Raw genomic sequence first — 70,698 nt, forward strand, 5'->3', positions numbered from 1 at the left:
CTTGAAATACTTGTTTTCGTTCAAGATTTGTTGCAATCATTACAATTCCTACTATCTTCTCCAACAGCTTGCGCCTGTTTGGTGAGGCGTCATCCATAGCAGATCCGTTGAGTGGCCTGCTAATGGGTGACGCCTCACCAAACGGAGGAATCACGCCAACGAATACGCCGTCAAATAAAAGCTCTGATTCAGAGCTTATTTGTAGCATTTTGTCGCATATTTTTTTAAATCGTGAGTCCCATGTGTTGTAAATATGTTAATTATTTAATTTATATAATAATAACTAATTTCTACATTATTGTACTCAAAAAAAAAAAACTAATTTCTACATTATTTCACACATCTCTCTATCGCTAATTATTTCTACATTATTTAATTATTTCTATATTATTTAATTTAAATAATTATGTTAATAATTTTTAACATGGGTCCCACATTTTATATTATACATTATTTAATTAATATAATTATGTTAATTATTTATTAATATTAGAAAATATAAAATATAGTATTATAGTCTTATTTAAGTTAATCTTTTTTTAATTATGATATAAAAATATTTATAATGTAGACTTAAAAACAATTTAATAATAAATTATATTTATTAAATTTAATTTATGAAGATTAATTTTCATAACAAAACTTATTATAAAAGCATAAATAGAATATTATAAGCTTTAATTGAACAGTTTTGCTATAAATCCAACATCCCATATGACCAACTACATTGTCCGATTTGGATTGTCCGAAACTCGTGGATACATCGGGTTCGCATGACTTTGTTTCTTCATAACTAACTAGTGGGCCAAGGCTCAACTCACTTAACTAGGGAAAATACTTAGTTAATGTTAAAGAGTGGGCTTAGCGCTTATAAAGGGGAATGTCCACGAATCAACAATCGATGTCGGACTTCTGTACAGTCCCCCGCACTTGTGGGCTGGGTTATGCAAGACCTAACAAGTGGAGTGGAGGTAGGGGTCGACATCGCGTTGGCCCGGCTCGGGCCCCTAAGGCTCGGGCCTCTGGTTTCGGGCCTTTGGGCTGGGACGGACCCAACTTTTAACCATATAATATTTATATATGTTTTTTTTTTAGGAAAATGTATTATATATATATGGGAATTCTCCTATAAATACAAAAAATAAGGACATAAAATAAGTATAACTTTTTAACCATTGATTTAAGTGAAATGACTAGTGAGACCCATTGTTTTGGATCCCACATGTTTTAAATCAATGGTGAAAACATGTGTACTTAATTTAAGTTCTTAGTTTGAGTACTTATAGGAGAATTCCTCATATATAATATATGTAGATATATACATATTATATATGCTTAAGCTTAGGCCAAAATTGGCCCGAGGTGTCGGGCTTAGGGCCGAGCCCCAGAAATGGAGCCCAGGCCTGCCCAAGGCGTTGGATCAGGCTACCCAATGTCGGTATAATTATGGGCCTAGGCTCGCCCAAGGCGTCGGGCCAGGCTGCCTAGGGTTGGTATAATTTTGGGTTAGGCCTAAGCCCGCGACCAAATGGTGACCCCTAAGTGGAGGTTATGTCCAGCTGGATCGAATTGCTCCGATATTATGTTGTAAATCCAACACCCACATACAACTAATTATATTGTCTGTTTTGGGTTGTCTGATTCCCGTGAATACATCGGGCCCACAATGGATTATCCGATTCTCATGTATACATCGGACCCGCCTGACTTTGTTTCTCTCTAAAAAGTAGTGGGTCAATGCCCAACTCACTTAACTAAGAAAAATATCTAGTTGATGTTAAGAGATGAGTTTAGCCCTTATAAAGGGGAATGTCTCACATCAACAGCCGATGTGGGACTTCTTTACAAGTTTTTCCACTAGAGTTGACCTTTAATTTGTCAAATACCTTACAACATATTACAAAGTTTTAAGTTCAGTTTTTTTTTACACAATTTTTTTTTCTAGCGTTGAAAATCAATCTAACCGCTTCATTATATACACCCTAGTGTTCTGTGCAGTTTATGCCAGATGGTCTTCAGCAAGTTCAATTATATATATTTAAAAAAAAAAAAAAACTACGTTATCTTTTTGGTGGCTGGATTTTCTTCAATCGTATGGACCATGAGTCGCAGTTTTTTTTAACAATCATTTCTCCAATAAAAGACAATTAACATCAAAGACAGTTCTAATCAACCACCATAATTTGGTAACGTGTCACTCCCATGGTCCATGTTTGCTAACGTGGACCTCTCGCTCTGGTATCTCCAGTCCTAGACACCAACTAGACACCAACTAGGCAACTAGGCACCAACTAGACACCAACTAGGCAACCACCACTCACCAGTCAGTGCCTTCCCAGTTCCATCACAGTTGTCATTCTTTTTCTCTCTGGAAAATTCGAGGAACCTGAACCAACACCTGATACCGGACATTATTGCCCGAAGACACTCTTCAGCTCCGTATTCGCACCGTTTCCGGTATGGGAGTGCCAAGCGACGACGCTGTTGTGGTACAGAAAGGGAACAAGCCAGGAGAGCCTCACGTCATCACCGTTAATTGCCCTGATAAGACCGGCCTTGGATGCGATATCTGCAGCATTATTCTTGATTTCGGGCTTTATATAACAAAAGCAGGTATACTATTCCCTGTCGTTTTTTTAGTGTCTGAGATTCAGAGTGGACATTGAATAGGTTTTAGTTAAATTTTTCGGGAATTCTTCAATCAGGACAGTGGAAAATAGTTTTATGAATATGTTTTGCTCATTTTTAATTGCATCTTTGTTCAGTCTGACAGCATTTGATGGAAAATTATACTACTAATTGTTCCCTTAACTTTTCAATTGTAATGTTTGGATTAATTCTAGCCAAATATTTATACTAACCTGATTCATATTAAGGAAAATCATGCCATCCTCTGATAATTCTAGAATATTGACTGTTTGTATATCAGAATTTTCCACTTCAATAAAAATCCGAAAGAGCTTGGTTATACTTTATTAATTTAGTTTTTGGGTTATCTGTTGTGGTTGGGTTGCTTTGGTGTTGTCATGATTTTTGTTTTTTAATATCCATATGGAATCGCTTCATCACTGTAGATGTTTCGACTGATGGGATATGGTGCTACATAGTGTTATGGGTGGTTCCTTATTCAAGTTCAATCATCGTGAGATGGTCGAGTTTGAAAAACCGTCTTCAATCTGTTTGTCCATCATGTACAGTGACATTCTACTTGGACCACCAGCCTACCCACACCTCATCTTCTCCAGTTTACTTATTGAAATTTTTTTGCCTTGACCGAAAAGGATTATTACATGGTAATATGGATTACCTTCGGTACTTTGTTTTACCTTTACTTTGCGGCTGTATGCGTAGTCTAATGTGCTTGTTGCTTTTTCAGATGTTACTCAAGTTCTCTGTGAGCTTGAGCTTAGAATTCAAAGGGTTAAAGTGACAACAACCCCAGATGATAGAGTCCTTGATCTGTTCTTCATCACAGATAACAAGTAAGAATCTTAATTTTTGTGTTAACAATGCTGAACTTTTATTCGTTGTATACCCGGTGAATTATGAGTTGTATTTCTGTCGCATCCTGTTATTGTATAATGCAGATGATGTTTTTTGAGTCCCTTAGTTTGGACCATTTAGATAGTGGTCCTCTCTGACTAAAAGGAACTAATGTTTTGTTGCTTCTAGCTTATTTGTTGTCCGTTTTATTATCTTCAACACCATGATGAATTGTCATTCTTGATTTGGACCATTTAATATATGATAGAATGAATGGTTACCAACCCTAGCTGTATTACAAGATGGATTGATATCTAAACCAAGTGTTTTTTAACTTAAAAAAAAAAAAAAGAACTATTAATCAATCACCTATTTTGTACTTCATACCGGCAGATATGATCCTGAAGATCTATTATTTTATAAGCCAAGGGCCCCAAGATTATTGGTCATCGTGTTCCTTTACATTGTAATTGGACTATATAGAAGATACTTGATGGGGAAGAAGATCTTGGCTTGGCTTTGTAAGAGAAAAGGGTTCTGCAAGAAGGGAAAGTGGGAGAGGATTTGTCTCATCTAGAAGTCACTCTTTACTGTATAAACAAACGTTAAACATACTTAAAATTTCCACTAACTATTGGCTGTGATTGTTGTTGAAAAAACAAACATTAAACATTACTTATTTTAGTGACTAGGCAAGATGAATTTAGTATACTGACCTTCATTTGGTCCTCCAACATTCTGCATCCATAATGGAAGTTGTTGAATGGAACTTATACATACAGGTGTCAAATTATGATATTTCTGCTTACTAATCTCTGTTATTTGCCATTACCTCGTTTCAGGGAGCTTCTGCACACAAAGAAACGACAAGATGAGGCATGTGAACAATTGCATGCGGTGTTAGGTGAATCATGTATCAATTGTGAACTGTCTTTGGCTGGGCCCGCCTATGACTGCCATCAAATTATCCCGTCTATTTCTGCTGGTGTAGCTGAAGAGTTATTTAGGTCAGAGCTGTCAGATAAAGAAATTCGTTCGCAAGCCCTTAGCCCAGATATGACAAAATTGAAAAAAGCTGATGTAGCAACTGACAATTCATTGAGCCCAGCTCATACACTGCTTCAGATAAATTGTGTTGATCACAAGGGTCTCCTTTATGACATAATGAGAACATTGAAAGACTGCAATATTCAGGTAAGGATATTCTTCTATTACCAGAACAATCAATTGATATTTTCAAATTCTAATTACGAACTTTTGAAGTTAGAATCTAGTGTGTGCTTGTATGTATTTTGAATCTAGTCTCTGTCGTGCAGCCCAAGGCCCTGCGGGCTGTGGGTTACCAGATGAATCTAACAGATAAATTATGGTCCGATGTGGAGTATTTTTATGTATTCTCTACCAAGTTGTGTAACTGTTGCAGAAATTATGTGGTTTGGGTTGCTCTGTCCAAGCTAGTATCTAGTTCTTAAGGCCTTGGGCTTGGGGCCACTCTTCTGCTTAAAGAAAGATGTTCATCATATGTAAGAGAAACAACCTGATTATATGAGTTTCTGTCACCATTCTGCTCCCAACTAGATGGCTGGGAAGCTATAAATGGTTTTCTAACGCTACACTCAAAAATTGGCGCTGAATCAATCCGATGAACCTATAAATAACAATTGGAATGGTGGATCATGCCTACTTTGTTATACAACTACCATGTCCTACGCGGACATATGTTCTTAGTGTGCTTTCAAATGTTGGTTGTTTCTTTTTATCCAGATAGCATATGGTCGACTCTCACCAAATGCCAGTGGCTATCGTGATATAGACCTGTTTATTCAGCAGAAGGATGGGAAAAAGATAGTTGATCCTGAGAAACAAAGTGCACTCTGTTCCCGAGTGAAGATGGAAATGCTTCACCCTTTGCGTGTTGTCATTGCAGATAGAGGGCCAGATACGGAATTGTTGGTAGCCAATCCTGTTGAGTTATCTGGAAAAGGAAGGCCCCGTGTTTTTTATGACATTACCCTTGCTTTAAAAACTCTCGGAATCTGCATATTTTCGGTAAGATATCATTGTTTCAGTTAGGAATTGATTTAGACCCCGTGTGCACATGACATTTACATCAATTTGGTGTAAGACCATTGAAAGGTAATTAATATGATCATCCTAGAGTATGTTATGGATAATCAAATTTGAATATATTGCAAGTGAAGCAAGCAGCTCCTATGAAACCTGCTTTCTTATAATTTTTTATAATGTTGTGCTCAATATGGTGAGATAAGTGGATGGACTAATGAAATAATTGTAGGGTTTTTAAATTGCTTCTCTGATGTAAATCAGCATGTTATGTTTAATATACTTACAGTATTGTTGCCTTGGTGTTTAGGCTGAAATAGGAAGATATTCAACGACAGATCGTGAATGGGAGGTCTACAGATTTCTTTTGGACGAGAACTGCGAGTTTCAGCTATCACATATGGTGGCTAGAAATCAGATTGTTGATAGAGTTAGAAGGACTTTGATGGGGTGGTGAGTCGCATCATTTTCTTTGTGCTTGTGGAAAGTATGAGTTGAAAGTCGCCTTCACATGTTCTGTCTACTGCATTTTATTTTCTGCTCCGAATCTCTCTTACCATTTCTCCAGTGCTGTCTGAACTCAGAGTCTACTATGTACATATTCATAGCGTGGATCTCTATATTAAGTTGAACGACTTTTGTATCAAATTAGAATAAAAGAACATACCTCTAGTTTAACTGGTTTTCAAGTGCTTTGGGTTTGAACCCGTCCCATGAAGACGGTGATGAGGATCCTACCAGTTTAACTAATTGGTGACCCCAATGACTATGACATTGTATCAATCGAAGATAATAATCTGTTTCTGTAATATTGTCGTCTCTGATATTGGAGATGTTCTTCTTATACTGGATAAGTCTGCTATCTTAAGGAAAACAGGTGAGATCTTCTCTCTTGATACAAACTCATTTGATCACTCCAACTTAGTGTACTTTGAACGTTGGATAGCTTTTATGTTTCCCAATTGTTTCGACAATGGACCACAAATACTCATTTGTTCTCTTATAAGAGCAACATTAAGCGGTGTAGCATCAGATCCCAAAGAACAGTAAATATTTCTTTCGAAAGCCCTTTTCAATGATTCTATATAAAATATAGGTAGATTATAAAGATTTATATATGAAACCAAGACAGTTAAAGGAATGAGCATCATGGTATTTTCTCGTGTATACCCTTAAGATGGTTAACGATCGCCCAGCCAGCTCCATTTCTGCTTCCCGAAGAAACAATGGACAATATCCCCGGCATCTTATCTGTTATATCCTTGGTAATGGCCTTCTTCATGTTGGAACTTAATAGTATTGTATTCTGTCACTTCTGTGTTGGGGTTGATATTTTCTAGTTGGGGAAAGTTGGAGGAGCAGAAGATGTCCTGAATGTCAAATACAAAGGTTGGTCTTCCTTCTTTGTGCTTTTTTGTTTCTCTCTGTGGCTCTCGAACTTTCGTCGCTTTTTGTAACTAGTTGCATGCTCGCGTTTCGTGCGGCACATAATTAATTCATAAAGATTTTTGATAATTTTTCGATATTTTGTTACCATGATAAACAATAGAGCTTGAATTATAGAAAATGGAGATAATTGTGAGATGAACAAATAACTACAATACATTTTTCTCAATATGCTAAGAAATAATTTTTTAAGAGGGAGCGAAAAATTTGATGCATAAGGAAAAAATATGCTCAGAGTTTAGCAATTCTTGTTTGCATTGTTCTTTTCTCCAAAGTGACAAAGGTCACCAAGAACATGTGTATGGACAATATTATATGCATAGTAGTAAATGGACAAATCATGAATCTCATTCTAAACCTGAGTACTCAGTAGCGTCAACAAAGCGAAAATATATGTCCCCATTTATTCACGCGACTAAAAGGTAAAACTAAAAGGTTTTTAAAACTGACCAAATTTGAAGTGTAATACACTTCACAAAGATTTTAATTATAATGCGAGTACATTCAGTAGCAAGATAATAGCACTGCTATATATAACATGACATTATTGAATTGTAACATATGGTTGATCACATGAGGCGAAAAATGCGTGATGATTGAAAGTGTTTCTTAATACAACTTCAATTTAATTTTATTTTATTTTATTACATGTGGCAAGAGTTTGAGCCATATAGAAGCAGATGCGGCAGCTTCTAAAGCACTTTAGTATTTTGTAATACATTTATCTTAATTATATGATCATGATTATGATTGTTCAATTGTTTAGCCGTTACTTTTCATTATTTTACCTTTTTTAACCACTTTTTGTTGTACCTATTAGTATTTATGCACATTTAATTGGTGCTTAGTCGTTACTTTTCATTATTTTACATCTTTTTATCACTTTTTGTTATTCCTAATAGTATTTAAGCACATTTAATTGGTTATCAGTGAAATAGCATTGATTTTCCCGTAATTAACATCTTTAATATTATGTATATTTAATTTTTTAACATCTTTAATATTATGTTTATTTAATTTTTGATGGGTTAGCATTGATGATTTTCCCAAGGAAAAGCTTTTTACCCCTCTCTTTGCTATTCTCCACAATTCAAGGAGAAGCATCTTTGAGGCTTTTCTTGCTTTTTTCACTTTTTTTTTGCTCTCTAGTTTTTCCTTATGTTAAATTTAATTTTATTACAGCAAATTCCATGAATTGATCTCCTTTTGGTGCATGAATAGGGGAGGAGATAAGAAGATAATTATGAGATAAACTTGAGGTGGGAGAATCATGATAGTGAATTGAATTGGCTTTAATATTTTTTTAGAACCATTTTTCCACGTGGCTCCTTGAATCACGGTTAGCAAACTTGTGGCTTTCGTTTTTTATTGATAGATTGATGATGATTGATGGTCTTGCTTGAGCTATACCGAATTAATTAAGAAGCTGTGAGAGTTGGTTGGATCTCCTCCAAGTAGCGGCTCCGCAAAACATCAAGCATGAATTGTAAAAAAGAAAAATCTCATCAAATAATCCTTGGCACCTTCATACTTTAACCTGAAAATTTAGAAGAAAAAAAAGATCAATTAGTTTGTGTTAAGTTTTCCAGGACTTCTCCTTTTGCAAGTGACTTGCCTTGACCCAAAAAGCTATGAGCTTAAACCGTCTAATAAGCACAATAAAATTGCGACCATTATATTGATATATTCAAAAAAATCTATCACGATCTGTATCTATTATAATATCATTGTAGAAAAATTTCTCAGAGATCAAACATTTGGCCATCTAACCTTCGCGACCATAGTAAACCAGGATGAAAGTAACTTGGATTCATATAACTTAACCGGAGCAGATGATTTGCAAGTAAATTGACAGCTTTCGACATCCCCATCACCCCATCAGACGTTGATAGACCGACAATTAGTAAAAAAAACTTACAACAGAGAGCTCTAAGAGTAGTAAACATAAAAAAGGTCTAACAATGCATGCCGACCCAACAGGAAAACACGCAACATAATGCGGTGCCAAGAATGCTTAAGCAATATCATAGAAAAAAAATTTCACAACTCTTACATTAATGGCATCGACATTACTAGACAACATCAGGCTCCAGTCACCTCGTCGTGTGCCAGCCACTTTCCTGACCAACATCTGGCACTAGGCGCGCACATCCTCCATGCCTAAACCCCCACAAAAGTAGCATCATGTATGCATGATGAGTATCACCATTTAAAATGAAACAGGAAATGATGTATTTGAGAACAAGACTCGTCTCTCACGTACATCTGAAGTTACTTGAAACCACATTCCATCTATTGAAACACCTACTGTCAACAGGTTGAATGGTAGCATGACCAAGATAAATTACCATGATATGCTATGTCAGTCCAGTCGAGAGCCACATATAACTAGCAGGACTACTAATGTTCCCTGAACAAAATATAGAGAAAAAGATGTAACACAAAAAATAAACAAAAGCAAAAGAGAAACCTAACCATGATAGCACACTGGATCACTAAAACAATAAAAAATTTCTTATGGCAACAAAGACTCAGTCAGAGTAGAGACATAAAGAAATCTACCTCAAGTGAAGACATCACTCAATTCACAAAGCAGATTCAACCCAACGATATTGGAGCTCTGGCGATTTTCCAACGCTCATTCCTTGCATGGTTCGTCTCTTAACAGCTTCTTTGTACATGAATAAAGACAGGAGAGTTCCAATGCTCTAGCCGACTTGCAAATATGTCACTACTACTTAAGAAGCTCACAAAAAGTAAATCACGAGTGCAGCTTACATGCTGACAGTTGTCTAAAACCTCATAATTGATACCCAAAGCAAATGAACAAGCATTATAAAAGCCCAAACTCCATAAAACAAGATCCTAACAGCTCTTTCTACGAGTAGCAAATTAAAATTATCCTAACTAATACGACTTGGTAGAAATACAGAAAAGAGTCTGCCTTCTTGCACGATCACATCAAGGCCACAGAAGAATAATGGAAAGCCAACCGAGAGAATAACAAGAGATGGTAATTACTTCAGCTCGTCTCCATTGCTTCTGAATGATACTTCTCCAAATCAGCATCTAGATCTTCTGCAGAAACTTTATCACTACGGCCTCGGCCTCGTCCTCGTCCTCGTCCCTGGCCCCTTCCAGATCTGCGACCACCGGCAGCACCACCACGAAGTCTACTCATTGCACCACCCCTACCTTGCCCCCTTTAACATAACCACAGAAACAACATCAATCAGAAACCCTAAAAGCCATACAAAGCAACTAAGCAAATAGCACAGAAGAAAAGACCCATGCAACAGGGGGGGAATTTCCCTACCAAGGAAGTTCTAGCTAATTAACAAAAATATACAACAGCAAAAGATCCTAACAAACTCAAACAAATGCAAGTTAGTTGGAAACATACATAAACTTGCACAACGGTTGTCCAACAAAATAAAGAAAAACTAGTGTTACATCTTATCCCCGAATATGACAATCTTGCAGGCAAGAACAAATAACTGTACCGATAAGACAATTTAAACCATATAATTGTGATAACTTATTAAATTAGTAGTTAGTAGTTCGTAGTTCGTTTCAATAAATGTTGCATGGTTTAAAACAGACTTCTACTAAAACACGTCAACTTGACAGACAGAAGTCCCACAAACACTGACCAAAACACCACAAAAGCTACACGACAGAACCACCAACGAGGCACATTGGCACAACAAATCCAGAGAAACAAGATGCAAAAATATCAAAACAAGAGTTCAGAGATAGAACAGCCGAGACATGGGGGTGCTGTGCAACTTACCCTCTGGGAACTCCATTTGAGTTTCCAAAAGTTCGGTTACCAGCAGGAGGTGCAGGGGTTGATATGTTTGTTCCGACAATCTCTGTTTTCATTGGTTTCCCATCAAGCTGAACATTATTGTATCTCTTGACAGCAGCCACAGCATCTGCTCGACGGGAGAACACAACTTCTCCTGTCCCCTAAGAAAAAGAGGTTTCTCAACTACAGCAAGACACAATGAATTCATTAGAAGGCACCAGTTCAAGCCAAACTCAGAGTAGATACCTTCGATCTCCCGCTCCTGTCATAGTGGATTGCATAACGTTTCAGGTCACCAACTTCAGAAAACAATTCCTGTGCATAACAATACAGAATAAACAAACATGAGAAAACAGAAAACCTTTTCGGTTCTAAGATATTCCCTCTCCTTTTTACTATTTTTGTAGAAAATTTAATTATATTGAAGAAGCATCAAGGAGGAACCGCTCTGGGACAACCAAAAACCAGTAACATCTATAGGATAGTAAGTTCATTGCATATACAAAAAGCATTTACACCCACATTATTGTTTTCCAGTAACACGCCATCTAAAACTGGCCGCTATAACGATAGCGTGCTTGATTACACTCCAAAATAGTTCCAAGATAATCCTACCAATCACACCATCAAAACCTTAATCTCGAACACTTTGAGGTTGGCCACACGAATCCATATGAAAAAGTAGTTACAACCTACTGCCTGGATTTATGGATTCTAAAATGCCACTAGTATTAATCAACAAGTAACACTCTACTTATCCTATAGTGTAAATAATTTTTCATCACTTCATCTATGCATTATTTAGTTTCTCCCTTCTCTTTTTTAGTATCTCGTACAGTAGTACCACAAATAAGTTTATGATGCTAACAGAATATAGTGCAGGTATCCTAAACCCTACGGTGAAAAAACCTACGGCTACCTCGAGTATCAAGAACTCCAATGAAAATCACAAGAAAAATCATAAGAAAATTCCCTATACTACAGTACAAACGACATTCATGTAATCATAAATTTCAAATACCAGGATGATATACTACGGGCAGTACTACCAACAAAAATAACAACAGTTATTAAATCTAGAGATAATACCTTGATATCCTCGTTCGAGACGCCGTAATCTAGATTAGAGATGTAGAGCTTCGTTCCGGTCTCAATAGAAGATGCCCCACCAGCTTGTACTCCGTATCCCATCCCTGGAACTGTGTACATATCGTGTTGCCACGGCATTTCCGGTGCCTGATAACCAAACTACTTCCACAATCAGGCGAATAAACGCGGAACAAAAGGAGATATAATCTTCATGTAGAGATCAAACCCTAGATCCTTTACCTTGGCGGTCGTATACGGAGCCGCTCGATTGGCGCCGAGATTGGGAAAGCGTCGAGCTGGACCGGGACCGGAACCTCTGCCGCGGGCACTGGCGTTACCGTATCCCGACTTTTTGCTGTTCTTGATGATATCATCGAGAGAAAAATCTAAAGCGCTCGACATCTTTGCAGGTACAGATGAGAAACGTAGCGACGATGATGAGAAGAGGGTAAAAGAGGGAAATTAGGAATCCCTCGAAGAGAAAGGAGTAGGAGCAGACGGAATGAAGTGTTTGGATCTGCGCGAACGGGGTTTTGAAGGTTTGGGAAGACACATGAGTCAACGCATATTAAAAAAGGGTTAAAAAAGGGTTAGAATTGGAATTTGAAACTGTACCTGGTTTGGGAAGCTTGAGCAGTTTATTAGGAGAAGTAACAATTTGGCTCCTGTATTTTTTGAAAATGGGTCAATTAAACATCTCAACTTATTTTCGTATCAAAGAAACCCTCATACTATGGATAGTGGACCACGTTAACCTTTTTGTCTCATTTTCCGTTTAAAACATGCTAACAAGGCAGTTAGTCAATGACATGTTATTTTTTAAATTTTTTGATATTCCATGTGTATTTCCAACGTGTCATTGACTAATTAATTGATGACACGTGGCATTAAAATTTCTATTTGATTAATTTATATATGGATGATATAAATTCTATCAACTTTATGAAATCGATATATTGATGCTTTTATACTTTCATAAATGGGTCAAATAAGCTCTTATAGTTGTAAAAAATGGGTCAATTCAACCCTTTGTTTCAACCAGTTCCAAAATGTCTTGTAATCCAAATCAAAAAAAGTAAACCTAGCAAATAACACATAACACACAAAGTCCTTCAATTATAATTCAACATAACATGAAATAGTACATATAACAATACAAATCCACATAAGTCTCAATACAAGTTTAACATAACACATCTTAAAAGTTTAAATATGAAATCCATAGTCAAAATATTCAGTCCCCATCTAAGAGCCACCATCGCCTTGTTCTTTGGAAGAATTATTCTTCGATTTTGTATTCTGACTTCCACAATCGATGACCCTTGACATAGATGTTCCAGGCTGCAAAATAAACAAAGAAATTTATGTTATTTCATTATTAAAGTTACAGATGTATACTGAATACGTGAATTGATGGTTGAACACTTACATTTATAATTGATCGACCGGTTTCAGGATTGATATAGAGTCCAAGTCCAATTAGCAAATGTTCTTTTCTTTGGTTTTGTCTTAGGCTTGCACTCTTTATGAAAAGGGCTAATGTACCTGTCTTTTGTGGCTGCCATAGAGCTGCTGGATTGTCCATCGATTATTTGACCTACAACAAAGTTTGCAACTGCACTTGCTGACACAAAATTACTGGCACTTCCTTGATGCACAGGCCTGTTGGCAGTATTGCCACTTCCTTGATGCACAATCCTGCTAGCGGTAGCCCTTGTAGGAGCTGCATTTGAGCCAAATGCACACTAACTTGGTGTATGTGCGGCAGTTAGGTCACTGACTTGGCTACTTGAAGTACTCCTACCTGGACATGTCTTGCTTCTTGCATTATGGCCCTTACCATCACACACATGACAAGTCATTTTCCTTCCTTCCCTAGTCAATTTGGTTTTTACAATATTCTCATGAAATTCTCTTCTTCTTTTCTTCTTTGGTCTCCCGGGCATTTTTGTCAATTTAGGAGGAACCACACCTTCTTGCTCACTTCTTGGCCACATATCCTCCCCTCTGATTGGCTCAAGTGGTTTAGAATATGCCCTCAAATAAGTAGTCGTCTTGTACCAAAGATTGATGTATTCTTCTGCCTTATCACCACTGTCATGAATTGCTTGGGCGGCATGGGTACATGGGATTCCAAAAAGTTTCCATGCCCCATATGAGCATGTCCCCTCACATAATCGAACCACATACAAACTTCTCCCACACTTCACTTCATAACTACCTCCTCCATTCCATTCCATTCAGACATCCACATATAACTTTCCTTCACATTATTCTACAACTTTTTTTGGATTAGTGGACCAACGTCATTTTTCCATGTAGATACGGCAACTCGTTTGTCTCTAATTCTTCGCATCACTGCTCTCCTTATATCTTCCAACATAGATATGATGGATTTGTTTCTAGCTTCCACAAAAGTGCCATTAAAAGCTTCACACAAGTTGTTGTCACATGAGTCGCATCACCAATACTTAGCATAATCCCTAAGCTTTCCATATTCCTTGATACAATTCCCTACCAAATCTGCTAAGATAGTCTTCTTAACCCTTTTGCATCGAGTTAGATTCACATGTAACTCCAACATCTTCTCCATAAAGGGCTTCAAGTATCTAATCCTAATAGTAGGGTGTGCAGCAACTAAGTCATAAAACTTAGACACCAAAAACTTAGTGGTTAACCTCTTCAAACCCCTTTTAGGCTCACAAGTGTGTTCAGCAACATAAGTCTTAATTTGGAAACCATCAATGTCTTTGTTGTAGGACGCAAAAATATGCCATGGACAGTCAACCCCCCCAAAACATTTAACCCTACACCTACTAGGTTCATTCTTGGTGAAACGTATGTCATGCCTAGTCTTTATTGCATAGGTTGTAACAGATTCTTTGAATACTTCATTGCTATCAAACAACATACCGAGTTCAAAGTTGGGGATACCTGTATGATGTTTGAATCTTGGGAATCTACTCTTCTTTCGGACTGCATCATCTCTTAATTCAAGATCTTCATCAATGCTATCTCTATAGCTACCAAGATCAGATGAATTGAAATAGTCATTGCATGGACCATCTGACTCACCACCAGTATCTAATTCAGCATCAGTAGCAACATCCAATTCAACATCACTAGCATCCATTTCATCATCACCTGTTTCAGCATCCCCTGTATCTGCAGTAACATCCTCACTAGTAGCAGCTCCTACGGTAATATCATCTTCTTTGTCACTTTCATTTAGTAAAACCACTGATTTCCATCATCTACAGTAATTTTTCACCTTCTCTCTTGCTTCCAGAACTTCTTCATCATCCTCTGAAGAATTATCTTCAGGGAGGAATTCTTCATCTTCTGAATCACTGCTACCCTCATTACTAGTAGCGGGGAAAAATGCTTCATGCGCTGAAAGCTTTGCCCTTCTACTAGCTCTGGATTTTTTCACCATTTCAATCCCTATACCACAAAATCAATTCAAAATCAAAACCCGGAATCAACAAAAAAATGAAATCCCTAAAATTAGGGTTCATATTTTTCGATTTTGAATGGGTCTCCAAAATCGAAACTCATTAAGTGAAATCTAAGCAAGAACAAGCATGAAAATATAGCTTAATGGAAGATATCATTCAAACTCATCATTGTATTTCGAAGCAAGATCAAAATTCAAAACACAAAAGTGAGACATGAGAGAAGAATCATACCTGGAAAAGTGAAAGTTGAGACCTTTGCAATTGGTTGACCGAAGAAGAACGAAGAAGAGGAATGACACAGTCTATGTTTCTAGGGTTCTTTGTACCTAATTTTGTAAAAAAAGGTATAATTTTACACCTATTTGCAATTGGTACAAAGAGCCCGCTTGGTGCACAATATAACACAACAATTTATTTTTCTTGTAGCATATATTGTGTGTGCACACCAAAGGACAATTTTTGGGTACGAAATCCCCGACGATTCTAACACAATATTATTTTCATTTTGAAATTGTTGCCATTTGAACAATTTTGAGACAATTCTATCTCCACATTACTGAAATACCCTTCACTTTAAGCATATTGACGCTAATACCCACCCTTACCACCTCGCGAACAACTCTCTCTTCTCAACTCCTACTGTGCGAACTCCTCCGATGAGGGCCGATCGGAGTTTTCTGTCATGAATTTGATTTGCGCACACTATTTACACAAGAAATGGACTTAAAGGCAGCTTTCAATACTTGGTCCGCTGATTGAAGAATGGCATCGATGGTGGAAACGGCTGGGTCTATGACCTTTCGGCATGAGAGAAATACAGCCCAACCCTCATTCCATCTTCTTCTTCAATGCCTTTATCAGTGCATGTATCATCTAGAGCAATTGAAAGACCAAAAAAAAAGGAATAATTTTTTGCCGTTTCAGTTTTGGTGTCAAATGATAAGCTGTGAAAGAGATAAGGCTATGGTTAACTTGAGTTAATGACCAACTTGAGTTAGTTCACATTGGTTACATTATTTATTTTGTTTATTTTATTAAATAAATTTTTTGACGTCCATAACTGCATAATACGCTTAATATTTAATATATTTATAAAAAGTAAAAAAAATAATACCTTTGGACGTAATTTGTTACAATAATTTTAACACCAATATACTAATAGTAAAAGTACAACCAAACACCTACCAGCATTTCAAAAACAATATATGCTATCATTTTTTATCAACATAAATTGTCTACAATATATGCTACAATATATGCTACTATCAAAATTGTCTACCAAACGGACCCAAAGAACCCTAGCTATAATTTACCTAAACTTTTCAAACAATAGAAGGCATTTGCTCTAATTATCTTTCCAAAATATTGACAAAAACAAATTGAGGGTGGAAGCCAAAATTTGCAAATTTCCCCCGGAAATTGAAAATTTGCGTGAATGGCGCCTAAATTCTACGGACAAAAGGAGTGAAATTTAAAAATCCAAACTGCCTCCCCATTGGCCCAATACGAAGGACGCGGATCGATGGCTCAAGAACAGACAACCGTTGATATGATAGCAATCCAACGGTGATAATCAATTGACTTCCCATTCCTTACCCTCTCTATCCGCGACTTAACCCGACTTTCACTCCCTTATAAAAGCGCCCCTAAAATTCGCCATAGAACCATCCCGTGCCTGAATTCTTGATTTTCTGTTTCGCCAACAGCCAAACCGTTTCATTTCTTCTGCCTTCAAGAGAGTTTGTTTTTATTCGGGTCGTGTATTTGAGCTATGGACGCCGGAGGAAAGACAAAGAAGGGAGCCGGAGGGAGGAAAGGTGGAGGTCCCAAGAGCAAGCCAGTTTCTCGGTCGGTGAAGGCCGGTCTTCAGTTTCCGGTTGGAAGAATTGGTCGTTACTTGAAGAAGGGGAGGTACTCTCAGCGTGTCGGTTCCGGAGCTCCGGTGTACTTGGCTGCAGTCCTCGAGTACTTAGCTGCTGAAGTAAGCTCCCTTCCCTCTTAGTTGTTTATCTCCTTTCCAGATCTGCTAATTGTTTGCCTATTGTATTTTCGGTTGCTGGGACCTGGGATTGGAAAGTATGATAGGTTATTTCAAAGCATGATTGAAATTAGGGTCAATTCTTAGCTGTTCCTACTCTTTTTGCGATTCTACAAATTTTGTTTGAAACCCTAGATTTAGGGCAGTTTAGATCTCTTTGTTGATTCTAGGGTTTCGGATGCTTAACGTGTTTGTTAAAATGTTGGTGCAGGTGTTGGAGCTGGCTGGAAATGCTGCCCGTGACAACAAGAAGAATAGAATTATCCCAAGGCATCTATTACTGGCTGTGAGGAATGATGAGGAGCTTGGGAAGCTTCTTTCTGGAGTCACCATTGCTCATGGAGGTGTCCTTCCCAACATCAACCCTGTTCTTTTACCCAAGAAGACTGACAAGGCCTCCAAAGAGCCCAAGTCACCTTCCAAAGCTACCAAGTCCCCCAAGAAGGCCTAATTTCTGACACCCATTGTAGCTTGTTCTGATGTATGTAGTCTGGTTTTAGGATTAAATGTCCATCTTATCTTTATTTGTAGGAATTAAATGTGAACTTACTGAAAATACTTTTTGAACTTTTGGATCTATTTTGGGGATTACTGTCAAAGGCAATCTATGAAACAGCTTGTTTTTTGTTCAGTGCAGTCTCTTTGATGTTTTTATCTCTACAGTGTTGGAATTTATGTGTGGGGTTGCTATATTCTTTGGAAAGTCTGTCAATTCAGATGGTACTGGATGTTGAAGAAAGAACCTTTAATTGCTTTTGCAATAATTTTTCTTGACCCATTATCAAATGTTTGGCATCGTATTCCTTTACCTTTTGAGAAAGATTCATTCAACCAACAGCCTTTAGGTAGGGTCTGTTTGGTTTGCAATGTAGTGTAATGGTAATAGTAATTATATTGCATTATGGTATTTGATACATATTTAACATAACAATGTAATGAACCATACAAAATAAGGAATTCCAACACCTGATATTTTATGGTATTTCAATTACAATTGCAATTAAACCATCATTTGGACAAGAAAGCTTCTGAAATTATAACCACTCTCCATCATTCTCTCACATCAGATATGGGTGTATAATTCAATTATAATTATATATATTTTCACATATATTTATTCACTTTTTCATATATATACAAGGGCAATCTTGAAAAATATTACATAATAATTATATTTTATTAACCAAACAACCTAATAAAATTACTTAGTAATTTAATTCTCAGTGAGTACTTGTAAAGGGATCCTATTACCATTGTAATACAACAAACCAATTGGGGTCTTACTGTCTTTAGAATGTTAATATTTTATGATGGCATCGAATAGAGTTCTCTATTCTAAGATGACAGTGCTAGGTAGCGTAATGCAATCCAAATCTATGTAGTAAGGCGACTAGACAAAATTAATAAGGAACGATTTCAATGCGTAAATGAGTGTGTAAATTTGAAATGGAAAAGTTTTCAAAGCATTACACGATTTTTGAGATTATTTTTGTATTTTGAATTTCATTGATATAAATCAACGGAATAGTTAATTCCGCTCTTTTAAATCAGTGGAATAACTAAAATCCATTGTTTAAAATAATGAAGTAACTAACTCCATTGAGTTTGTCTCATGTTTATTCCATTGAATTAAAACAGTGGGATACCTTATTTCATTGATTTCGTCTCAAACCTGTGTATATTCCATTGAATGACAACATTAGAATAGCTTTATTCAATTTATTTAAATCAATAAAATTGCTAAATCTACTGATTTAAATCAGTTGAATGACTAAATCCATTGTTTTAAAATCAATGAAAAAATAGATAAGAAATTAATATGGATGTGTTATTACCATAAAATACAACAAGTGTTTCTCAATATTTTCAAAGGCAGAGAAACTCACAGACAATTCCAAATACAGAATAAATTGAAAATATTCAACATCGAGCCTATACAAAATTCTGATTTGGATCTATCGTTTGGTTTAAAAAATGATGAAATATTTCTGATAATAGGTTCTGTATTTAGTTTCACCAGTAATTGGAAACATGGTAGTTGTGTACATGGCAGATTCTGATGCAGTGATATATATATATATTTTTGTCAGTGCAAGTCTATTTAGCTTGGAAGAATTTCTGATAAGAAAAAGGAACATAGCTAGGCCACCATACGGCGATAGCATCGTACGTAACAGGCAGCATAAGGACTACGTTCCTGGGTTGGTCAGAGAAAGATTATAGCATCTGAACTTGAAACCCATGTTACTATGTCAGCCAACAAGATGAAACACATGTTATATAAAGAGCAGTAATAGTTCACCTGAATTAATACAATATATACTTAAAGCCCTGCATGAGACAACACAAAAGTGATTTCTCTTAAGAGTTACCGTCTTCCCCATGCCAGTTCTTGTATTCTTTGCAACTTCAACAAATATTAGCCTTCCATTAACTATCTGCAACAAATGATTCAATGGAAGTCATACTCATTAACAAGAAAGTATATCAACGTCGGTTTAATACTCAGAAACATAATTGCATCAATCCTCAGTACCTATGCAGACTAATCATATATAATGTTACTACCTAAAAAGTATAGTACAGGAGCTAGATGAGACTTGAAAACAATGATGTGATTATTATTTTTCTTTGTGTAATGATTCGGTTGGTTATCACTCGGCTGGGACTAGGAAGGACAGAGATACACTACCCTAGCTTTTCAACTTAAGACCCAATGTTCTAAATAATCTCGCAAAATTCGATTTACCCATGCACAAAAGTTATGCTACTACACTTTTATGTTATGAAAGTCTTCTTATACTTTCTTTAAAACTATAAAAAAGCTCAATTATATTGGTAAGAATTTGCTTACAGAAACTTAAGCAGTGTCCTTTTATTCTTTGCATTGAAGATCCACTTAAAATCCTACAAATGCCTGTTCCTGTAACAGTGGCGTACCTGAGTCTACGCAGGCCCTGGGCGAACTCTAAACAAGGGGCCCTCTAAAATTTTTTTGTGGCGATTATCATATAGTTAAAGTCTAACTCCAAAAAAATAAATATTACTTAAATATAACTCGTCTAGCATTTTGAGATGCAAAATCACTAATTACATTAGTATAATCAACCTTTTCCGCCAAATCACTCTCAATAGACAACATAGCTAACCCATTTAACCTTTCTTGCGACATGGTGGATCGAAGATATGATTTTATCAATTTCAACTTTGAAAAGCTTCTCTCTGCGGAGGCTACCGTTACCGGAATAGTTAACAATATTCTATATGCAATCCATGTATTTGGAAAACCACCATCAAGCATTTGCAAATGATTTAATATTTCAATAGGTTTTTTTACTTCTTCAGGCAAGATGTTACACAAAACTTTTAATTCTAAAGCTAAATCTCTTGCATCAATATCATAAAGATTATCACACTTCAAAAAATTCTCAAGTTTAGTGCAATACGATATCAAACTTTCATTATCAATAGAATGTAACTTCTTCAAATCAAACAAAAATCCAAAAGTCTCTCCATATAATTGAAGTTGTTCAAACCTACTTCTAAAAGAAGAAATAGATTTATCCACTATGTATAGAAAGTAATCAACTCTAAATGACTCCTCAACTGAATGTATTAAATCTTCATTGTTAATTTCATCAAATTGTCTTTTTCTTCGAATTAGTCGTTTTGTTTTAAAAACAGGTTCAATATCCATTGCACTAGCTATTTCTTTAGCTTCAATTATGGCTTCCACAAATCCCGTCTCTCTATATTGTTCAAAGAATAAGATGAGTCCTCTTAGCTTTTCTACGGCAATCTTAATATCCATATCTTCAGCTTGAAGGGTTTTACTAATGGTATTTACAGCAAATAATAAATTATACCATATTATCAAGCTAATCAAGAACTCAAAACTCTCAATTTCATTTGTTGCTAAGGATTGGGCTTCACTCTTTGTCTTTGGATCTTCACCAGTATTAACTAAGTCAATTAAAGCATTTCTAACTTGTGGAGTTTGATATCGTATTGCTTTAACACTCTCAACACGACTTTCCCAACGTGTTTGAGAAAATGGCTTAAGTGTTAGATTTCCAACATAAGACATCAAAACATTCCACCTTTTTGTAGACGATGCAAACAATGAATATATGCGTTGAACAACTCCAAAGAAAGATATGACTCTTTCACAAGAGTTGCCCATATCACAAAGTACAAGATTAAGACTATGACAACCACAAGGTGTGTAAAATGCTCTAGGATTCTCCATAAGCAACCTATTTTGAACACCTTTGTGTTTTCCTTTCATATTTGATCCATTATCATATCCTTGCCCTCTTATGTCACCAACATCAAGATCAAGGGTATTTAAAATATCTTTGAGCACATTAAAAAGTCCTAGCCCCGATGTATCATCTACCTTTAAAAATTGTATAAAAAATTCCTCCACTTTTATTGGTTTGACGGAAACATCCACACATCGCAATATAAGAGACATTTGTTCTTCATGACTTATATCAGGAGTACAATCAAGTATAACAGAAAAATATTTTGCCTTTTTTACTCTTCCTATAATTGCACTTTTAATTTCATTGGCTAAGAGTAGTATCAACTCATTTTGTATTTTTGGACTAAGATAATGATAATGAATTGATTTATTTTTAACTCGTTAAATATGTTCTTGTATGATTGGATCAAACTCTGCAATCATCTCAATAAAACCTAAAAAGTCTCCATTTCTCCCTTCATAAAGCTTCTCCCTATGACCACGAAATGCTAAATTGTTTCTTGCAAGAGTTTTTACAAGGGCTATTATTCTTTTTAACACTTGTTTCCAATGCTCTTTCTCCCTATCTATTTGTTCTTGTACACTCTTATCAATTGTTTCAAGTTTTCTCAACCTCACTTGCAATTCTATCCATTTGGTCATGCAAACTAGGTGTTCACTACTAGTTTCATGAGCTTTAAGTCGTTCACTAAGATGTTTCCAATCATTAAATCCATCCGTTGTCATTCGGGAAGTGTTATGATCTTGCTTGAATAACTTACAACAAAAGCAAAACACTTTGTCCTTAGAAACAGAATATACAAGCCATTTCCTATCTTGTTTCTCTCCATTCAATAACACTCGTTCATAATGATTAGATGAAAAATGTCTACCAAGGTCATCAACACCAAAATCAATATCAAGAATTCTAATTGGACCTTTTTCTATTAATAGGTCCCTAAACTTCTGATTAATATTATCCCAATTTCCTGGATCGTAAATGTTTAATGGCCCAAATTCTTTATCACCTATTGGAAGAATTTCTTCTTCCTCATATTGATCACCATCATCACCTACTCTAATTTCTTCTTCTTTATCACCTACTGGTTCTTCTTTATCACTCAGGACCGATGGATTTGTTTCTTCTTCAATATTAGATGTTGAGCCACCTCTTTGTTTACTAGGCAAAAATCTATCAAGAGATCCTGCTAAAGATCGAACCAATTCTTCTTCTCTTTTTTTTTTGTTTTCTTTTTTCAAAACCTGACTTGTATTTTCTAGGTATCATTATGATCAAATTTACAAATTATCAAAAATCTCAAGCACAATACAAAAAATAAAATAAATGACAGGAGCAGCGAGAGTTATATTCAATCACTTATCACTCAGCCTATTAAGTGGAACAAAATCACCTGGTAAGGCTATAAAACCAGTCAACCAGATGCTGTCAAGCTGCAGAGTGCAGAAGGAAAATCTCAGAATCCAAAACTGAATGCAGAATTGCAGAGCAGACGAGCAGAACGGCCAGAACCCATAAGAGATTACAAAAGAACCAAAGAGAATTAGAGGTTGCAAACACCAAAGAAATCATAAAGATAAGAAAACAAAAACCCTAGAAAATCAAAATTCAAAGAAAGAATTACCTGCAAGTGCAACTCTCAAGACTCAAGTCTCAAGTCTCAGGCTCCTTCTAGTTCTAAAATCTCAAATGAAACCAAATCAATGTTGAAACAGGAACTCGGAAGTCGGAAGTTAGAGTCGGAACTCGGTCTTGGAAGTCAAAGTTGAAACTCGGAAGTCACAAGTCAGAGTCGAGAAGATAGAAGTAGAATTGAGAAGAAAAGGGAATAAAGAATGAGACTTTTTGATAATTCTTTTACTTCAATTAGTTGGGCCTCTCAAATTTTCTTGGTTGTTATTGATTTTTTAGTTGGACCTCTCCTCAATGTTTCATTCTTTCTTGATGGGCTTTATAAACCAACACATATAAGGCTTTAAAATGGGCTAAGAGAGTAATAGGATAGATGGACCACCATATAACTTAACTAATACTATAAAAAATTGGGGGCCCTAAAAATTGGGGAAAATTTGGGGGCCCCGGGCGACGGCCCAGCTCGTCCAGGCCCAGGGCCGCCCCTGTCCCGTAATATGGGAAGTTGGAAACTATAGGAGCTGAATGCTACAGTGGGTAGATCATGCTTAGCAGCTTCCACGAAGGCATTTGCAGCTTTATCTCAACTCTCATGTGCTTTTGGTAATTGCTTGAGCATCATCTGGAATGGTGTTGTTAAATTAATGAGTTGCACCTACTCATTGGTAGAAACATGAGCAAGTCCTAGACTGTATACACTATACTCTACAGAATCCATTGGTGACGTTCGAGAACAATAAAACTCGAGCTCTCTAAAATAGGTATATATCTTTTTAAAGTCGATTCCATACCATTATGGTCTCAATTAATTTAGAAGCTGCCTGTAAGCCACCTAAAGTTTGCATGGCCAAGTTTGCACTTGGACACAATCCTTGATGACCGGTACTTTCATGGCTAGACCTTGCCAACTCGGATATTCCTCCAAGATATGTGCCTTTTAGTTTGCAATCTGGGTTCTTTTTCATTAAAAAGTGTTTTCTAGTTTCTATTAAGGATAAGTATCATAGAAGACCCTATACTTACCAAAAAGTGTCAATTGAGCCTTTGTGCTTTTTTTTTTGTTTCGGACGAAACCAGCCCCTTGACTTCAAAAAATGGTTCAAAGAATCCCTTAGACCACTTTTCCGTCATAACAGAGATGACGCGGTAAGTAGTTATATAACTGTTGACATGTAATTTTTTTTGTTTATCAATTTTCACGTTGTAGACACCTAGAAATTGTCCAATCAAAAAATAACGTTTGTCAGAAATAAATTTATGTACAATTAGTCAGATTAATCATTTTCATTCTTAGTTGAATTATGATTTTAGGATGTATGAAGCCCTTGAACTATTAACATTTCTCTTCAAGTATATGAGAATTCCTTTTCAAATTTCTTGACTATTACTTAGAAGTAAAGAAATACATACAGTAATGGGACAGATCGGTTGTGGATATCTTATATGTAATTATAGGTGCTGATAAGGATAACTTTGCTACCAGCCTGCCATAGTCATGTGATAGATAACTTTACTCCAAAGTGATCATGATGAGCATGGTGAACAAAGTGCAATAAGTGTGTGTGTGTGAATGCCACATTGGAAAAATACAATGTGGATGTGGTGTTTATAAGCTCAAGTTTTGAAGTAAGACTTTGGACCCAAGGGCACCCAAGCTTTTGTAGGAGGGAGAGGCTCCTCATTATGGGCTTGATTAAACACTCACGCGCGCGCGCCGTCGTTGCCGTCCCTCCGGACTGCTCGGGTCGGTTCAGTTCGGTCGCGCATGGTGGGCTTGTGATTAGGCCCAATCCAATTAACATCTTATATTTTTTACACATTGTTACAAGCCCAAACCCATAGAAGAGATGCCCAACATCCAGATACATTGCATTTGGACAGGAGACTTAGTCTCTAGTCAGGCCCGAAATTATGGATTGCAACTGGGTCAAGGATCATGCCCACCATATCAGTGGGCAGTTCATGGTCAAGCGGTTGTGCCCAGAAAATCAACAACTACTCTCTGATTTTTCTGGGCAATTGGTTACTCCAACTCCTATATAAGGAGACCTGCAACTTCATTTCAAAGACACAAAAATTCTTCTTCTTTGTTTGTTGCCACGAAAGTCTTCTACTTCTCCCCTGTTGAAACTCTGCCAAAATTCTTGTCTGAGAGTGTTGTTCTTACTTGGTTCGTTTGTGCTACCTGTTTTGGAGTGTCACTAATAAGGTGATGAAAATAGCGTTGTATCTTGGGAGGTGATTGCTTGGAGTTGCTATACACCGCTAGGCAGGAGCAAATTCACTTTAAGGAGATTCGATGCATACCGTACCTCGCTCTTCCTTGTTGTTCTTCTCTAGTTGCTGCAAACTTCAGTTTCGGTATATTTAATTCATGCAATTTTAATTGTGTTATTATTTTCTGCCAATGTTACTGTTTTTGTTAATGTTACTGTTTCATATTGTGTAACTAGGCTGTAGTATATTCAATATATTAATTATTACATTTGTTCATGCATGCTATATATCCAACAGGATATTGGGTGCCTAGCTCCTTCTTGAAGTATAATAGCATGGTCATGGGCTCGGGCCATGGGAATGTTCAGGTATGTTTTGATACAAAATATGCTTGTTATGTTTGTTGTGCTTAGTATGTATCTATGATCAAATTTCTAGGGTTGTTAATGCTATATGATTAAGTTTATTATGTCTTCAAAATGTCAAATTCTTCCTTGCATACTCCATTCATAGTTTTGACTAACTTTTATCAAAGACATGAAGCTTACTTATAAGCTTACAAGCTATCAAGTTTCAGGACTATATAAATCTACTATGACAGCACATGATGTGGAAGATCTTTGCTGACTTCAACACTTGTTGACTAGGCTCAAGTAATAGGCCACGAAATTGGTGTAGATTTTAAAAGTGTGAAAGTTGGAAACACTGATTATGGCAATAAGAATCACAGTAAAGCTAGAAACACTGATTATGGCAATATCAAAGCAAATTGGAAGATATGAGCTGATCGAGCAATCAAAAGAAATATTTTCTGGAAGTCAAAGAAGAAATTGTAAATCAAAGATGATTTCCTAGAAGAAAAGGAAAGAAGATTCTTGGAAGACAAGTAAAGAAAGAAAATATGATTCCTTGAAGACAACAAAGGAAAGAAGATGATAGGAAGGGAATGGCAATAAATTAGGATGATTTCAACTCCTACAATCAAGGACATGATTCAAACGGTCAAGAGAGAAACCCTAGTCCTATATAATCTTCTCAGAGGCTGCCTAAAGAATACAGAGAAACTTCATTTGAGCTTCCAAGCAATTCTTGTTATTCATATCTCTAGTCTATTGTTTCCTACTCTTTGTTAGAGGTTCTTTACACTCAAAATTTAGTTTCTAAACCTCTAGTCATATCAAAAATACATATTTGTAAAAGTGTGGCTGATACTTGAGCCAAAACCAGCTGTGTAAAGAGGTGGGTTTGTCTCTGCATCAACAAGCTGTCATAGTGGATTTTCAAATCTCAAGGAGGAACCTTGAGTAGTAGAGTAGGTCCATTTCTGACTGAACCACTCTAAAATCGTTTGCACTCTCTCTACCCTTACTTTTTACAGTCTTTACATTGTTTGATTGTGTTTTATTATCTGTCATTGCTCTCCTCTTCCCATGCTTACTTGTTTGATCAAATTGTGTGAACATTATTTGAATATTCTCTGATAGAATAATTTTAGCATCTTGTTTGTTGAATTCTATTCTAATCAATTAGTTTCCAAAAGAAAACCTAGTCTAGCAATCACAGGAACCAAAAAGAGTTTTAAAAAGATTTACTTTATACAATTCATCATCTCTTGTATTAAGCCTAAGGTCCTAACAGGGAAGACCCTCACGGGGTGTGAAAATAACAGGAAATTTCATCAACAAGTCCTGTAACTTTTGATACTCCTCACTAGGCCGGTCGCTAACTTCCAATTGATGTCCCATAGGAGTAAGAACTTGACAATTACCAAACTCAACCATGTACCCTAAATCTCCAGTTCATAGTGTCTTCAACATTGTTTTAAGTGAAATCACTGTCGTAGATAAAGAGGGATCACCTTGCCAGACCACAAAATGTCCATCCTTACAAAACCTCATAGTCATGTTCTTATAATTGGAAGAAATATCCCCTAACGATCGCAGCTAAGCTATCCCCAAAATTAGATCTGCGCTGCCCAAATCGAAGCCGTGAAAATTATCACGGAACTCCTTGCCTTGTACCATAAATTGAACATCATAGCATAAACCTTCCCCAGTAACACAAACTCCATTTCCAACTTGCACAGTGAATTTCTTTTGGCTCACTATAGGGATGCCTAGCAGTTTGACCACTTCCGGAGATATAAAATTATGAGAGGCGCCACTATCGACTAGGATGATCACTCCTCTTTCTTTAAGCAACCCATGCACCTTGAGAGTACTCTTGTTGGTTGACAGACCCAATATAGAGTTCATAGACAACTCTAAACTGTTGTTTTCTATAGTTTCAGTGGGAACAAGGGGTTCAACTTCGTCATCTGAGATCAAAAGAACTTGCAAAGTACAATTTTTATAACGATGGCCCAGGTGGTATTTTTCGTCACATCAGAAACAAAGCCCCTTTTCACGCCTGCTTTGGGTTTCGGCATCCGAGAGTTGGCGAACAGAGTCACGTTTCACCCCTTGAACTGGAGAAGTATTGGTACCGTTGTCGCGAAGGTCACTCTTACCCACGGGTAAGGAACGTTGAGGTTCAGGAGATCTCTCAAAACTACTAGGAGAACTGTTGACACGACTCGATCCTGAAGGAACAGAGCGATACGGAGGCAAGAATTTAGCCGGGCCTGTGCTAAAGCCAAATTTCTGTCTTCAACTAGCTGGGCCAACTCCATGAGGCCTGCTAAGGTTAAAGGTGGGCTTATCTTCACTTCAGCCCATATAACTTCCTTAAGCCCATTAGTAAAAATTCCTGCCAGCATCTCCTCAGACACATCGTGCAACGGCGATGCTAAAAGCTCAAATCAGATCCTGTATTAGGCGACAATGGTTTCTTGTTGGAGCACCACCAAGCTTTCATACGCTGTGCCCTCCTCGGAACTACGAAATCGATGTAGCAGAGAAGAATGAAAACTCTGCCAAGAAACAACAAACCCACACGATTCAACCCATTGAAACCAATTGAGTGCTTTGCCCTCAAGACAAACCACAGCAGCTGATACCCTCTCTCCTTCTGCCACCTGATTTACCATGAAATACTTCTCAGCCAGAAAAAGCCACCCAGATGGGCCTTCTCCTGCAAATATGGGTAAGTCGAGTTTGTGTTGAGTAATATCCCAATCTCTCTACACGCATCGGTCGAAAACAACGTCTGTTGGATGAGCAGATTCAGCTTCTGCATTAATTTTCTCCTTACCCTTCTCCATGGTTTCTCTCCCCTTGAAGAAATCTCACATTTCAGACATGTAAAGCTTCAGAGTATCCATATCCTCCTTCAAACTGCCAACTACACTTTTCATCCCCCCATCTCCTTCTCCAAAACATTGGTTCTGCCCTCCATCCGAGATTTAACCATTCCAAGAACGTTACTGCTTCGATACGTATGATAGATAGCACTAATAGGAACAAGCAGAGGAAGTAACAAGAACAACCAGAGATCTGTAGTTGTATTTGATTGAAGGAAAATAGCAGGGAAAATAGTAAGAAATACAACATAAACCTAGCCTTCGAGGGGCTAGGACCTCCACAGACAACACGTCTCAACCAAATTCAGAATACGCTAAGCCACTATTGCTATCAGCCTAAAACCTCAGAGTCTAATACAAACTGCTCAAGCCAATAAAAGAACTACACGTGTCTTCATCATGGCCCTATACTTGTTGCTTCTTGATGCTTCTTACCTTTCCTTTTGTACCTATTAACCATACGCCTATCATCATGTCATTATAGACTCCTGGCTATTCAGGTTGGACCTTTAATGTTCTCATATATGTTGTTGTTTTCTTCTAGTTTATTTTTGTCGGCCTAGGAAAGCAGAAGAGAAGAACCAGTGACTGGCTTTTCCCCCTTTAAGGATCCGATGACAGCCATCCATCAAGATTGCACAACTGAAATTGAGCGTCGTATTACACTGTGGACATTATTTTGAACCCTGTTTGCAAATGCTGGCATGTATCTCTACTTCATCATAAAAGCTTTGTAACCATTGAATTGTTTGGCCATGGCAGTCATTCTTTCCAAAATGAACATTCCTTCAAATATGAACCGTTTTCTTGTTTACTTTTCATTTCTGTGTGTCGTATTTGTACATGAAGCGATGAATTATATTTCAACTGTGCTACATAGCCCATTTTTGGTAGTCAAAGGGAGTCCAAGTCTCTTAAATGAAATTTTAAAATGTTTTAATGCTCAAAACATATGTTAGATCTTTTAAAAAAAAATCACATATTCAAAATCAGTGCATAAAACTCTTTCTAACAATGATTGTAGATTGTGCTTTAAAAAACAATGGAATCTACATTAAAACAATAAATTTTGAATAATGAATTCTGGAATAAAAGAGTCGAATAAATTTGTCGGGCTCTCTTTAGCTATCAAACTGTTGGGTTATATGTCATTTTTTCGATTATATTTGGAAGACAATAAATGAATAATCTCTCATGAGTCACTTGAAAACAGCGAAAATAAAACATTATTGTCTTTGCAACTTTGCATATTTTTCTTTCCCAACACCTAAATCCATATTTAGTCTCAGAAGGGCAGGGCCACCTGGGTAGCACTTCAGCCCAGTAGAATGGCCCACTTGAAAAGGATGTGGATGAAGTCAAGCCCAGTACGTTGGCCCACTTCTAAAAGAGCCCAAAAGTTTTTACCCAGGACCGTTAATATTTATGTAAAGTTGTAAACAAAGCCCATTACATGAGTTCGAAGAAGGGTATTTTTGTAAACTTGCGTACTTCAAGAGTTACAAATAAGCTCAAAACCCTAGTTGCCTTCCTCCTCTCCAGTTTCAAGCTATTGGACGCGGCCGCCGTTCTCTGATTTCAGGTAAACCTCTTTCCAACCTTCTTCTATTATCAATACGTGATTTCCTGTCTCGATGTTTCTCAGTATACACATTTATATTATTGTCGATGTTTCTGAATGAAAGTGCTGAACTGCGAATCGTTTATTGGATGAGGAGTATATCCATGTGCGTGCGTTTACATGAGGATTTTGTTTAGTTTTCGAGTTATCTAGCGGTTCATCACCTGAATGGGCTGGGTATATAGATCAGTACGATCTCTTCTACCATTCATCCAGTAGCTGGAAAAATAGTCTGAAACTGGCTTTTGCTTCTTCTGGGTTTCTGTTGAGCACTTTTTGTCACGTACAGAGTTTTGCGTTGCTGTTTTATGTCTTGTAACGAGATTAAAATTATCCGTAGTGCGACGATTTTCCTGCATCGGGTCTCATACTGGGTTTTCTGAGTGAATTGCTTGTTATGTTTTTGTATTTTCCGATATTCTGTTTATGTGGACATTTTGTCTGTTGCCTGTTTGCATCTATGTGCACCTAAGGCCATATGATTTGTTATTCCTTCAGTTTCAGTTTCTCATAAGGGCTCTGGTAAACAAGAAATGCCCTGTTCAGAATACTAACTCAATCCCAATTAATCATAGTTTTTTTCCTATTTTGTTAGAAATACTTTATCAATTGTGCTGACTACCCTAGGCTTTGCTTTAACTTTTGCAGCTTTTATTTGAAGGATGGTGAGAGTCAGTGTGTTGAATGATGCTCTAAAGGCCATGTATAATGCAGAGAAAAGGGGCAAAAGGCAGGTCATGATCCGGCCATCCTCGAAAGTGATTATCAAATTTCTTTTGGTCATGCAGAAGCATGGTTGGTACTTTGCATTCCCTTTAATTTTTTTCCATTCACATGAGTTAAATATTCAAAATGACAGTTTTGTTAGAACTTCATTTTTTTTCCCTTTCTACCATTCAAATGTAATATCCAGACTAAGGAGTATGTATATCAATTGCTATTTGGTAACTCAAATTGGTTCTGCAGGTTACATTGGTGAATTCGAGTATGTTGATGATCACAGATCTGGAAAAATTGTGGTCGAGCTGAATGGAAGGCTGAACAAGTGTGGGGTTATCAGTCCTCGTTTTGATGTTGGAGTCAAAGAGATTGAAGGGTGGACCGCTAGACTGCTTCCTTCTAGACAGGTTAATCTCCGAAATACTTAATTTTCTAAATACACATTTTGATGCAAAAGAATTACAATTTTGATTTGTTATCTAGTAAGGGTATGTGATTAATATTGTAGAGTTTAGTGTGGTATTTTAGTACTCTAAAGGTGATTTCATGGGTTATGATTTTGTTTGCGCTTCATAGATTATTTAGGCTTTCAGGTTTCATGTGTGTGTAATGAAGAAACCTGGGATTTGTTCAGAAGTTACAATTGTTTTCGTACTTTAATAAATGATTATTTTTAGTGGAGAGTTGAATTTGTTCCTTTCTTGTTGGTTTATGAGAAAAAAGATTTTCTCATATTGTACTTGCATATACTTAGAGAGGTTGGTGGCAGCTGTGTATTTTATGAGATACATGTGTAGCTGCGGATTGTTATAGTTTTTGGCTTGTGGCCATATGTGATCTACCAGAGCTGTGATTCTTGTGCATTAGTTATATCTATCATGGCTAACTATTATAATATGAAATGCAGTTTGGATACATTGTGTTGACGACATCTGCTGGCATCATGGATCATGAAGAAGCGAGGAGGAAGAATGTTGGTGGCAAAGTACTTGGCTTCTTTTACTAAGCAGACTTTTCGGAACCATACTTGGAATTTTTGTCGTACTACTGAGTAATTTTATTTCCCTTTGAAGGATTCCTTTTTTGTTTTCAATTGTTTGCTATCATGTCTGATTGCAATTTAAGAATTGGGATAGCTGGATGTTCTATGGAACTTAAATCTTAATGTTTGAATGGCTTTTAAATGGTTTTTACTTACTAGTGTGATGCCAGAAGTCAGAAGATCCTTCAGTTAAATTAAACTGTTACTTGCTTGTTGTATGCTCCTCAAACGTTTCACTGTAAGGTTGCTTTGTGATAGCTTCTACTAAGAACGCATAGCCCTTTCTCATTGAGATCAGACTTTGTAGAGGGCGATTGTGGTATATAACAAATTTACAGCATGGTCGTATGTGTTTTTCCACTTCCTTTCAAACACTCGATGAATAATTTACAACAAATTTCTTGCTTGATAGTAATTCTAATGAATTTATCAGCTAATGGACGAAATTCTTCAGATCAATTAGAGTCCTATGCATTCCAATGTATCTGGGGGGTTAGTGTCTAGGTGTGTCTTTGTGGGGGGTAGTGTCTAGGTGTTTAGAACCTTCAGCCAATTTGCCCTATTTGCCTATGTGAAAAATTTATGGGGTGTGAGTGGGAGTGGCCAGTGGCCTTTGAATTGAAGTTGGACGGGGTTTTCTGGAAGTTTTGTTGGTAATTACTGGTCCGGATCTGAAGCTTTCTTCGAAGCCTAGTTTTTGACGCTTTGTAATAGTTGTATTGCGTTGCAGCCTTCACCCCGGCTAACTAGCGTGTGCCGTCTGGCTAGGACAATGACGGCAATCTTGGTTTGTATGTGCATGTTTGGTACCAATATGAAGATTTAGGACCAGCTGTATGCTCAAAACTTTTGTAAATCGACAAGCCATGTTTATTTGTTGGGAGGACCATTGAAGTTTAGCTTTATGGAACAAATGATGATGGTCAACAACCAATTCCTTTTTGCAAAAGCATAAGAAATGAAACTCAGTGAATGAAATAGACAAGAGTGTGATCATTTGGTCATCCACCTCAACTCAAATTTTAGGATATGATAGTGATTGTACTACTGTTGACAGGTCGAGTCCTTCCATTCTCTCCTTTCGAAGGCTGATTCGAGGAGTTGGAAGGAGTCAAAGGAGCCAAGATCTGGTCAAATACATTTGTGTAACCAAATACAGATTGCCTCTAAACAAGATTAAGAAAGGTTTGTTGAAGCATTACATATTTAAATTGCCGACCGACGAAGAACAGAGAACCTGTTCAAACAATAATTTCACTAACGTTAACTACAATCAGACAGAAAGACAGAGATAACAAAAACATTGCTTGTACAAAATCTCTAACTTGGTTACGCTGCTGGAGCCATAGTCCATAGATAGCCATCCGATCTCATCTCATTACAGCTGCTTTGCCAAAGGATCATTAGTTGCCCACCTATCATATCAAACGTGCGACATGAATTTAGAGCTCAGGATTCATATGTTTTGATGTCGCCACTGCACGGTGTGGATGCCATGCCTGAAAGGCTGAAACACTTGAGGTTTCTAGGGGGGAGGCCATGGATGGTGCCTGCCTCAAGGAGAAGGAATGAGAGAGGTTGTGGGATTTAAACAAATAATTTTAGCTTTTTGTGGGAATCAGAGGATCTTCTAAGCATATGCTTGGAGCATTAGCTTTAGCTGGCCCATTCTTAATTTGTCTTTCAACTTTAGGGTTTTTTTTTTCTTCCTATAATGGGATAACGTAAGATGTTACTGAGAAGTAAGCCGACTTCATTTGCACGTACTAGCAATATTTTTACATGGTGCCTTACCAATTACACCATATAATGAAATGATAAGAAGAAAGGAAAACCTAGGAATAATGACCATTTTAATTTACATTACATACTATTATAATGTGAAGAATTTAAGAGGATAAGAGAGGTTTTGGCTCAATCACTTGTAGATGTTGTTAGAAATCTAACTCACTCGCATCAATAATATTATCCGTTTTGGGTTTATCGATTCATTTTGAATACATTGAGCACACACATCTTTATTCTTCATGGATCGTCTCACTTAACGATACTTAAGGTTAAGGAAAAGACTTTGTTGATGAAGAGGGAATAAGACTTTCCTTATAAATCATATTGTTTGGGTTTACCCAAACGACGATGTGAGATTTATACAAATCTTAATACTGCCTTGCACATGTGGGTTAGGTTGTGTCAGACCCCTATAAGTGGACAGGTAAAAACTTATCCAACTGGACCGAGACTTTTCTCCGATATCATGCTATAAATCCCATATCAAGGGAAATGTTAAGACTTATATCCCACAATCTCTCTCAACCAAGAGGGTCCTTTTAAGAATAAACCGTGTGGACTATACCTCTTCGAGTTGTTTGGATTGAATTTATGCGGTACTCTCACGCATATCAGATTTATAACATAAGTATTGTCCACTTAAGACCCACACAATTTTATCTTTAAAAAAACCCTCTACAATTAAGAGGAGTTTTAAGCCCTCTACAATTGAGAAGAGTTTGACTCCAACTTATAAGCCATCATGTATTTCCAACACATACCTAACACCTTTGTGAGGTGTGACATCACTTGCTAAAAACAATTTCGGATCAATTTAGGTCCAAGTAAATTTCAGTGTACTTTGTTTAGTCTCATTTTTCAGACACATTCTAGTAAGTGATTCTTCTCCGACCACAACTTTCAAAGCATATTTCTCATGGCTTTTATAATATTCCAAAATAATACAGCATCGGGTCTGCCACTGTCTTATTGCTTTCATCCCCTCCTATAATTAAACGACAGTTATCAGTTCCCTTACAAGAAGGCGAAAGTGCAAAGATGAAAGATTGCCACTGATTTGCAACTTACAAAAGAACCTGACCTCACCTGCCCATAAATACAGCTACAAATTTACAACAGCAAGTTGTGAAAAACAAAAATGGCACCCCCATCGCAAGCTAGTCTCCCTTACTGTTTTCTAAGTAATCTCTAAGAAGAACCTGACCTCACTTGGCCATGACAGGAAAAAGAGAAGCAGCAGTCTCCCAGTCTCCAAATGGCTATTCCTACATTTTACAGGAATTACCAAATTAACTCAAAACTTATTTATAGGGAAACAGATACCATTCTACACTTCAGGATCATAACACTATAAGTTTATTTCTTCCTTCCCATATATACGCTGAAGTTCTCGAGTTGCAGCCTGAAAAGATTCTGATAAAGAGTTGGGGGTAAAAGAAGAAAATAATTAATAGTTAGAAGACTAGATAGGAATGAGAAATTATGCAGGGTAAAACAAAACCATGACTTTACCTTTCCAGATGCGAAAGGCTTTCTGATTGATTGGGGCACCAAACACAGTTTGAATTGTATTAAACAACAAGCTTTCAGGTGTGCTCCTTAGCTCTTGTACTATCTGATAGATAGTCTTTCCATTTTCAAAGTATATATGATTGTTTGGGTGTTTTGTCTCGGAACTAGCATGTCGCTCAAACTCATATGCATTGAGCACCTTGTACAAATCATGTAATCTATCAGGCGGATCCCGATACATTATTAAGGAAAAGAAAGAAACCATTAAATGAATTACCTTGGAATAGTTACATGATTGACATCCACAAAGATAGCCAGAACCTTTTATAACTCCGCAAAGCTCCTTTTCACAAGTACAGATACATATAAACATCACTATGAAGCAACACAAATTACAGAAAAGACAAAAGTACTGAGACTTTCAAAGAGGATATTTACCTCCCTCGATAAGGACACATACTTTACAGGCACTCCATCAAGCATACCGGTTGATATCAAACTTCTGACATTTGAAGGGAAACTGTTTGGAGCCTCTTTTTTTGTTGTTTTAAACTCTGGCTTACTTTTGGAAGCATATCCAGGACTTGGTTTTGCTACCAGTTTAGCACCCACAACTGCACGTACATTTGATGCATCCAACTCTTTCTCGCAGGAAGCAGGTGCAACTGATGTTTGACCCGAAGAATGATTATATGACGGGCCATACCCACTGATGGGTCGGCCCACACGCATAAAATCAGGTTCATCGTGAAATCGTCCAAAAGATATCATATTTGCATCCCCCACGCCAAAAGTGTCCCCAATTGAGATGGCATTCTCATCTCCCTTGACACTGGCAGAACCTGCTGAACCAATATGGGTGTCTTCTCTGTTGTAGAGATGACCCATTAATGTAATATTGTCAACCCCCTTATCATTGGCCTGAGACATGGAAATAAAATCACTCTCATTTTCCCTGCCAAATGCCTGATCTGCAGAGATGTCACTGGAGCTTTCCCCATTGACACTGTTTTCCTTTGGAGCTGCCAAACCATTATCAGAGTCCCTAATCGGATTAATTTTGGCTTTTCTGAAATCACCATAGCTTATACACGTTACCGAATCTTCAATAGCCTGAGATATAGATAAATCAATCGGCAAGTCTTCAAAGCGGTCATTAATACCCTTTCTTCTAATCCTCGAGTCAGTCATTTCAACAGGAGATACATTCCCTTCATCAAAATTTACAGGCGTTGTTTCAGACCCAAACAAACGGTCGATGAGTTGGTTTGGGGCAGACTGGAAACCAGAATGCCAAGATGCAACATTTGCACCAGGAATTTCCAAACTTGATTTGTTATTTGGAGTTTTGATTGCTTGCTTCTTGTTGGGAAACAGCTCCGATTCGGCAGCACTCATAAACCACTGATGAGATCGCTTTTGTTCAATTGTGGATGAACTACCAAATGCTGAGCCTGCATCAGTTATATGTCCATCACCCTTTGCCATCCAAAAACCCTTGTTCTGAAAAAGAAAGAAGAAACCACTCGGCAGACTTAATTCCATTACATAAGGGAAGAGACTGCTACTGAAATATATAGGCAAAGGCCAGCTCCACTTAACCCCTCATCAACAGAAGGGAAAAGGATTGAAGCATCAAATCTTTCTATTTTCTGAACATCTAGAACTAGTATTGTCAGTCTGTCCACGAGTCATACATGCTCAGAGAAAAGCAAAATGAAACACGTTTCTTCTTTTTTTTTTCTGCGGGTGTGATCTGAAACTCTGTCATCGAGGCAGGGAGGTGAGAATGCAATTACTGCAGAGCTACAATACTCTTCCATTCTAATCGTACCCAAGCAACAAAAGTCCATTCACCATTCAAAATGAAGTAAATTAACACAGAAAATTTCAAATAAAGAGCAAAAGATTCAGTTACCGTCCCACTCATAGAATCTTTAACACTGAAGTAAATGAAATTAGAGAAAGTTCAAAGCCGAAGTAGAAAATAAACACAGAGCAGTAATTACCATTTTGCTGCTTGGACTTCTATTGGAAGAACCTCTTCACTAATTGCCACACTACACGTCAAATTTTGGAACAATTAAGTATGTGCAGACTTGACACCGGTTTTACTCAACTCCGCAACAATCCCTGTTAAAGCTCAAACCAAGGAAATTAAAACCAAACCCAATATGACTTTTCCATAACTTACAAAATCAAACCCCATGAGCCCTAAAATTTCTTCATTTTAAACTAGTATGACTTCAATTTCAAGAATTTCGAAGTCGGTTTTGGAACCAGTAAGAAAAGCGAGAAGGCAACATTCCCACCCTAGAAAAAAGTGCAAACCAATAAATTTTGACGATCAGTACCTTACACGATGTCCAGGACCAGGACGGCAGGCTTTCACCCGTCAAGAGACGGTACAATTACCGGCAGCGACGCAACGGCGCGGCTAGGGACAGTGAGGAACAGGTGATCTTTTCTAGTGAAGAGGAACAATGTTTTGGCACCGCACCTCATAGCACCACAGTTTTTTCTGATATGTCAAACAGTTTTTACGTTCCAACTCATCTCACAGCACCACAGTTTTTACATCACAGCCTCTCACTACACCTCACAACACTCCCAAACGTTTACAATATATGTTGAATTGTTCTACGTAATCAAATTAGGTTAATTATTTTATTTTAAATTAATGTACAATGTAAACGTTAAATAATTTTATATTAATATTATTAGTCATCTAATATAACTGTAATTTAGATACGCCAAACGCACCGCACCACAATACGAGTAGCGGGGCTTTGTTGTAATTTTATTACAGTTGGCCCGTTGTAATGCTTTTTTTGGGCAGTAAAAAATTTTATTTTCATTTTTTAAAATTATAAATATGTAGTGTATATCATAACGAACTCAACAATATTTTTTTGTTTGAAACAAAAATTAAATTCAACATTAATGAGATATGAAAATTTTAAACCATCGGATATAAATTCAAAATATTTGATGTTTTAATCACGATGAATTTGATTTTTGTTTCGAACACAAAAAATACAATTGGGTTCATTATGAATAATACTATATATTTATGATTATTAAAAATAAAAATAAAATTTTTTGTTACTCATAAAAGACATTACAACAGGACCTGCTAAAATTACAGAGCTCCCTGGCACCCCCATAATACCATACACGTGTATGAGATGATTAATGAATGCAATCTGTATACTAGCACTCTTCGAGTGACCATTTTATATTAGGGGTTTTTTTTTTCTAAAAAAAATATTTGAGAACGCCCATGATGACCTCCATTTTATACTCAATCCGTGTAGAAGTGTTAAAGGGGTTCAATATGTTTATAAAATGGAAAATTAGAGATAAATCCCCTCACTAAAAGTTTTTTTCCAATAAGAATACTATTATAAGTTTTGTTCCATAAGATCCATCAAGTTTAAAAAATATTTCATAAATGACAAAAAGTTATAATCATTTGTTTTATTGATAAAAATACTCTCATTTTCTCATCTTCCCCATTTGACAGCCAATAGGTGTGAATGGTGCGCTAAGGTCTGGGTTACACTCTCGTGGTGGTGGCTTTCGACGACGACGTCTCTGCAGGCCGGATTGGACACTTTTCTTCATGATTGGTCATGACTCCAAGGTCAAATTCCGATGGAATCAGTAACTGACTACGACGAATGATGGTTGGGGGTTGGTCGTGATGCTCCGACGCTTCTATTTGGTGGATCGGCAGCCGCACGTCGGTGGCCCACCATGCCCACGAATCTGATTCATATGTTATCTCCTTCTTGCAGATGAGTATGATGAAAAAAACAACATTTTGGGAAATAGATAACATTTCTACAGATCCAAAACATATCTGATGAACAGATATGCAGATTTTTCAGTTTCAGAAAAAAAAAAGTACAAACAAGTAATAAAACATCAAAGTTAATGCCCCTTGATCTATGGAGTTGATGGTCACCGGTGTTGGTTATATTTGTCGGATCGAGCTCTTTTGTAAACGGTGGTCGTGATTTCACTAAACTTTTTCGGTTACTCAAGTGATAATCGACGGTTGGTGATGATTAGACTTTGATTGGGCTAACTTAGAGCTTAATTTCGATGGTTCGTTTGTCGAAAACGATGGTCGGACGACCAATTTCCAGTTATGGGCGTGAAGAAGAAGAAGAAAGATGGGCATTTTATAAGTGTTGTCCTTTTTACTAAAGTTTTTTTTGACTTGTCCTTAGTGGAATATAACTTTTAGTTGTCTTTATGAGTAAAAAGACATGAAGAAAATGATTATCCCATTTTACATTTCAATTAGTTAGTATGTTTGCCCTAGCTAACCTTGATAATTTGTCCAAAAGTTTTTTGTTTATTTTAAATTGTGGGGTCATAATTTCACAATCAGTTATTTGTAATTGGGAGTGGGAGGTTATTGATAATTCTGTAAAATTCACAAAAGGTGTTAGAGATTCTTTGTCTAGAGGGGTTATGGCCAATAAAGCTTCGACGCTCAAATCAATTATGTATCTTTCTCAAGCATTTTTTTGATATTTAGTAATTTATTCTCTCCCCCTTTACCTGAGGTAGGGAGTCTCCTTTTGTAGTGGAGATGATTCATCTTTTTGCTTAAGATATAGATCCCAAAATTGATTGAGTTCAGATATAATTATCGAAACTCGCATATTGTCAACAGAGGGTTCAACGTCTTGGTTTTACTATCATTAATAATATATGTCTTGATTTGTGATTTTTGTGTTTTTTTTGAAATACTGCTAAGAAATATGTTTCTTATTAGAATCGAACCTTGGACATACATATGTTTGTTTACGTGACAATTGTGAGAATATGTATATTATTTTGGATGTTTAACATTTTTAAATATATAGTTGGTAGTTAAATATTTTCTGTGACATTTGCATAATCTGGTAAATATTCAACTTTCATTTTTGTTCTTACCTAAAAAGTGTGTACACTATATATTATTTCTTACTTGCAACTTGTGCCACAAGCATTACGTGTTTTTTTTTTCAAAAAAGAATTGTATGTATAAAACAAATGCAACTAAAACACGAATTAATGAGCTTTGATAGAGTGACATGCAAATCTAATATAAGGGCATGAGTCGAAACTATGACTTAGTTAGGGCACTTGCAATGGTTTAGGGGGAAATGTCCCCAACAAAAGTAATCTTGCGTCCCACCTCTATTACATAAAAAGTAAAGTCAAAGACGTATTCTAATACAGTTACATCAGCAAATACCGAATAAGCAATATCTCTACCATTAGCTAACAGACTAAGAAAATAAAAATCAACCAAATAATCACTATCTTTTTTACAAAAAACAAAAAAAAAAGAAATGATACGAAGAAGAAGAAACCCTAGCGAACTCTACGAAAACACGTATTTCAATAGTGTTATTTTTGCTAGACCAATAAAAATGTATTAGATTTTGTGTTTTACTAATATGATTGTATTGAAAGACGTGTTTTGCTGATGTGGTTGTATTGAGAGATTGTGTTTTAGTGTAGTTTTGTTGTGAACAACATGGAGGTATGAGATATTATTGACCTCCATGTTGGTTAGGAATGAATAATGTATAGGATATTGTGTTTTGCTAATGTGATTGTACTGAGATATATGTTTAACTTGAATTTTTGTGTAATAGAGGTGAGATCGAAAATTGATTTTCGTTGACCCATCAAATTGTGCACCATTGCAAGTGATGTGAGGGCGACTGTATAGCCGTCTTCTTGGATACGGTTTGCGTCACCGCGTGGCAGAAGCGAACCTGAGAAGAAGTCCTTTGAGGTTGGGAGCGGAGTAAGTACTTTACTAATCAGAGTGTTCTGCCCCTTCGCAAACCAAGGCGCGTGTATGACACTGCAATAGCATTACAATTAATTCACGATTGTTTAGGGCAAATGCAATGGTGAAGTGGTATTGGGCCAACAAAGATGTTGTCTTTTGCTGATGTGGCTGTATTGTAAAATGTGTTTTGCTTATGTGGCTGTATTGGGATAAGTGTTTTGCTGATGTGGATGTATTGATATTTGATGTTTTGGTGTAGTTTTGTTGTGGATAATATGAAGGAATGGAATGTTGTTGGGTTAGGTGGAAAGAGAAAGTGTGTGGGAAGAAAAAGTGTATAGAAATTTGTGTTTTACTGATGTGACTGTATTAGAATACGTGTTTGACTTGACTTTTTATGTAATAGAGGTGGGACCGGGCCAACAAAAATGTTGGCCCAGCAAATCAATTCCCATTGCATTTGCCCTAAAAGCCTACCAAACATATTCCTAATTTCGTTAAATATAATTTTTGAAGCTATTTTCTGATATAAACTAGTTTCATTAATCAATTTAAACTGGTGATATTCATTTAATGTAGCATTTTAACCCAACTATGTTCCAAAAAAAACCCCCCTAAACTACGTAGAGGAGCTGGCTTATGGAAATGCAAGTACTGCCACGTGGTCTTCAATGCACGTGGATGGTGTTTGATCTTGTTCAGGCCAGTAAGGAGGTGCATATGCAATCACGGAGGTTGCCTGACAAGTACAGTATTTTTTTTATTACAAGCAAGGGGAAGGAGAGGCTCGTAGATCTATATAAGATACTCTACACATTGAGTGTCATTTGAACTGTTGTTTGTGGCTCTCCGCAAGTACAATATTGAATGTGTGTATCTTTCCTTTATCAACTCGGTCCAAGTGCAAATCCTATAAATTGTAATGCGCATGGCTGAAGTTGGATCATTGATTGATACCCAAACAAGAAGATGGGATGAGGATTTGGTGCGATCTCTTTTTCTGCCTTTCGAAGCAGATACAATTCTCTCAATACCTCTGCCCGGGGCTGCATCAGCAAATATGATGATTGGGCATTGGGAAGCTAATGGAAGATACTCAGTCAAAAGTGCATATCACCAAACAATGAATTGAAAGAGTCAAAGTCTGTCTTCTTCATCATCTGTGGGGGAAAGGGGTTTCCCATGACAAAAATTATGGGAGTTAAAAGTGCCAACAAAGATTAGACATCTCATGTGGGCTGTTGTGAACAATGCTTTACCAACAAATTCAAATCTCCAGATTCGCCATGTGAGTGATCACGCTCTCTATCTCGGATGTGGAAGGTTAGTAGAAGATGTGGATCATGTGTTTAGAAGGTGCCCTATTGCTCAAAGGCTATGGAACGACCTTAGTCCTTGTGAAGCTTATAATATGGGAAAGGGTCTAAGTTTCATGGATTGGATGGCGAATGTGATGCAATTTGGTTCACAGCGTGACTAGACCTTATGTGCTACGGCAATTTGGGTCCTTTGGTGCACTAGAAACTCTATTATTCATGATGGCATTACAACTGACTCGGACGCTCTAGTGATAAAGGTTCGTAACTTCTCAACTGAATTTCTTTCATGCCAGTCCAATCGGTGTTTTGGCCCATTGCCAACTCCCTCTTCTTCGCTGAATAGAAGGTGGGAAGCGCCTACTTTGGGCAGTCTCAAGCTTAATATAGATGGCGCCATTTTTAAAGAGACGGATGAGATTGGAGCGGGAGCAATATTGCGAAATGATAGAGGAGAGCTTGTGTTGTGCTTGTCTGAGAGGCTGCCCGGGAGGGTTGACCCAGCTTTTGCTTAGTTACTTGCAGTTATTGCTGCCCTGAGATGTTTGGTGAATGAGGATTGGCGGGATTTCAGTTTAGAACTTGACTCAACTACTGTTGTTCAAGCACTGACATCTGAGGAGTATTTAGAGTCTCGAATGGGTGTTTTTGTGAAGGAGGTGAAGTCTCTTATGGTTAGGCTGGGTGTTTCACACTGTCATCATATTCTCAAGGTTTTGAAAACCAGACCGCACCAGCCGGTCGGACCGGTCCAACCGGTGACCGGCCACTTGTCCGGTCCGGTTGAGGTGCCAGAACCGGTAATTGATGAACCGGGATATTTTCGGTTGAACCGGCCGATTCTTCGATTGAACTGGTCAGAACCGGGCCGGTTTTGATCGGTTCGGTAATTTATTAAAGTTAATAAAATATTTTTGAAATTTTGTTATTTGTAGGATTTGAACTCATGACCTTTTGTTCATTAAAAAAGGCTTTAACCATTAGGTTATGAAATTTTCTTTGTTTAAAATGGTACTTTATTTGCATATATTGTATTTTTACGAAGTTTTCTTATATATTATATGCATATAATATAAATATATATATATAAATAATTCATTACGTTAAAACCGGTTCGAACCCGGTTGGAACCTCGGTTGAACCTTTGAACCGTGAACCGAAGACTTTTCCGGTTTGATGACCGGTCTGGTTTTAAAAACCTTGCATATTCCTAGAGCTTGTAATTCTGTAGCTCACTATCTAGCAAGAGGGGCTAAGAATCGATGTAGGAAATCTATGTGGCGGAATGGATGTCCGCTGGAAGTCGAATCCCTGGTTAGCCAGGATTGTCTTCATCTCATGTAATTTCTTCTGGTTTTAATCGGTTTTTCTCAAAAAAAGAAAAAAAAAATTGCTCTTGTTATTCTGAACATCTTTGTCTTATAGAAATGCAAACCCTAAGCACGATGAATTTAAAAATCTATATTGTAAAATGTCTTGAAATGATTGGATTCAAGTGCAGCAGTTTCTTTAATGGGTACATTTAAATACATATTGATTTTTGTTAAATACACATATATTGATTTGAACCCACGAAAAATCTCACTCTGACACTCTCTCTCTTGATTGTCAGTTCAACAGCTTTTGAAAAAAAAAAGAATAGAAAAAAAAATTGACAGTCAAGAGAGGGAGTGTAAGATTGAGATTTTTCGTAAGGTCAAATCGATAAATCAATATATGTATATTTAGTAAAAATCAGTATGTATTTAGCAATTCCCTTCTTTAATTTGTTCCCTGAATTTTGTATGTGAACTTGGGGAGGGGATATCAAACAGGCAAACGTTGAATTATGATTTAATTATAACCACTTTTTATTTATTAAATCTGATAGATAATCATGTTGTCCAAAGGTTAGATATATTCCTGATATATATATATACAGAAATTCTGCTATGTGGACCAAAAATGTGGACCAAGTTTGTGGACTTGTTTTTCAACCATAGATGTGATGGGTCCCATAATAAATGTGTGGCCCCTACTTATGTTGTGATTGATTACAATTATTGGATTTTGATCCACACATTAATTATTCATAAATTTGCGTTCCAATTTGATTTTTATTAGGGAGAACTATCAAAAAAGCCTTTATACTTTGTAAAAAGGTTCAAATAAGCTTTCTTACTTTTTTTCGAGTCATCCAAGCCCCTCAACTTACAAGAATGGGCCAAAGAGGCCCTCATGTTAACTTCCGTTATAACTGTGATGATGTGACAGTTAAATAATGAGATGATTTTTTTTTGAATAATTTGTTATTTGCTGACTGGAATGCCACGTGTGTCTTTAGCCATTGAAATGTGGACACGAGTACAGTCACACACTCTTTCCACCTCCTCCTAGTCTCTCTCCAAGCAGCCATGGTTGCTCGCTCTTTCACTTTCTTTTGCTAAATATGTCCATCAAACTACTTACGCCCCTAAAACCATGCACAAGATCAACAGATAAACCAAAACTAACAGAGAAATTTCTAAAGAAAGCTGAAGATGATGATGATACAGAGTCGAGATTAAAATAGCGATCTAGTTAGTGAGCCATGACGAATTGGGGCTCGAAATTGATGCCACCACAGATTGTAAAGTTGTCCTCAAATAATCATCACAACAAAACCCTAAAGAATCTTATGCAATCTTTTCTGAACTTGAATCTCGCCATTTCACACTCACTTAGACCTTTAATCAGCTTCCTGTTCACATCCCCGAGAGCTATCATCGACTGGTACACACGGTTTACTGTCGATTTCATGGTCTCCTACTTGAAAACAAACAACACCACTTTCGATTCCTTGGTTCCGAGGTCGAGTGTGTGCTAGCTGTAGTTCATGCGGTGAAGATCTGATTTGAATTTGGGGACCGTTCATGTTCGTTGCCAGCGACGACTTGGGGTTTTTTTTCCTTGTGTTTATTTGTTTCTATTTTTGAAAAAAAAAAGGATTCAATTTAACACCTATTTTTAATTTTTACCAAAACTAAAACCATGTCAACAAATTAGATCCATGTCAACATATTTTAACGGAAAATAAGCTCAAAGGGCTAACGTGATCTGCTATACAAAGTAGAAGAATTTCTTTGACACGAAAATAAATTGAGGGGCTTAGTTGATTCATTTTTAAAAGTACAGAAGCTTTATCTTTACTTATCCATTTTTATTATTTATTATTACAAGCAGAAAGCCAACACATACATTCTTGTTTCCCAAATCCTTACACGTCCACCGTTTTTAGAATTAGCAGTGCCACCGCACACTCCCACTTGCCGGATGGATGACACTCTCATTCTCATAATGCCTGCCATTCTACAACGACACTTCAGGCGTCCCCGCAATGACGAAACGCAAATCTTCGCCTTCGACGCCGCCAATTCCCCGTCTCCCCGGCGACACCGAAACCCTTAGCCAAACCCTGAAATCGCTGATTGTGAGGCCTTCCTCCTCTTCCCCCGCCGTCGCCTCGACTTCCTCAAAGAGCTTCAAACTGCCCGATGATTGGGTCGTCGATAGACGTCAACGTGCTCGGTCTAACCAAGTCGACAAGGTGCAGTCTTTTTTTTTTTTTTTTTTCAGATTCTGTTACACAGTATGATTCGCTTGGCTTGCGCAGTGTTTGTCTACTGAGTTTAGTTTTCAATTTTCCAGCAATTCGCATCATTGTCTTGTGGTAATTTGTCATGTATAACAGGGAATCTACCCGTTTGTTCGGGTTTCAATTCAATTAAACACCAATTCACCTATTAAGACCCGCCCACAGCATCTGATCCGAATCCGATCCGACAAAATATTCAGTATTATTATATGCTAACATTTTAGTATTAAATCGTTGAACTAGCCCATAGGCCATGGTGCAAATTAAGTTTCTGAGGGTAACAGTGCTTACTAAGGGTGGTTGATTTTTCCGAAGATAGAATCTTTTCGGTTGGGAGACTCAAGTTACACTTGTCATGCTAATTTCTATGTGTTTAAAGTATATCAAGTATATTGGTGCAATTTGAGTTTAGAGTTGATAGTCCAATGGAAAATCTCCCAGAATTGAAATATGGTAGTGGATTTTGATACAGATAGTGAAATGTTAAATGATTCAGATAGTTTCCTATCTGTGTGCATAAGAAGTAGTAGTTGTCTGGTAATGATTCGGAGGTCTATGTGTTATTTTGTGCCATCCAAGCATTTGCTTGTCTTGAATTCTTAATTAGTCCAATTTAAGTTATGCATGTTCTATACATAATTCATTATTCTAGTGTTTGTTTCAATTAAATTAATGTTGAGAGGTGGGGTTTTTCACTTTATTTTGCAGTACTACTTTGAACCTGGGACTGGGCGTATGTTTCGCTCTCTGTTATCTATTCAGAGATACCTCGATCAAGAGACAAAAGAAACTCTCCCATCCGTTGCAGCAAATAATGTGAGTCTTAATAACTTTTGTCATATAATCAATCGCCAACAAAATAAACTATTCAGTTGCTAAATGGTGGTTTTAGGTTTGACCGATATTTTGTGACGATGGTTGCTTGGGCAGTTGGGTGCTTATATATTAGTATTGTCTGAATTTTGGCCCTTCAGAAAGAAATTAGCAACCAAGGTGAAGCAAAACTGACACTTTGATGATATTGCTGCAGAAGCGACTTGTGCCTTACACATTCAGGGGATCTCCGTCATTCAAACTACCTAATGGTTGGGTCATTGAAGAAAAAACCCGATATAATGGCAGAATAGACAAGGTAGATCTGCCTTCATCTCACTTCAAAACATGATTTTCCTTCATCTTCGTTAAACATAGCTTGTCCTTCATCTTTGCTATGTCCTTCATCTTTATTTTCAGCTCTGTTGCACACACACGTTCTTGAAGAGAGGGCAGACTAGTGTGCACATAGTTATATGTTTATATATCTACATAACTATAAATACATATGCATATGTGAGCCAAGTCGTCTTCTTTTTTTTTTTTTATGGTTTAAGCGATGTTTGTATGAAACTGCAGAACTTCTTCTTTTTTCCGCTGTATCGCCTCTTCTTTTGTGTGTACTATTTAATTATTGGTTAAGGATAGTCTAGGATATTATTAGATATAGCTATATAGAAGATCTGTTGTCCTGAAGGAAAACTTTATGAGCCTGATTCAAGTACCTTTCTGTCAATGCTTTGCTATGATGGGATAACCTTTTTTTCTTTTTATTTAACACATGTAAAGGAGAAGAGTTTTGTTTATTTCGTTTGCAAGTTCTGTAATTAAATTGCACAGTGGAACTTGGAAATCTTGAGAGTTAATATTTTTTCTGCAGTATTACATTGAGCCAGGGACTGGACAACGGTTTCGTTCCCGAGTTTCTGTGGAGAGATACCTTGCAGGATGGGAAGAATATTGTCCCCACAAGGCACCAAAAACTTCTGGATTACAAGAGAAGAAACAAAGTTCTGGAGAGGAGGCTGAAAACCCAATGTTTGACTTTACTAGCCCACCGCCAAAAGTAAAATGGGTGCTGACTGCTCCGGTGGGAAATATGTGGAGCCCTTTCATAGCTGATTCAGAAGTCCCAGAGTTCATAAAGCAGAAGTGGTCTGAGATACTTGTATCATCAGTTCGCAATGAATCTCAATAGACCTAGTTTTAAGGTAATTTTTATTCTATCATGACTGATTTTTATGTTTGCACCAATTAATGCTTTAACCGATATCTATGAGTTCGCAATTCATGTTACCTGCTCTTTTTCTCGGCTTCCATCATTGTGTTTGATTTGCAGAACGTATTAGTTATTTCATTCTTCTTTACATATAGCATGCCTTTAAAGTCCGGTACTTCAAATGAAGAGTATTTGAAAATGTCAGTGATATCTTTGCTATTAGCCTGCCGAATAGTCCTAATCCTCATTTGGTTTACTTGTGCTTCAGCCGACTACTAGCAGAGGAACGTGGGGAAATTTGCATTGCAGGAGGTAGTTGCTACGACATTTTGTTAGAGCAAGTTTCAGGTCGATCTACTGTAATATGGTATTTTGCTGACTTGAAAGGATGATATGGCGATATCCATGGCCAGTGGTAGCAACGTATTTTACCACCTTTTTGCTACAAGACTCGTTCATGATCCTTTGTTTTTTCTCCTCATCTTCTGCTGCAAGGCAGAATTGACGCTGATCTTCTAAATACTAATCTGCAACTGTTAAACCTGGTATTTGGAGCTTGCAAGCAGTACTTGTATTAATTTGAGACTGAGAAAATAAACGGATTAGCAAAGTTCACACACATAAACACATAAACATATATTCGTTATAATATGAAATTATAAGAACAAAAGAATAATAGATCAAACCAAAGATCGAGGCGAGGTTATACCTTCAGTCTTAGGGTAGGGTGTTTATGCTTACAGATTCCTTTGAAGACCTCTATTATATACGTTTTAGGGTAAGGTGTTTCTGTTTAGGGTAGTACTATTAAAACCTTCCCTAGTTTAGACCTCCTATCCTAGACCCTCTTTTTGTCATGTCAATATTATATTAACATAATTTCACTCTAATAAATATATTACATACATATCCTACATCATGTGAAATGTTGAACCATTCATCATTTCTATCTATCAGACTAAATAATTACTACACTGAAATGTTGAACCATTCATCATTTCTATCTATCAGACCAAATAATTACTACATTTGCTGAGCCTGAGGTGAGAATATAGTTTGTGAGTATATTCTGTGAGAATATATTCTCTGTTTATGTCTAGGACAAGGAATATATTCTGTGAGTATATTCTCTGTCTAGGACAGAGAGAATATTTTAATATATTTTATGTAATATATTCTCATGAGTATGCCTATATATAATTATTTTTGTTCATATGATTTTGATTGTGGATAGTTAAAGTCTAGTCGAGATCTATTGTGGATATGGATTACTTGAGTGATATTTTCGACTACCATTTGTCAAGCTGTTCAAGTGAACAGGTAAATACATATATATACTGATGTAATATTCTTAAGTAAATATTTTTTATTTAGTGTTTTTTTTGTAAATACTCAGTGTAAATTATATTGTTCATATGATGATTTTATCTCGGTCGAAATAAAGCAAGAGTTGGACATATCTATCACTACGTACAACTCCTTCACCATCCTATTAACGCGTTGCCATCGGTATAGGACAAGTAAATGGTAATCACTACATCATAGTTGGTTTGACAAGGGGTTATCCAATGCCTCCCATCACACTTGAATGGGTTCATTGTAGACATACTTGTGCAGCTGCATGAGCTACTCCGTATGCTGAACGATTCGATACGTACATGTACTCATATGGATTCATCAAATCTTCTTTCGAAACTTTTGTTCATGTGCTTGAATAAATTGTTGTCTATCTAGAAAATTATCAAATTAATATCAAAAAATATAATTTATCTTTTATCTTTTATTTATAGAAAAATTAAAAAGGAAAATGATTATTTGAAAAATTAATAAAAATAAAAAATATTAATCAAAATCAATAAAAGAATAATAATAGATCAAACAAAGATTGAGGCAAGGTTATACCTCTAGTTTTAGGGTAGGGTGTTTCTGTTTACATACTCCTATTAAGACCTCTATCATATAGGTTTTTACAAATTTCTTTATTGCACTTTGTTTTTATTATTCGAATGTGACATTTTGACATTTGATCAGCTTTTTCTCAAATTAAATTATGAATTTCTATTTGTTAAAGTTTATAATAATTTTATTTAAAATTAATTTTAACTAATAATTATTTTCATTAATAAATCTAATAATTTGTATCTGTACCTCGACAAAGTGATTTTGATTGATATATCTGATACATATCACACATTGTTGAGAAAGAGCTTAAAGGTATGAATGTAATGCATTGTGCACTGCTAATAGTCATCCAATGATTCAGTGATGCATGCCTCTCTCTCTCTCAAAAAATATCAGTCTCTTATATCAAACACCCTTTCATAACTTCCATACATGAAGGCATACTCAACAATATATGTATTCAACTCTTTAAGCGAATCAATAGGGTTACTAATTTCACGTGAAGTCCTTAAAGATTAATAATTTCACGTAATTTTCGTAACAACCCAAGCGTACTAGATCGAGATTTCTGTTTGAATTGTTCAGTGAACATTTCTAACTAAATAGCACAGTCAAGATCATCATCTTGCATTCATATATTCAACATGAAGTCCAACTTTCTCCACAAGTCTCGATATTGAGAAATTATTTGTTAAATTATGGGGATAATACTGGTACTTGTCTCTTTGTAATTATTGGAGTCATTGACAAATTTTGAATAAATACTCAATAAAGATGCAGACTGAACCAAAGCTACGTAACTGTAAAAATAAAAGAAAAATAATAGTAAAACTTAGAGTGTAGCAAAATAATTAAACATGCAAAAAAAAAAAAGAATCTTAACGTTTGTATTTTGAATAAACACTAAACAAAGTCATGCAACTCTTGTCTTTTTTGTTTTCTATTTTTTTATTGGTTTACTAATAAAAATATCAAAAAATATTAATGAAATATATATTCATTAAAATTAATTCAAAATCAAATCGTTACAAAAGTTATAAAGAAAGTCACGCGCGGGTCGCATATTTGATTTGACAGAAACTGTCAAATGTCACCATCGATGAATAAAATCAAGTCCAATAAATAAATTTGAAAAAGCCTATACAGTAGAGGTCCTAAGAGCACTTGCAATAATTGTGTTATTTTGTCTGGGCCAACAAATATGTATGAGGTTTTGTGTTTTGCTGATGTGGTTGTATTGTGTTTTGTGTTTTATTGATGTGGCTGTATTCAGAGAAGTGTTTTGCTGGTGTGGTTGTATTGGAAAAGTGTGTTGTGGTGTAGTTTTATTGTGGACAATATGGAGGGAATGAGAATTTGTTGGTCTCCATGTTGGGTGGGAAGGAAAAATGTATAAGAATTTGTATTTTGCTGATGTGGCTATATTGAGAGATGTGTTTTGTTGATGTGGCTGTATTAAGATACGTGTTTGACTTGACTTTTTATGTAATAGAGATGTGACCCAATCTTGATTTTTGTTGGCCCAGCAAATTGTTCCTATTGCAATTGCTCTAAATTAGCAAAATAGGGTCTCTAAATAGAAGCACATATGGCCTCAAAGCGATTAATTGCTTGCCTATAGAATGTGTTCACAGTTCTTGCAATTTCACTGTCTACTCGATCAACACACCCAGGCAACACCACCAAAGAAATTCATCGAACCAGGAGATGGATGTAACTATCTCAAAGACACTGGAAGATTTTTGACGCGGAGAATGTTTTGGTTGAGAGAAAACAAGGATAGAAAAGACTTTTTTCTTCTCAGACAACTAGCCTTGTAATGGCTTTATTTTAATTAATGGCTAATTTTTAATTTTATATGGACAAAAAGTCATCCTTATGCAAATATATATGAAAAGGGCTCATTGAAGCCCGGTTGACCAAAGGGGCCCAATGAAGTCCGGTCAAACAAATGAGCCCATTGAAGCCCAATCTACCAAATGGGCACATTTGAAGCTCGGTCGACCGAAGAGATCCATTGAAGCCTAGTTGAGTCAATCTAAAGGGTTCATGGAAACCCATCTATTCTACAAGAGGCCCAAAGCCCATGACGTCAAGGAAGCTCCTATTTGAGTCCTTGGGACCAATCAAAGCTCAAGCCCTATTCGTACGGGTCGACACATGCAAGTCACATGACATGAGTACTATAAATAGAGGAAGCCCTCCTCTTTTATTGGGTCCTCCCACTTGAGGTATCTCTTGCTCTCCCTCTCTCTAAAAGCCTCCACTTCTCTCACTAAATATTTCCCTCATCATCAATTGATTTGACCGTTGAATCTTCCCCGGAAGATACCACATCGATATCCAAGCCTGACGATCGACCTCTAAAGTGATATTGTAGGTTGTCGAAGGCCTCGCTCGACTTTACAAATTGATTGTAGACTTTTTGGTCTACAAGTTTCAAAATGAATGGACCATTAACCTTGATTTTCCAGTTACAACTATCTTGTAACTCTTAATTTAATTAATTTCAATTCACAATTCCAACAGCAACTATGTAGCCGGGCACTATTTGTATCCTCTAATGTGACATGTATGCTCCAGATTGATAGTGTGTAATCTCCCCCTTCGCTCACCACCAGTACATCCAAACCTTCCATGTATTGGTAATTTGGTATATAGTAATAATAGATGTAAACACAAGCCAGTACATCCATTGCCAGAGGTGAAATGTCAACTTTTTTTGTTCTCTGCGTTGTTATTGAACCCTGATGGTTTTCAGATCCAAAACTTCAAGGAACACATTTATCAGTTCGAAGGAAACTGAGAAAATTGGAATGCCCCAAAACCATAAAACAACACATGAGCAGAAATTTGTTCTCAGCAAAAAGAGTAGAGTCATGAAATCATCCGTCATAAAACGAGTTTAAATCAATGATCCAGTAGTTTTTAGAAGTCCTGTGATATTAGACCATCACATTATTGTAATTAAATGTGCAATTAAACCTAATGTTCCATTCATCTAATTATTGTAGAAGATGTCTTACATACAAATTGAGCTTTCAGAAGACGTTTTATTCCATTGCTAGGTGCTGTGAAGTAGCTTGGTTTTATACTTTTATCCCACATCACATCTGGCACATGAAAATTTTTAAAGAGATTCCGCCGGAGTTTTTTACCAATATAGCACCCTGCACAAAAATATATCCCAATATAACTCCCATTGTTAAATTATTACCTATATAGCTCTTAACGCCAGTCAAACTGGCGTGATTAGTAGTATTTTCTTTCAATCACGCCAGTCAGACTGGCGTGATTATATTTCGACCAATCACGCCAACAGTGTTGGCGTGACTAGTATGTTTGAAATAATCACGCCGTCCGTAACGACGTGATTAGTAGATTTTTATTAATCACGCCGTCACGGACGGCGTAATTAATTGTAAATATGCATGTCACGCCGTTACAAACGGCGTCACTAATAAACGGCGTGACTAGCTAAAAATTTTTTGTCACCCCATTTTCAACCACACATTCACTAAAATCCAAACCTTTCACTCTCACTCACCAGCCCGAAACCCATCTCTCACTCTCACCAGCCCAAAACCCATCCCCTTTCTCCGAAAAGCTTCTTGTGCCACCGTGCCGCCGCCGCCGACCTTTCGCCGGAGCAAACCTCCACCAGAACAGAGGCCGTTTGTCTCTTGGGTGAGGGGAGCTTCACTGCAGCTGGCCAGAGCACGTCCAGATTAAGGTAGTGTTTTTTTTTTTTTTTTGGTCAGTTGTTTTATTATTGGAATTTTGGTTTCTTGACTTGTTGAAATGGCAAAACACGCATGATATTATTGATATGTGTTGAAATTTATGGTATTTTTGTTGTTGATTTAGCTTAAGTTTAGTCTTGATTTAGGTGACAGAACATATATTATTAGGTTAATGTTATATTAAATAATAATTTATTAATAATAATTTACACAATTTATGTAGATTGGAGGTGACAATGACGTCACCTTGGTATGGAAATCGAACAAGTGGATTGCATGATATTGATGAGGATGAACAAAATTATAATCCATCGAATCCATGGGTTGATTATTCACATGTTGGTAGTTCATATCAGCGAGCATCATCATCCGTTAACCTGAATCTAATCCCTGAAATGTGTCGTAACGAAGACAACAGTCACTTTGAGCAGGCAATTGCCAATAATGACGTAGAGTTGGTTGAAGAAGAACATGAAATTGAGTCTGACGATAGTGATGATGATGATGAGAATGATGGCAATGTTGGGGTCAATATTGATTCCATCGTCGAAAATGAAGATGAGTACCTCAATATAGCGGAGATAGTGCATGAATTTGGCGATGTTAGCCAAACAGCTGATGCGGTATGCAGAAATTGGGATAGTCAGTACCATGATACATTTGATACGTTGGCGGTAAATGAAATCTTTGAAAACAAGAAAGAATTTATTCGGGCTGTAAAGATGTGGCATATTAAGAATAATTACCAATACATGACACAACACTCAAATGCAAGAGTTGTCCAATTGAGATGTGCGAAGGAGCCAGTTTGCAAATGGTATCTTCGAGCTGCTAAGAAAGATAAATTGAATATATGGATGATAACAGTAATTAAAGGTCGGCATACATGCACAAATGCTTCACTGCGGCAGTGTCATCGGCAGTTGGATTCAGAGTATATTGCGGATGAAGTCATATCTATTGTCAAAGCAGACTAGAGGATGAATATAGCAGCGATTCAAGCCTTTGCTAGCTCCCAATTGCACTACCCAGTGTCGTACAAAAAGGCTTGGAAGGTAAAACAGAAGGTTATGGAGAAATTATTTGGGACATTTGAAGATTCATACAATATGCTCCCCAGGTTTTTGAATGCATTACAGATTTCTAATCCAGGGTCGGTGGTCAATATAAATTATAAGGAACTTGTTAATGGACGGGCAACATTTGGTCGTGTCTTTTGGGCATTCAGACCGTCTATTATTGGGTTTCAATTTTGTCGTCCATTAATTGGTATTGACGGTACTCACCTGTATGGGAAATACAAAGGGAAGTTGTTGATCGCGGTTGCTTTTGATGCAGACAATGGCCTATTTCCTTTATGTTTTGCAATTGTCGATGAAGAAAGTGCTGATAATTGGGGATGGCTTATAGCATGCATTCGTTCTTACGTTACAGATAGACGAGGAATTTGTGTGTTGTCTGATCGACATGCCGGTATTTTGGCAGCAATTCGTGATTATTGGCCCGAACCCTTTGCATATCACAGGTATTGTTCGAGACATTTTGTTAGTAATTTCAATGACAAATTTAAAGATAAAGACTTGAAGAAGGCAGTTAATACGATGGCAAACGAAGCATCTAAGAGAAAATTTGATTTCTGGATGAATCGTGTAAAAGAGTTGAACATTGAGGCATGGAATTATTTGGATGGCGCCGGAAAAGAAAAGTGGAGTTTATCGTATGATGATGGGCATAGATACGGTAACATGACTACAAATTTGTCGGAGACCTTCAATAGTGTACTAAAGGGTGGGAGATTTTTACCTATTACGGCACTTGTCCAGCTAACATTTTACAGGTATAACAAATATTTTGTTAAAAGGAGGTCCAATGCAGAACAATTGAGATTGCTAGGTACTGAATGGCCACCAGAAGTTTATGGATACATTAGTCGTGAGACTCAAAAATCGACGGGACAACATGTTCGGATGTTCAATCATAATCCTCCCACATTTCAGGTAACTACTAGAACACGGGGTGCAGACAACAATCAACTTGGAGAAAGGCGTGTTGTAGTAAGTCTTGGAGAACAACGTGAAGATCAATCTTGTTCTTGTGATATGTGGAATTTGTACCATTTTCCATGTTCACACGTACTGTCCTGTTGTTCATCAATGAAAATTGATTGGGGTCAATTTATGGAGTCATATTTCACAATTGGGTCATATGAACGCACGTATGGATCCATTTTTAATCCGATACCCAATGAGACCGGCTGGCCTGAGTACGATAGACCTTTGTTAATGGCGGATCTTGAACGACGCAGATCATCTAAAGGTCGTCCAAAGTCAACTAGGCTTACGAATGAGATGGATGCGAGAGAAAGTCGATCTACAAATAAATGCAGCATATGTGGCAAAGAGGGCATAACAAAAAATTTCACTTATCCACGGGACAAAGTAACTAAATTTAATCAGAATTTTATTTTTTGTTAAATATAATCTGAATTTTATGGAATTTTTACATATTATTGTAATACTAACTTATTTATTGGTGCAGGTTCAAGGAGTTGACGTATGGCACGGACACGGGGTGGAGGATCATCGAGTCATGCAAGGATACCCATTGTCCGCGATACGAGGGAGGTCCGGCCTGGACCGGATGATAGATCGATTCTTTATATGCAAGAAAACCACCGTTCGAATGACGTCTGGCGTAGACAGGTATGCAAAGCTTTGTCAATATTTATTTAATTTGTACAAGTTGACATTGTCATCAACTACATCAACTACTATATTATTCCAACAGGATACTGGATTTCCTATAAGATTTAGGCACCATGTGTTATGGCGTTTGGATGGACGTGTGAGGCAATATGTTATACAAGCTGGATTCTACGGTATCACCCAAATTGGAAACATTAAACTTGATAATGGCCTTTTGACTGCACTAGTCGAGCGATGGAGGCGTGAGACTCACACCTTCCATTTTCGTGTCGGGGAGATGACGATTACACTTGAGGATGTTGCTGTTTTATTGGGTTTGAGGATCGATGGACCAACTGTCACTGGGAGCGCTATATTTGATTGGGATGATGTTATGGTGCGTCTGTTTGGTAGAGTCGCACTTAGTGAGGAGAGGGATGGTGCAAGTTTATCATTGACACGGTTAATGATGCACTTTGGTGAACATAATCCTCCACCCGATAATGCCCCTGTGGAGGTCTTGCTACAGTATGCCAGGGCATATATATTAGCAATGTTTGGAAGCATATTATTCCAGGCCACTACGGGTGATAGCATACCACTACTTTTTCTACCTCTTTTGGCTAACCTTCAAGAGACTAGCTCGTATAGTTGGGGAGGAGCAGTACTGGCATACTTATATCGCAATCTGTGCCGAGGATGTATGAGTAGTGCTCGTACGATAGGTGGATGTGGCCTATTACTTCAGGTAACATTAATAAATATATATATATAGTTGAAGACAGTTATATAATGTAGAGCTTTCAGTTTATTATTTATTGACATACATTTTTCATAGCTATGGTCGTGGGAGAGGCTACATGTATGTCAACCACAAATGCGGACTTTGGCTCCACCTGAGGGAGGTCCGGACGAGCCGCCCCGGTGTCAGGTAATGTAAATACTTACATATATTCATTATGATATGTATCTATAATATATAATATATATATATATATATATATATATAGAGAGAGAGAGAGAGAGAGAACAACTATCCTTATATGTATATTGAAATGTTTCAATGTTTGGGTTTTATAGTTGGCGTGGAAAGCGGACGTATAGAAGAAGTCCAAGGCAAGTCCTTGTGTTTGCCAGAGATGAGCTCGATCAACAAGAACAAAATCAGGTCCAGTGGATGCCATATACAACGGCCAGATTGACAGATGCACCCGTAGTATGCATTGACGGAAGTAGAATTTGGAGAGCGGTGGTGTCGTTAATTTGCTTTGAGATCGTGGAGTTTCATTTTCCTGATCGAGTTATGAGACTATTTGGTATTTCTCAGCATGTACCGGGTCCAGTGGATACGAACGAAACTTTACATGATATGAATAGGAGAGGTCGAGGCGATGTGGACTGGACTGTCCAGAACGCGACATGGTTAGCATATTGGGATGATAAACTTGCTCATATTGCACAGGAGCGATTCCCTCGCACCAGCCTCGATGACTATATGAAATGGTATTTGTCTATCACACGACGGGTGATTAGTGCTCCTTCAACTGTACGACGGGAATCAGATTTGGAGTATACGCCCCATGGGAGCCGTTTACGACGAGTGGTAATTATTGACAAAGTTTCCTACTTACTTATATTAATTCAATTATATTGACATGTCAAATCATTTATGTAGGCTGCGTTGGCTTTAGCGGGAGCGAGAAGAGCTGCTGCTGCATTGCGTGATGCATTTAATGAATATGCTTCTGCAATTGCAAGTAATTGGTTGGGGAATTGCCGTGATATTCTAGAAGAGGTCGGTGAGGGACATCGAATTGAGGAGGTTATAGGCACTGATGTGGAAGCTATGCCCCAACATGGTCATAGGTATCCAGGAGGTCCATCTCAAAGACGAGGTCGCGTTTCTCGTGCAAATGACTTTACAATGCATTCTTCCCAGCTGACACAGGATGATGCCGGTACATCTACTACTCCCGCCGCTTGGACTAGGCACAGGATCATATGATATTAGTATGTTATTTGGATGTTGGCATCATTAGAAATTATATTGTTTTTTGTTTTGGCTTTATATTTGATGGGTTAAGGATTGTTGTGGTTAGTATTTGATGGGTTCAGGATTGTTATGGTTATTTTAGCATTTTTGGGTCTTTGTATTGTTGGGATGCATTTTGTGCCTTCTTGTTTACAGGTTTGTATTGTTCGGATGCATTTGTTATGGTTATTTTAGCATGTTTGTGTCTTTGTATTGTTGGGATGCATTTTGCACTCTTTTTTTTTTTTTTTACAGGTGCAACAAACTTAGGTTTGTATTGTGCAATTTGCACTGCACGCCAACCACGCCAACTTGGTTGGCGTGGTTAAAGAAATGATATGATCACGCCGACTGATCAAACAAATTTTATGGTCACGCCAAAATTCTTTTTTGACGAGTCACGCCAACGCTATTGGCGTGACTCGTCAAAAAAGAATCACGCCAGTTTAACTGGCGTGATTGAAAAAAATACTACTAATCACGCCAGTCAGTTTGACTGACGTTAAGAGCTATATTGGTAATAATTTAACAATGGGAGTTATATTGGGATATATTTTTGTGCAGGGTGCTATATTGGTAAAAAGCTCGATTCAGCCGTATACAGTGTGAGTTGTACAAGTCATAGCTATGTATAGTAATAGGTAAGGCTTTGTCAGTGTATTTGTCCCTCTAAACACTGGGGGATTCTGATTCTCCCACGCCAAGGCTGATGATTCTTTCTTATCAGAGTAAGAAAAGGTGTAAAGGAGGTGGGATATGACCAAAATGTCCAAATTTTGGTCCAAAAAAAAAGAAGAGAAATTTGTGAAAAGGGTCGGATTCCCCGATCAAGGCAGGGTTAACAATGTCTTTTTAATTCAATGAAATGTAGGGTGACGGAGCCTCCATTTTGGAGTCCTGAGACCCGTGACTGCCAGCATCACCTGCAGTGTCATTGACAAAGTCTATGGGGAATAGTAGGTGGCTGCCCCTTAAATAGGCCTTTGGAGAGGGTTGTTGAGCATTCAAGTATATCTTTCTTTCCCAGTCTTCTTGTTTACAACATTCACAGTGGTGTTAAGAGCAACTTCAATGGTGGACACTTTATATATATTTCATATGTATTAACATTTATAATCAAGTGTTAGAGATATAAATAATTAAACATCCACAATGACACACGGTTGAATTCAATCGATGTATCTACTTGTATCACACAACTTTTAAACCCACCTGTTGTGGATCTGATCTACGACCGACCTCTCCCCACCTTGGACGCATCACGGCTCCCAAACCCAACAGTGCCAGGTGATCCAGAAGATTGTTTGCGTACACCACCATAACCTGTCCTGAGAGCTTGCGTGTCAATATTGACAGTGGCAGTAGTAAACACGTCAGGTGAATTTATTTACTCGATTGCTGAATTGTTGATGCTGCCATTGTTTCTACTATGAGTGCTGCTATTTATGCCCACTCTATATGTCTATACCTATGAATCTGTCTTTTTGTTTTCATTGACATTCAATGGTCAGCTGCAAATAGTTGAATCCGTACTAATTTGTGCAACTGACTATAAATTATTTAGTACATACACCATTGACTCTTGACTTACAGCATATTTAAGCCTTTGGGCTTTGTTTCAAATTTATTATTAAATTTTATAAAAATCTTTGATTTTTACCTAGCCTAGTGATAAGCATGCTCATGTCTTGTCTTGTCCTTTGTTATTTGTTTGAAGAGAATATATTCTCTGTTAAAGTATATAACTCGTTAGTTACAGAGAATATATTATTTATAAAAAGGTATAACTCTTTAGTTCCATCAACAACTTCAACGTTAGCACCATTAATCTATATATACATAGATATAGTTCTTCTTGGCAATATACATATCAGCAGAAGATATGAATTTGGATCAATTGAGGATTTGGGCCAATGATCTGCGATTGTCAAGTGGTTCAAGTGATCAAGTAAATATACAACTTTTTAAATGTTTTAGGAAATTTTTTTCATTAATTACAGATGCTCAAGTGAATGTCTATTGTTCTCAAGATGATTTTCTCGAACACGAAATAAAACAAGAAGATGAAAATGTGGACGAATTTTCCACCGACATGGTATGATATTTAACTTAATTAATATATGTTTTATTATGTCAATTTGTAATAAAAAATTTAATTTCTAACAGAATTAATACATTTTCAGGTATTCAATTCGCGCTAATCTCTAATTGATTGGATTCAAAATATTACACGCAGTTTAGGATATATCATTGTCATTAAAAGGTCAAAGACTAGTATAATCAGGAAGAGTCCTAGACTATTGTTCCAATGTGATCACGGTGGCATGTACAAAAGCAAGAAAATCTCCACGAGGATTACAGACACAAAAAAATTGATTGTCTTTTCAGATTGAAAGGGGTGAAAATGCAAACATATGACGACTGGATGGCAAGGGTGGTTTGTAGAACACATAATCATTCCCCTGCAACATATATGGAGGAACATCCATACCCCGATCGGCTCTCTGAATTCGAAATCCAATTGATGGTACATCTGTCTATGAAAAATGTGAAGCCACGAGATATCTTGACATCGTTGAAGAAGTCGAATTCAGACAATGTGTCTACCATTAAGACCGTATACAATGTACGCCAGAAATTTCAGACTGCAGAAAAAGCCAGTAAAACCCATATGCAAGTTGTCATGTCATTCCTACAACGTGAAGGATACATTTTCGAAAGTTGAACAAATGTTGTAACCAATGAGCTTGAAGATTTATTGTTCGCACATCCAGGATCATTGGAGCGGTGGCATGCATTCCCGCACGTGTTATTGATGGACGCAACATATAAAACAAACAGGTACATGATGCCTCTCCTTGAGATTGTCGACATGATTGTAACTAATATGACATTTTGCATAGTATTCGCTTTCCTGCACTCAGAAAAAGTGTTCAATTATACTTGGACTTTAAGGTGTCTGCAGCCAACAATGGATGGATGCACTGGTCCACGAGTTATTGTCAAGGTCAGAGAGTTGGCCTTGATGAATGCATCTGCCCAGGTATTTCCTGATGCTAAGAAATTACTTTGTAGAAGGCACATCTATATGATTATTTTGAGCAAGTGCAGGCTATCAATAACAGATAACAAATCTTGGAATGCATTCTACAAAATGTGGACTACGTTGCTGGAATCTGAAACTGAAAATGCGTTTGTGTGCAATTTGGCGGACCTTGAGGTAGTGTTACAAAACTTTCCAGGTATTATTAATTATCTTAAGGATGTATGGTTGACACCGTATAAGGAGATGTTTGTATCCGCCTAGACCGAAAAATATCTGTATTTTGGAAACCAAACAACTAATAGAGTCGAGGGCCAACATGCCAAGTTGAAACAATACTTGGAGTCATCACAGTCAGATTTGGTGACATCACTGTCGTTTATTCATCAAATCATCCAATCACAGGACATAACTATCAAAGCGAGTATTGAGCAGAGCAAAACTATCGTCCAACATCGATTCAATATACCGCACTTCTAGGAATTATGTGGTTTCGTTTCAAACCGCGCATTGCATATGATTTTGAAGGAATTTGAGCGATCTAAGAATGCAAGAGAAGTTTCCGACAAATGCGGATGTCAACTTCGTACGAGCTATGGACTGCCATGTACGCACGAGCAAACAATATATTTGAATGATGGTCGTCCCATACCAATTGATTCCATAGATAATATTTGGAGGAAACTTGACTTATCACCGTGTGTGTCTCTTGAAAACGATGACATAGATTATGACGTCGATCTGCAAGTGTTCATGGAATAGTTTAAGCAGCAACCAAGGCATGGTAAATTCAGTCTTTTAAGGAAGTTGAGGGAGATAATCAAACCATCAACAACTTTAATTCGTGAACCTGTTGTTAAGACGAATACTCGTGGACGCCCCCTCCTCGAAGAAAAAAGTTGCAGAAAATACTTGTGCTAATCCGTCAGTATTAGTGTTTGTTAAGTCTGATTCCCCTCATTCTCGGGAACCAAGCAGACACAATTATTCGTTTGGAGACCCCGACTCGAAAAGCAGGGAAGACATATCTACTCGTGCTAATACGATTACATTTGAGTTTGTTGAACCATATATTTCCAGTTTCAGGAACCAACGAGACACAGTTGCTCCTCTACTTACAACTACTCTGTACATGCATATGTTTGTCAGTTTTCACCTATACTTCATCCTTACATTATGCTTGTACAAGACGTAAAACCTGATGGAAATTGCGACTTTTGGGTGATAGCTGTCTGTCTTGGTCTTCACAAAGATGAATGGGCAACTATCCGGTATAACTTAATAGAAGAGTTGCACATATTCAGGATATAGTATGTTACAATATTTGACAGTGATGACCAATGGACTCGTGTTTACAACTCACTGAACTTCTTTGCATTAGATAGAGGAGCACCAATTGAGCATTGGATGACTATGTTAGACATGAGTCTCTTGATTGCTTTAAAGTTCAATGTGATATTACGCGTTTTAAGAGCTGCACAGAGCTTGACGTATTTTCCACTTTGATCTACTCCACCACCATCGTATCAACATGTTGTTATCGTTATCGGGTATGTAAATAATAATCACTACGTCCATGTTGCATTGACAGAGGATTACCCGATGCCTCCCATTATGCCTCAATGGGTTCACTTTCACGCATGATTACGCCACTACATGGGTTACCCCTTATGCGGAGTGAATTCATGCATATATGCAGTATATGCGTTCAAGGTTTCCTTCTGAAACCATTGTGTTGGAAGATTATAAATGTAACATGTGTTAATATGCTTGAATAAATTTGTTTTAAATATCCAAGACTTTTGTGTTATTAGTATTTAGTAGTTATAATTCAGTGTTTAGAAAGTCCTTACAATCTCTGCATGCAAGCCACGTGGACAAACACTATCTCTCTTTGCATATATAATGCACATTATAACAGTGAATCTAACAATTAAAAATTATAACAGTGAACCTAACACAATTATTTATTTAAGTAAAATAATTAATAGCTATAAAAAAGTTGGTTTTGATCAATTATATAAGAGAGACAACACCAAACACTGTTCATAATGGGATTTTTTTCTTCTTTTCATGACATTACATGACATAAAGAAATTATAGAAAGGACAATCTGTAAACAATATGATATTTGTCTGCGTTTATCGAATCAATATCAATATTGGGTCATATAATAAATTTCATAACAAATTAGTTGTCATGAGATAGGAAAGAATAGGGAATAGAGTGCGTTTATATAATAAATAGGGTGGGTGTTTTTAGAAAGTCCCTTTTGCTATACGAAAATGCTAAACATCCATACACTTATTATATATAAGTGTACATAAAGTGCTACATGTATATATAATTGAATTAAAAAACTTCATTAAAGCCACATAGATATATGTTGTGGAGAGTTTAATAGTTTTGTGTGCCACTTTCATCATTACATAGATATTGATATTTCTCTTTTGTTCAAACCCCAACAACTTTCTCTCTAATTGGTAGTCTCTCTCTCATTTGCAAACCCCAACCACTTTAGATCTACTTTCTTCGTTACCATTCAACTAGAAAGCACCCATTGTTGAAGTTCCAAGCAACTGTATTTGTGGCTATTCCAACTGGATGTGTAGTAATGCAGATGAAGTACACTCAAAATGTTATTATTACATTATATTTTCATGATGTTACATGATATGAAAGTGATATTATGTTTTTTATTGGTAAAGTACACTTTAAAATATTATTATTCCATTATATTCTCATGTTATAACATGATATGGATGTGGTATTACGTTTTTGATTATTGAAGAACATTCTAAATGTCATTATTATGCTTTATTTAGTAATTACCACACTCCAAATAGATATAGTTACATTGTGATTAGCATATTGAAATATAAGTTTGTATTACTTTATTGGTTTAATATTTACATTACGTGAGTGTTATTTCACATTATATTTGACATAACTATTTGATATTTTTTGCAGCGACGATTTCTTGGGTCTTGATGATGTAGATATCGATGACATTGCAAATAATGTCGAAACCACAAATATGAGTTTAGAGGCGGAGACCTCCAATGTTTCTATGGTAGGATTTGTCATTGTGTAATGTCATAATTCATATTATTGTGAAGATGGATTTCATGCCCCAAGGATTTGTCATTGTGTTTTTATCAGTAAAAGTAATGTAATATCAGTGAGACGTTGTGGTTTTTTTACGAAAGTAATGTTTTTACAGTGGTCACGATGTGTTTTAATTACTGCTAGTAATGTTTTTATAACAATTTGGCCATGTATAATGTCATTGAAGGCATGCAATATGTATTTATATATGAACGATATGTAATTACAAATCTGAAAATGTAATTAAAATACCAGAATCAGTACAAATGTTAGTTTACTACCATGATAATACTTAATCTATTTATTACATGGGTACTACTTGAGAAGGTCGAATTGTTTGTGCAAACTTGCATCCCATGAGTAGATAGGATCATTCAAAAATTGATGAACTAGTAATGACCTATACTTCAATATGTTCTCCTTCGTTAGTTTCTTACCAATGGTTATTTTGTTCATAAGTTTGTCAACGATGAACATAGTAATGACCCCACAATCGACCCTGCACATCACACAGTAAATATGTTGTTTTATGCCTATTTCTCAATTTCAGATTCTTAAGTAGGGATGTGATACCCAATAAACTTGAATGGAATTGCACTTTCTTTTCCTTAGGCTTCACAACTTTAGATTTTGAAGGACTACTCTGGGTTGCTCTTACTTTCACCATCCTGTAATGTTTAAGATAATGAAATGTTATTAGCTAGTTAGCAATGTAATAAAGTGAAACTAATATGTTATTGAGAAACATCGACCCAATATTATTTACATTGTAGTGTAACAAAGCATAAATGAAGTGTTATTGTGGCAATAAAGGTGTATTGTAATTGTGTTAGTAAACAGAGCATAATTTACTTTAGAGCATAGTAACTTCAAAAGAAGTGTTATACGGCAAAAATTTACGCATAAATTCATAAAATGATGTGTTATAGGAAAGAATCTATACCTTTCAGGTTAGAAATTATTTACCACACTAGAGTTACTTCAAAACTAACGTAAGGCCGAGCAAATGAGGGCATAAACTAGACACCAAAAGCTTAATAGAGTGATGAACAATCAGCATCATGCAAGAATAAAAATCTTACAGTATAACACTACTCAATAAAACCCAAACGCAAATACCCAAAAAGATAGAACAATATAGTCGATTTGGTTCATAGAGATGAGAAACGAGAAATGGGTCTGATTTTTTACCTTTGAAATATGTGATTCTCTTATCCTGTGATGAACTTTCGTACCGCGTTATTGATGCGAAGTCCACCGAGAAGTTTTCCGATTGACGAATGATGGAGAGACACAGAGATACAGAAGAACCAGAGAGGAAGAACGTAGAATGGAGAAAAACTTTCCTTTTTTGAAACCAAAGAATGAGAGAGAACTTTCTCTTTCATGTTTCCAATATCTGACATTGATGAGAAGTTCTCCTAATTACATGCTAAGTTCCCCGCCTGATTTTCTTGCAATTTTTTTTTTCATTTGAATTTGCCATGTCAAGGTTGATGTGGCGTGCCATTTAGGCATATGTATACTTAGGGATGTTTTTCTTGGTATGACTAGCACTACCATTTGCTATATATTCGTGAGCCTATGTTATGTTCTACTGTATGTCATGTATTATATTCATAACAAATGAATTTTTTTTATGATTTGACTATGAGATGTCAGAAGAAAAACATGATTTGCAACTTTTTTTTTAAAATTTTTTTTCAATTATGGTTATGATGTGCAAAATAGTTTCTCCTTTAATTTGTCCCTCTTTACAATATTCTAGATGAATCTGATTGCAAAGGCATGATACTATATCACTGATTAAATTTGGTGCACATTAGTGTAAAAAAAATCTCAATGATTCAAAAGGTCAATTATTATACTATTTTCATTTTCAATTTCAATGGTATCTTCATTTCCTCTTTTTCTTTTTCTTTTTCTTTTTTGTTTTCTGTTTTCTTGATGATATTATTTTGGGTTTTGACTGATAATTAATTTGAGATTGTTTGGGTATTTATGTTTGTTGATAATATTCGATTTAATTCTGTCAGGTCTAACAAATAGTGACGTTGGCTGGTTATTCCTCTAGAATGCACCTGGCCAATGAATATTGTGGTTGCAAATGACTTTTGTTTTACATGATGCACTTGCACTATGTGATTCATTCGTCTACTATAAAGAAACACCAAGGGTTTGTGCCTATTTTTAAGAGTTTCGGCATTTGTTGCAGTACAATATGATTAGTCCATGTAGTATGTAATGTGATAACTTTCAATCATATACCTCATTTTCATATCACATCCAATATTTAATTATTTTAAAGTAAGAGAGAGGGAGAGGTGCAAGAGAGAGAAAAATAAAAAGTAAAAGAGAGAGAGTTGCAAGAGAGAGAAATTGAATAAAAAATAATTAAAATCGATATAGGTAACATGAGTCCTATCTTAGATTTGAGTTACCCAAAAATGAATTCTAGAAATAAGTAACAGTTTAGGTAACCATTGAAAGGTAAAAAAATGAAAAAGTGTTACTTAAAACAAGTTTTTACTTATTTTGAGTAACCTATTTGACATGTTTAATGTTCTTCTTAGCGCCAATTTTGTAAGAACAAGAGGAAGCGATGATTGGTGGATTCGTCTTTGGGTTTGGCGGTGTCTTTAACTTCTTCGGATTAATGCTCAGTTGTGATGTTTGTGCTGTATTTTCTGTACGTTAAATTCCTATAATTTATATGTACGTGGCCTGGTTAGTCGCTTTGGAATGCCATTGTTTTTTGTGATACAGTTAATATACTCAATATGATAAAACATAATAATTTATTGTATGTGTTACTTTTTTTGTATGTGTTACTTACGTGATCATTCGTTTACTACGAGTCTCTTTGATAGGAGTGCTAATTTTAGTGTGTCGTACTGTTGGAATTCAAGCATTAAAATTGGCACTCCCATCAGGCCATTCATGGTAGACGAATGGATTACGTTACGTACGTAAGACATTCAAAAAGGGTTATGTTTTATGTTATTTAATTTTGAGCCTGGTTTGTGGCTAATAATAATATATTTGTAGTGCAAGGTTTTGTAACTTGGTGGTAAAATCTTTGTACTTTCGTGGAAGTAGCCACACAATTGACCGACTCATCTAAATTCTTGCTATTTTCTATACAACCTGTTAACAACGAAGACATCTTAGCCCTTGGATTTGCCACATCAAAAGAATATGGACGGTCATGATGGTCTCTCAGATTGCCAGTACATCTTATGATTATTTGGGAAAGAAAAATCTATCATCTCTCTATAAAGCAAATAACATGCATATACAGTGTATGATATGACATTTAGCTATGTACAGCAGGTCAGGCTTTGTCAGTGATTTGTCATCTAAAGTCAAAACTTTGGGGGATTCTGATTCTCCATTTCTCCTATGCTCTGCTGGTTCTCTCTCATTTAAGGGTGCCGGGGCTCTGCTGTAAAAAAATTACAGCAGGCCCCGCTGTAATAACAATTTGGGATGAAAACAAATTTTATTTTATTTTGAAAAAATTATAGATGTGTAGTTTATGATCTAACGAATCCAACGATATATTTTTTGTTCAAAACAAAAATCATATGCTATATAAAAAATGTTTAACAATTTTAGACCGTCGGATATAAACACAAAACATTCGGTGTCTGGATCAAGATGAATTTGATTTTTGTTTCGAACAAAAAATATATCGTTGGATTCGTTAGATCATAAACTACACATCTATAATTTTTTCAAAATAAAATAAAAAATTTTTGCGATCCAAATTACCTACAGCGGGATCTGCTGTAGTTTTTACTACAGCAGACCCCTGCCACCCCTCATTTAAGAAGTAAAGTAGTGATTAAATATGACCAAAATAGCTAGAGATATGTTCATATAGAGACTAGAGAGGGGAAAAAACAAATTTTTTTTATTAAAAACGACAAACAGTATCACCCATTGTGTAGTTACATCGGTTGTCTGCAAATGACTGATTCATGCAGCCTACGAGTGGACAGGAGGAGGATGGTAGGGCCATTAAATCGTATTCGTCAGGTGATTCAATGACAACACAAACCAAGATTACATTCTCAAAAGCCACGCCATGCGCTGTTGACCGCAAACAAACAACTGTGTCCCTGCAAATCGTACTCATGACGGCCATCATATGATGCCCATGAATTAAACGAAGCCATTCACGAGCCACTAAACTCTGCCTATAAATTAAATGAAGGCTATGATGCCCACCATCAGCAGTGTCGTATTAATTTAAACACAGCAAACACGGCAAGCATTCTCTGTCCACTGCCCTTTACCCCCGCACTAGAAAGAACTCAACATAGGGTGCTTCATCCCTTTACAGTTTACAGCTTTGTTCTTGAAAATAATAGACTTGCGGCAATCCGAGGGTAGTGCATTAGTGCATATGGATTCATTTGAGGCTCTGAGTAAACCCAATTTCCACTGTTTTGTGCCTTTGGTGGTTTCCGCTGGATATGTCTGGTACGTTCGTAACTTTCTGTTCGTACTCTCCCTGACTGAATAGGAAGTTCTTGCTTGTCTTCTTTTCAATTTTGATTTGATTGGTAGGAGACTGAAGTTTGAAATTGAGTGTTGTTGTGCTTCTATGGTTCACTTATAAGGACCATGCTCTGGAGAATGATACATGTGTAATTATTAGTTATATGATATCTACTTTGCATTTACTTCTTTATTACTTATCCCTATGCAAGTGTTTCATTTTGCTCTCTGTGTGTTCTGTGATCTTGTTCATAAATGATTTTGTTCTTTTGGGAAGATAAAGAACTTTGTGCCTTACAAGTTTGTCTATGAAGGGAGTTTTACTTTAGCATGAATTAATACCAAGACTCATACTTGTGGAGTTGCATAATTGGGCCGGTCATATATGGTTGTTTTGGGCTTTTAGCATATTCTTAACCCATTGGGCCTTAGACATACTATTTTCGTTCTAAATTTTCTGTTCATTTCCTCTACCATTGATTTTTTGCTCTCTTGATGTTTTTGGAATTTAGTCATGTTCTTTTAAGTGTTTTATGTTTTGACATCTTTTTACGGTTGACCATATAGTGACATGGACTGGTTATTTCCCTGGCCATAGAATATGTATCGTTCCACATTACTTTAATTCTCGTAACACAGTTAATACACTTTGTAGGATAAAACAATCAATCTATTCTTACACACATGATTCATTCGTCTATGAGCGGACTACGTAAATGTCGATTTTACTATTACACAACTAGGTACAATCTTTCTCTCTTTTCAGTCTCTCATTTCTTAAATTTTGGGGTTTTATTGAAAAATGACCCTCGATAATAAACAATTTTGAAATATAACCCTTTTTTTTAAAACTTTAAAATCTAACTCTTTTAACACATGAAAAGACGATGTTACCCTTGTACGGACAAAAATGTTGTAAAACAAACAGTAACCGTCTCGATTTACGTTTTACTTATCCTTTCATCTTCTTTGTTTTTACATACTAGCGAGTTAAATTTTTTTTTCGCTCACATCTTCATCTTCTTCGTTCTGTCGAGACATACCACTTTGTTGGAATTTCTTCTGGTTTATTACCAACGAACAACAACAACGAACGCAACTAATGCTAGTCTCATTTCATGGTTTGACTGTGTTGGTTTACTTATTTTTGTTTGAATATTCGTTGATATTGCCTTGTACTCCATGGAGTTTCTGAAATACGGGTTTGGTGTTGCACCTTCATTTATATGTATGAGATTTTTAGAAAATGTTAATGACACAGTTATGCGTGTAACATAATGTTTTAGGGTGTTGGGTTTCGTTGGTAAATGTATGCATGTTAGTTGTTATCTGTTTTTCAATACATGTAGAAAGGTGTTGTACTGTTTATAAAAGTTTGTATCTTTTTCGTTGATAACTGTATTACTTTTACGTTGAGAACTACTTTTATTTAGGTTGATAACTGTATTACTTTTTCGTTGATAAATGAATTAATTTTAGATTGATA

The 70,698-nt window shown here is 36.6% G+C and overlaps 8 protein-coding genes and 1 long non-coding RNA gene across 17 annotated transcripts; 4 read left to right on the plus strand and 5 right to left on the minus strand.

Annotated features, from left to right (window-relative positions):
* The first annotated feature begins 2,299 nt into the window (after positions 1–2,299).
* On the plus strand, positions 2,300–6,393 carry LOC119990366 (ACT domain-containing protein ACR9-like). 2 transcript variants are annotated; one of them, XM_038836240.1, is made up of 6 exons: positions 2,300–2,613; positions 3,075–3,293; positions 3,377–3,482; positions 4,326–4,677; positions 5,248–5,532; positions 5,858–6,393. In XM_038836240.1, the coding sequence occupies exons 1-6, from the start codon at positions 2,460–2,462 to the stop codon at positions 6,002–6,004; spliced, it is 1,263 nt and encodes a 420-aa protein (XP_038692168.1). In that variant the 5' UTR covers positions 2,300–2,459; the 3' UTR covers positions 6,005–6,393. The 2 variants fall into 2 exon arrangements, with proteins under 2 accessions (XP_038692168.1, XP_038692169.1); XM_038836241.1 differs by lacking the exon at positions 3,075–3,293.
* Positions 6,394–8,907: 2,514 nt separating this feature from the next.
* On the minus strand, positions 8,908–12,458 carry LOC119992290 (THO complex subunit 4A-like). Of its 4 annotated transcripts, XM_038838994.1 has the most exons (7): positions 12,134–12,458; positions 11,894–12,052; positions 11,051–11,119; positions 10,787–10,965; positions 9,556–10,196; positions 9,257–9,403; positions 8,908–9,153 (listed from the first exon to the last, which is right to left on the minus strand). In XM_038838994.1, exons 1-5 carry the CDS (start codon positions 12,293–12,295, stop codon positions 10,016–10,018), a joined length of 750 nt encoding a protein of 249 aa, XP_038694922.1. In that variant the 5' UTR covers positions 12,296–12,458; the 3' UTR covers positions 8,908–9,153; positions 9,257–9,403; positions 9,556–10,015. The 4 variants fall into 4 exon arrangements, with proteins under 4 accessions (XP_038694922.1, XP_038694921.1, XP_038694924.1 ...); XM_038838993.1 differs by having other exon boundaries at positions 8,908–9,403; XM_038838996.1 differs by having other exon boundaries at positions 8,908–9,403; positions 11,894–12,040; positions 12,134–12,452.
* A 1,180-nt stretch (positions 12,459–13,638) lies between these two features.
* Positions 13,639–14,133, minus strand: LOC119991535. Its single transcript, XM_038837881.1, has one exon. It carries the CDS (start codon positions 14,131–14,133, stop codon positions 13,639–13,641), a length of 495 nt encoding a protein of 164 aa, XP_038693809.1.
* Positions 14,134–17,004: 2,871 nt separating this feature from the next.
* Positions 17,005–18,020, plus strand: LOC119990785 (histone H2A-like). The gene is made up of 2 exons (XM_038836879.1): positions 17,005–17,332; positions 17,601–18,020. The coding sequence occupies exons 1-2, from the start codon at positions 17,123–17,125 to the stop codon at positions 17,838–17,840; spliced, it is 450 nt and encodes a 149-aa protein (XP_038692807.1). The 5' UTR covers positions 17,005–17,122; the 3' UTR covers positions 17,841–18,020.
* A 2,338-nt stretch (positions 18,021–20,358) lies between these two features.
* Positions 20,359–22,517, minus strand: LOC119992188. Its single transcript, XM_038838855.1, is given in 3 exon segments — positions 20,359–21,100; positions 21,323–21,490; positions 21,698–22,517. Coding segments are annotated over 3 exon segments (1,521 nt in total). The 5' UTR covers positions 22,383–22,517; the 3' UTR covers positions 20,359–20,432.
* Positions 22,518–30,199: 7,682 nt separating this feature from the next.
* Positions 30,200–32,299, plus strand: LOC119990656 (40S ribosomal protein S15a-1). The gene is made up of 4 exons (XM_038836670.1): positions 30,200–30,326; positions 31,014–31,160; positions 31,332–31,492; positions 31,993–32,299. Exons 2-4 carry the CDS (start codon positions 31,028–31,030, stop codon positions 32,089–32,091), a joined length of 393 nt encoding a protein of 130 aa, XP_038692598.1. The 5' UTR covers positions 30,200–30,326; positions 31,014–31,027; the 3' UTR covers positions 32,092–32,299.
* An 801-nt stretch (positions 32,300–33,100) lies between these two features.
* On the minus strand, positions 33,101–33,786 carry LOC119991850. Its single transcript, XR_005466278.1, has 2 exons — positions 33,453–33,786; positions 33,101–33,364 (listed from the first exon to the last, which is right to left on the minus strand). It is a non-coding gene; the product is annotated as an uncharacterized LOC119991850 (long non-coding RNA).
* A 1,060-nt stretch (positions 33,787–34,846) lies between these two features.
* LOC119990477 lies at positions 34,847–37,942 on the minus strand. Of its 4 annotated transcripts, none has more exons than XM_038836411.1 (6): positions 37,782–37,942; positions 37,437–37,560; positions 35,866–36,930; positions 35,705–35,770; positions 35,428–35,626; positions 34,847–35,328 (listed from the first exon to the last, which is right to left on the minus strand). In XM_038836411.1, exons 2-6 carry the CDS (start codon positions 37,437–37,439, stop codon positions 35,264–35,266), a joined length of 1,398 nt encoding a protein of 465 aa, XP_038692339.1. In that variant the 5' UTR covers positions 37,440–37,560; positions 37,782–37,942; the 3' UTR covers positions 34,847–35,263. The 4 variants fall into 4 exon arrangements, with proteins under 4 accessions (XP_038692339.1, XP_038692336.1, XP_038692335.1 ...); XM_038836408.1 differs by having other exon boundaries at positions 35,866–37,191; XM_038836407.1 differs by having other exon boundaries at positions 35,866–37,251.
* A 7,818-nt stretch (positions 37,943–45,760) lies between these two features.
* Positions 45,761–48,742, plus strand: LOC119991933 (methyl-CpG-binding domain-containing protein 7-like). 2 transcript variants are annotated; one of them, XM_038838490.1, is made up of 5 exons: positions 45,761–46,114; positions 46,871–46,978; positions 47,196–47,294; positions 47,856–48,186; positions 48,463–48,742. In XM_038838490.1, exons 1-4 carry the CDS (start codon positions 45,905–45,907, stop codon positions 48,171–48,173), a joined length of 735 nt encoding a protein of 244 aa, XP_038694418.1. In that variant the 5' UTR covers positions 45,761–45,904; the 3' UTR covers positions 48,174–48,186; positions 48,463–48,742. The 2 variants fall into 2 exon arrangements, with proteins under 2 accessions (XP_038694418.1, XP_038694417.1); XM_038838489.1 differs by having other exon boundaries at positions 45,762–46,114; positions 47,193–47,294.
* Positions 48,743–70,698: the final 21,956 nt, after the last annotated feature.

The sequence above is a fragment of the Tripterygium wilfordii genome, chromosome 22 (assembly GCF_013401445.1).
Source record: "Tripterygium wilfordii isolate XIE 37 chromosome 22, ASM1340144v1, whole genome shotgun sequence".
In the NCBI taxonomy this organism is placed as follows: domain Eukaryota; kingdom Viridiplantae; phylum Streptophyta; class Magnoliopsida; order Celastrales; family Celastraceae; genus Tripterygium; species Tripterygium wilfordii.

Coding starts and splice junctions, on each gene's coding strand:
- LOC119990366 (XM_038836240.1), top strand. CDS start 2,460: ATGGGAGTGCCAAGCGACGACGCTGTTGTGGTACAGAAAGGGAACAAG. Junction 2,614..3,074: donor GCTTTATATAACAAAAGCAG/GTATACTATTCC, acceptor TCATCACTGTAG/ATGTTTCGACTGATGGGATA. Junction 3,294..3,376: donor CCGAAAAGGATTATTACATG/GTAATATGGATT, acceptor TTGCTTTTTCAG/ATGTTACTCAAGTTCTCTGT.
- LOC119992290 (XM_038838994.1), bottom strand. CDS start 12,295: ATGTCGAGCGCTTTAGATTTTTCTCTCGATGATATCATCAAGAACAGC. Junction 12,053..12,133: donor CTCCGTATACGACCGCCAAG/GTAAAGGATCTA, acceptor TTGTGGAAGTAG/TTTGGTTATCAGGCACCGGA. Junction 10,966..11,050: donor ACAGGAGCGGGAGATCGAAG/GTATCTACTCTG, acceptor TCTTTTTCTTAG/GGGACAGGAGAAGTTGTGTT.
- LOC119991535 (XM_038837881.1), bottom strand. CDS start 14,133: ATGGAATGGAATGGAGGAGGTAGTTATGAAGTGAAGTGTGGGAGAAGT.
- LOC119990785 (XM_038836879.1), top strand. CDS start 17,123: ATGGACGCCGGAGGAAAGACAAAGAAGGGAGCCGGAGGGAGGAAAGGT. Junction 17,333..17,600: donor TCGAGTACTTAGCTGCTGAA/GTAAGCTCCCTT, acceptor ATGTTGGTGCAG/GTGTTGGAGCTGGCTGGAAA.
- LOC119990656 (XM_038836670.1), top strand. CDS start 31,028: ATGGTGAGAGTCAGTGTGTTGAATGATGCTCTAAAGGCCATGTATAAT. Junction 31,161..31,331: donor TTTGGTCATGCAGAAGCATG/GTTGGTACTTTG, acceptor TTGGTTCTGCAG/GTTACATTGGTGAATTCGAG. Junction 31,493..31,992: donor GACTGCTTCCTTCTAGACAG/GTTAATCTCCGA, acceptor TATGAAATGCAG/TTTGGATACATTGTGTTGAC.
- LOC119990477 (XM_038836408.1), bottom strand. CDS start 36,972: ATGGAATTAAGTCTGCCGAGTGGTTTCTTCTTTCTTTTTCAGAACAAG. Junction 35,627..35,704: donor AATCATGTAACTATTCCAAG/GTAATTCATTTA, acceptor GATTTGTACAAG/GTGCTCAATGCATATGAGTT. Junction 35,329..35,427: donor AGCCTTTCGCATCTGGAAAG/GTAAAGTCATGG, acceptor ACTCTTTATCAG/AATCTTTTCAGGCTGCAACT.
- LOC119991933 (XM_038838489.1), top strand. CDS start 45,905: ATGACGAAACGCAAATCTTCGCCTTCGACGCCGCCAATTCCCCGTCTC. Junction 46,115..46,870: donor GGTCTAACCAAGTCGACAAG/GTGCAGTCTTTT, acceptor TTTATTTTGCAG/TACTACTTTGAACCTGGGAC. Junction 46,979..47,192: donor CATCCGTTGCAGCAAATAAT/GTGAGTCTTAAT, acceptor ATATTGCTGCAG/AAGCGACTTGTGCCTTACAC.